We start from the raw sequence: 68,672 nt of genomic DNA, 5'->3' as shown, positions 1-68,672 counted from the left end.
GTGTGTGTGTGTGTGTGTGTGTGTGTGTGTGTGTGAGATACAGAAATTGGCTGGGCCTGAGAGAGCGGCTGGCACATTTGTTCCAGCTGTAGCCTAATGTCACAACTCGTCATATTCATTTGGCCTCCTAATGAGGCTGAAGTCAACAAGGTGCAGCCGACATGAGGCGAATAAATGAACTGAGAGGACGGATAAAAGATGCAAACAGAGAGAGAGAAAGAGGGGGGGGGGGGGGGGGGGGGGTCAATCATTTCAAACTTTAACCTCAAACACATGGACTCAACATGAATTGAGATCTCCCTGAAATTAAAGTGAACACCTGTAACACCTTCAGAGTCATCACACGATGAACGGATCAATACAGCCGTTTGAATCGCTTCTGTAAGTTGATGCATTAAAGAGAGGAAGAAAGGAGGAAGAAAACATGAAACACTGAGGCCTCCAAAGCTGTAATCACTCTGCAACAGTGACATCTGCTGGTGAGAGTCTGAATAACAACACACCATCACATCAGCTGTCCTCTAAGAGCAGAGGGAAACATCTTGAGTCGGTTTAAACTTTATACTTTAGGATTTCTCTGTGTCAGAGCTGCAGGAGAAACAGATCTACAGACTGAAAACTTTACAAAATGAGTCTAACAACGATTCCTCAGAGTCCTTCATTAACATGTTTTTACCTTAAAGGTCTCCTTCTCTCTACACCTTACACACCTGCTGACAAAGACAAAGAATGAAACAGTTTCTAGTCTCTCTCATGAACAGAACAGGTCTAGACCGTGCTCTATGCTATATTATTATCAAAGACCCAACATCAAGACAGGATAAGATCCAGATCCATCTTACAGACAGGACTCAGTCTGATCTCATCTCAATCCACCATGAGCAGAGCACTTTGCAGCATTTAGAAAGTTATAGCACCAAGGACAAACTTCCTTTAACAGGCAGAAACCTCGAGCAGAACCAGACTCATGCTAGACACACATCTGCTGAGACCGTGTTGGAGAGAGGGATAGAGGGAGATGAAGAGAAAGAGAGATGATAGTGGTGAGAAGGATAGTAGTAGTTGTAGCAGCTGGAGTCTGGCACGTCCACAGCAGAGGGCCATCTACAGCAGAGATCCAGAGGAAACTACAAGACAAAGGAGCTCAGGGACTCCAGAACAGTCTACAGTTAGTAACTTTAATGAGACAAGAAGAGTTAAAGTAAGTGACAGGCAGACAGAGGAGAGAGGGAAAGACAGGATCCCAGTGTGTCAGTTCCCCCAGCAGTCTAAGTCTATAGCAGCATAACTAAGAGCTGGTCCAAGCCTGAGCCAGCTCTAACTATAAGCTTTATCAAAAAGGAAAGTTTAAAGCCTACTCTTAAAAGTAGAGAGGAAATGAATCACACTGTACATTAAGACTCAGGTACAGGCTTAACGCCAAAGCAAGTTATGACAAACAAACCAGCACATACGTGATCATCACATCATCTTGCTCATCCTCTGTGTGAGAATAACCTGACTGTCACCAACTTCCACACATCTATCTGTCCCAATGTGCTCAGCCGATGACTGAGCCCTGACTAATACACACTGGTGTCTGATCAGTGAGAAGCCTTTGTGGTTGTTGTTTCGTTATTTTCGTTGCCACATCTCCATCACTGTTGGCACTAATCTTCCTCCGTGTGTGCCTTTCCATACAATGAACATAATCAATCAGCAGCTGAGAGAGAATAAGCTACAGGCTGTTTTCAAACCGCCAACTATACTTGCAGTACGTACGGATTTGGCCAAAATTCAGTATGTAATAAATCTGCAGTATGTCAGAACAAGTACTATTTCCCACAGTGCTACTCGGTTTTTAGCTGCATTAGTGCCACCTACTGTGTTGGAGTTGTATCAGACATTTAACGATCCGTTACAGTGAAGAAATGCTAAATAAACGCCGGTGAATCTTGTAACTTCCAGTAATTACAGAGCCGATACCCATCTCAAAGGTAACTGTTCATATCTGTGAAGATTATTAAATTCATAAACAACTTTTTAAATCATAAGTGGATGCTAAAGAAGCAGCTTCGCGATCATCTTGGCCGTTGTTTACTTCCTCTTTCCAAAACCGGAAATCCAGCGACGCCTGACCCAGCATACTACGAAACAGATCCAACAGAGCAGTCATACTACATACTACCTTCATGAGACAAGTTGCAGTATGCAGTTTGTACTGAGAGACTGCATACTACATGTGGGTAGTGTGTAGCAGGCAGTTTCAAAAATAGCCATTGTTAGTTAGGTTTGTTTTTAGCTTCAGGTTCACTTTCAGAGGATGTGACCCACGTGAGCTTCATCTCTCAGCCTTCAGGTTTAATCTGATGACATCACAGACTTGTTGTTGGCATTTCTCTGCTCAAAGTTTCACAAATATAAAACCCTGATGTTTAAAAGTCAAAGAGTGATAACTGAACTTGTTGACAGTTTGAGCTGTGCTGTCAACAGTCAACAGATATCCTGGTTTTAGCGGCGAGGAATGTGTCGCTGCTCTGAGAAAAATATGAAGCAAGGCAAGTAAGGAAGTAAAGGGCGTACGTAGTCTCAGTGGCGTCACCTGTTGGTCTGCGAAAAAGTGTTATGAAGCCCAAAGATGGAGGTCTCCATATTGGAAACTAACTTCCTGCTAATCTAGAAACAGACAGGGTGGAGCTGAGGACAAAGCCCAGCAACAACAACAACACACCCACCTGTCAATCAAAGAGGCCACGCCCCTCATTTTGCAGAACTTTAAGCCTTAATATAATAATGAAATTAGCTATAGATACCAGAACTGTATTTCTGTTGTTACAGATCATTTTAAAACGAGCTTCAGAGATTCCCTCTCTGGTGGAGACAGCCTCATGTGGTGGAAGTTTTCATCTACCTCTCCACAGACTTAATTCCTCTACGCTAGAGGTTGAAGCTCAAACATAAGCTGTTCCTTTTTTCCTCCACCAACAGCTGATCTGAGCAGAGCCATCAGCATCTCATATCAGAGAATGTCCTCAAGAAGGAGCTGAGATACAGAACCATCTGAGTGTCTGAAACTGTTGTTAAATGATACTCAGTCCTCTCAGGTCTTCTGCTTTTTATTTTAATGACAGATACCAACACTTCACCCGGCAAGAGACTCATTCCTCTAACTCAGCACCTAAATACACAACTGTGTGATGTGTTCAAGTGCAACCTCGTGTTACAAACACAGGCGGTGTGATGCAACACAACAACAACCCCAGTGTTTTCTTTCATCTGTTTCTGGAGCTTTACAGGGAGCTGCACCTGAACCCTTCTCCCAGCAGAGAGGAGAATATAACGGGTACCGTGCAGGACGGACAGATTCAACCACTCAGCAGGTACGATGCTGGAAACACCAAAGGACGGTCCTCAGGCTGAATATGAGCGCTCCATCCTGCTTCATTTGTTAACAAAACTCCATCTGCAACAACCAATACAGTGGTATTGATAGCTCGGAGGAGAAGGAGCATTGATTAGATATCAGATCTGATGCTCTCCTGCTTCTGAACAGCTGTAATTTCTCTCTGATTGGACTTCAGATGGAAATTAGTTTCTGTATCGACGGCATGCGTTAATGAGACTGTTTGTGCCAGAACCTCAATCTACACAGAGAGAGCATGTATGCCTTAACACAGTGTTTAGGTGAGTGTGTGAGTGTGTGTGTGTGTGTGTGCGTGTGTGTGTGTGTGTGTGTGTGTGTGTGTGTGTGTGTGTGTGTGTGTGTGTATCTCCAGAAGGCCCGAGTTGATCAGAGTGTAGAGCGACAGCTGTGCTACAAATCAGAGCCCATTTACTGGTGACAGAGTCATTAAAGCCTGCTCATCTCATAAAACACAATGCACGTGGTCAAACAGCATTCAGTCCATTCACGCTCATAACTCAGGCTGCTGCACGCATGCACACACACACACACAGATGCAAAGACAAACACACAATCTCTCACAAAGCTAAACTGAGTGTGTCGATTAGAATGAGTGCAGGAGGTTTACTATATATGCATGTGTGTGTGAGTGTATGCATGTGTATGTGTGGATCCATACTTAGCAGGGTGATAACGACTCAGAAGTAAAGATGGATATTTGCTAAAAGCACAGCAGCAGTAAACATGCTCACACTTCGTCTAAGAGTAGTTTTACGATAAGTGCACGCCACACACAAACACACACACACACACACACTCCTGTGTTCCTCACGCAGCACAGATAAATACAATACACTAAACATGCAGATTAATGCAAACCTATAGATACATAACCTCCTGTTTCACACACTGTTACAGCAGCACTGTGTCTTCTCCTGCTTCTGGATGGAATGAATAAAGAGCACTGAAGCATTAAAGCACTGACTTCATGAAGGAGATCTAAACAGCACACAGAGCTCTCAACGAGGAGAGCACACCTTCACCTTCACCCAGCCTCACATGGTCCTATCTGAGGATTAATGTGCCATAAGCAGGCACTGGACTGTAAAATGCCACTAACCTCAATCTGATCTGGGGTCAGCTGCTCCACACCCCGAAGGTCATCAGACACGTGTGAACACCTGAGCCGAGTCGGAGCAGGAGCGGAGAGGAGATGGTTTCATGATCCACAATCACAAACCATCATTAAAGCTTAGACTAAAGCTTAGACCTGAAGAACTGCAAGGGCCATTTACATTAGGTCTGCACGATAGATCACATTTTATCATGATATAAGCATCTGCAATAACACATCACATGATTAGATGAAGCTAAGCTAGCTCTCAGGTTTATTCGGAGTTCAGGAGGGACATGCTGCAGACTAAGGTAACGGCAGATAGACTGGAAACTGTGAGTTAGAGCTGATACACTCTTGATTATCTGTTTGTCTATAACACTTCATGGTTTGTTTTTCAATGTTTTTGATGTAACAGCTGAAGAGAGACAGGAAGTGTTTGTGAGAACAGAGACATGCAGAACTGCTTGGAGTCAAAACAGCAGCCTGGTCTGAGGACTGAAGCCTCTAGGAAACGAGTAAAACCAGCAACCTTGTTTTCATTTTAATCACACATCACATACTCCTGTCATATCCTCCAGGCTTAAAATGCATACACAACAATGTATTAAACACAGGATGCTGCATTACCCGGCTTTCTTACTGATCTTCCGGCTGTGAAAGATGCTTGATTCTGATTGGTCAAAACCCCTTGACGACAGTTATTAACTTTCACTAACATGAGCAACACCAGAGTCAAACTGATCACACGTTATTTCAAATCAATCCGCGGAAAAGAGTTCCAGCACATTTTGCTTCTGTTTGTTGACACCATAGACCATGAGATGAGGCAAAACCGCTATCTTCCGTTAGTATCACAACAATGTAGCTAAAACGCTGGTTTCGGTTAGCATGCTAAATCGGCAGGCTACGGACATTTTAATACTGGATCCTGTCCAGCAATATTAGTAACGAGCGGAACAGGTGAGAGAAACTTTAAGTTACTGATCTCTACAAAGAACCTTAAACCGTGAGTGGTGGTGATGATAGCAGCAGGGTTCAAAGTTGTGACATTTGCCTCGTTTATTTTTAAAGGTGTGTGAACCGCAGAGCTCAGAGAAGAAGGAGAGCTGAATGAGGACAGTTTCATGTTAAATCGACCGAAACAGGGAGATCAGAATCCATCGACACATGAAACTGAATACATAAATCATTTTAGATCAATAAATTAATCTTTTAATGAGTGTTTATGAGCAACATGTTTGTATTTTACGTTAATTACCCAACGCAAAGGGGTTTAGTCTCACCCTGTCGGGATGCTATTTCCCATTACCACCTGCTAACCATACATTATCCATTACATAAGTCATCATTCACAGCTGCTAACGTAAAAAAATAGTCTTCTGATGAAAATGTGATGCAGCTCATTTCTGACTGATATAAAGAATGAAAAAAGGCAGAGTATTTTGTTTCCTTAAATAAATGTGGTTCATTGTCTATGATTATAAACTGTAAGTGTTAAATTACAGGAGACAAAAACACGAGTGGGACTGTTAAAAACAGTTGGGATGTATCTACGGTCACCAGGCGAGTAAACACCTCACCCTTTACTTCCTCCAGTTTAAAATGTAAAACTGAGGGTAGGTGTTCTTGGAGAAAAGGAGGAGAGATTTAAAGTGAGTGAGCAGCCTACAAACCTGGGAGTAGTCACAAACTTAGACCTGAATTTTAAAACCACAGTAAGACAGTCACAAAGTCTGCCTAAAACTTTAAGACTATATGGATATATGTATGTACGTGTATATACTGTCAGGGAATGTGTGTATAGGTGTGTAGATGGAATAACAAATACAAATGAAGTATTGGACATTTAGTAATCCTTGATTGTGGGGCTTCCTTTTAGGCTTTTGGTTTTTTTTTTTCTGTTGTTGCTTTTTTTCTGTCGTGTTTCTGGGGGGGGGTTGGGTTCTTTTTGTCTGTCTTTTTGTTTCTCTAGAAAGGGTTCTTTCATAAATTGGCTTTACTGTCTATCAACAGTACACCCTTCATTATGTATGTATCATTTATATTGTTTGCCTTTCATGTGTCAATTAAAACATGAACAACTGGTCCATGAATTTATCTTCAGCGGACTTGTTTGCTGCAACAGAGTCTCGACAGGTCTCACTGAAACAACTTCCAGACAGCTGATCCAGAACGCTGCTGCTCCAGTCCTCACTGAGACTAAAAGAGAGGATCACAACAGTCCTGGTCTGAGGTCTTTACACCGGCTCCTTGATAATCTCAAACAGTACGAACCATCCAGACTGCTCAGCTGGTCTAAGACAGGTGTGCTCTCTGTCTCCAGACATGGAGAAGCAGCGTTCAGTTTGAGTGCTCCAAATATCTGAACAAACTCCCAGAAAACGTTGCGTCTGCTGAAACTCAAGGTAGAAGACTCACCTGGTTAAAACGTTATTTTAATGCCAAGCTTATAAACGCAGCACTCTTCAATAAAAACAGACATTTTCGTTGCATGTGAGTCGGTCAACGTATAGTTTCTGTCACCATAAAGTCACTACACTTAAAAAGTATTCAGGGGAAACACAGGAGTCAGATGATGCAGAGGAATCCCTGACATGCATTGATCTGTACGGTGTGTCTGCTGTGACACAGCTTTAAAAGTAAACAACACAAATGATCTCTGCTGAGGGTTTCAAAGACATTCTAACACACAACGATATAAAAGAGGTGTGCATGAAACACACTTTCAAAACTTCAGAGACGGAACAAACCTTTAAAGTCAACGCACCAGAGACAAGCTCATAGACAGAGAGCAAACACACACACACACACACACACACACACACACACACACACACACACACACACACACACACACACACACACACACACACACACACACCAACAGCTGTTGATTACCTGTCTTCACCCTCAGGACGTAGCATCAGCAGTATTTAAACTTGAACCACACGTCACAGAGATTAAACCATCGAACACGCTCCTCCTACGGTGTTGTTGAAGGGTCAAAAGGTAAGAAGAGGAAACCGCCTTACCTTTCTCAGAGAACTCCTTCATGGCTCGCTCACAGACGGAACGTGTAATCTCAGCGGAGGATGACCTGCTGACCCTGAGACGAAGAGTCCTGCTGAACATCACCATCCGCCTGAGGACGACACAGAGTTACTTACTCTCACAAGACTCATTAACTAATCATTAATTAAAAGTGTCTCACTGCACACATCACACTTTCTTTAGAGAACATTAAACTTCTGATGAAGCGGTTTGGGACACAGTTATGTAGCTTTAAGGAAAAATAAGTGTTAAAGTTTCAATCTGAAATTACCTTACTTGTAATATTACCCTCGAGGAAACTGATGAACTGAGTTTTATTTCATTTATTGAATTTTGTTTAGCTGTTTTCAATTGTTTTTAAGAATCCTTTTGAAAGTTTTTCAAGAAGTTAAACAAAACTATACTTTATAATTTGCCTTCAAATAGTGACACTAACTTTACTTACTTATCAATGAGTTTGTCAACAGCTACAACTTGTCCATCAGCGAGTACACAAACAGCTAATAATTTCTATAAACGAGTAAAGTACAGTTATTATATCATTAAACATATCTTTTTAAGAGTAAACATACATTCAAATTCAATCCAAATATAATGCTTACAACCACATCAAAGTTTGTTAAAACAATATATTAAATATTCATATATATTTTTGTCTGCTTAAAACTAAAATAAAGTGTGATAACTGTATTAAATATATATAACACATATTCAAGTTTTTTTTAAGTTATCTCCTCTAAATTTCACATGAGTAAAAAGTGGACAAAACTTACCTCCTCTGAAAACACACTGAATAAACTCCTCGTTTAAAGTTTAAAACTTCTGAAAATTTCTGTGAAACTTCTAAACACTGTGAGCTAAATCTTCTGTAAACTTCTGTGAAACTTCTAAACACTTTGAGCTAAAACTTCTGTAAACTTCTGTAAACTTTGGAACAAAGTTCAGAGTTGAGCAGCCGCCGTACAACAAAAGAAAAAGTTCCTCTTTTCTGTGAAGAATGCTGTCGGAGTGTTTTTTTTTACTTTACAGGAAGAGAAAAAGTCACAAAGCTGTCCTTTCAGGGTGAGAGGGAGAGCTACACAACAGGGTTACACAAACCAAAATATAGCTGGGGGGGGCCAAAACTCCACTGAGCATGTGCGTGAAAAAGCCATTATACATCTATTTGAAGATTCAGAGCCCTCCTGTTTCCCCCACGGGAACAGACACAACATCTAAATGACTTCTTCAGGGTTTAGGTTTTAAAGGTAGTTTACACTGGGAGAGGAATGTGTCCACGTTAAATAAGTTTCAGCTGTAGTTATGGTGGTTATGGAGGAAAAGTTCAAAGTGGCAGCACAGAGTCGAAAGGCTAACTGTGTTGCCCCAGGCGGCTCCAGCAGTCCCTCACACAGATCCTCATTGTCCTGCCTTGTGACTCTGTATCTCCTCTTTTCCTTTAGCTTTCACACCAGTGTTCCCCTCAGAGGCACGCACACACCAAAAACACACACACACCACAGAGGCAGAAAGTCACAAGACCCGCCGGCAAGGCTGAAAATCTCCCCCAAAAAAGCGTCATTACTTAAGGATAATCCTGAAAAATGTATGAATGGAGCTGCTCTGTACTCACAGTGACTTGAGATACTCTGAGAGTAACACACACTTTAACTCTCACCTGGTGTGTGTCAGTTGGAGTTCGTTGGAGGTGAAGACAGGTGGAGACAGGTGGGGAGTTGCAGTGATTTCCCTAAACAAACAGACACAGGAGAGCACTTGGGATTCAAATACAGGCTGCCATGTAAAACACACCTGCATTTGACTGCATTTGAATAAAGAAAAGGCTCTTTAAAATGCTCTGAGTCACTTTGTCAACTGCAGATAAGAAACAGAAAGAGTCTCAGTCCATCAGTGAGTCAGTTGACTTCCCCTCACTCTGTGCGGTCAGCATGTGTGATGAGCGGCTTACATTTACTGTAAACAGAAGGTGGTTCAGCTGGTTTCACTTTGACCAACACTTGCCCACTGCAGTGGAAAAATCCTGCCCCTGTGTGGACAGAGGAGGAAGCTGCAGCACCTAAAAAACAGAAGTATTACACAGCATGATGTGAGATATAAAGGTCAGACTGAAGGGGAAGTACTGTGATTTGTGTTGGGTCTGTTTTTTGCAGAGCTTGTAATGACTTTAGAGAAGCTTCTGCTTGTGGAACATAAATACTGAACACCTCTTTGTGTCATTAACATCCACTGGTCATCATGATGTACCTCTGGGTTTTAACAGAACAAGTTACTGACTTGAAAGAAAAGTAATCATTAACTGCTTTGATTAACGGCAAATCAATTCAGTTTTACTGCTTGTTGAACGTGAGGATTGGCTGGTTTCCTTTATTTTTGTTATTAAAGAATCTCTGGAGTTTAACTGTTGGTTGGACAAAAGCTGTTTGAAAACATTTTGGGATCTAGGAATGACTGTGGAACCACTGAGATTTGTTTTACATACTAAACTAATTTGTTTAAAAAATAATAAGACTTAAAGGAAGCTCTGGTCCAACATTTCAGCCAGGTCTGAGATCAACTAATAGAAAAATGACAACAAAATTATGTGAATATTGTCTTGACAGTAGACAAATGGGTAGTCCAAATATTTTGATTATATTCACAAAGGTTGCCAAATTGTTATTTTGATGATGGTTTGACTTTTTTTTTGGGGACTCCGAGGCCTAAGTATTTGATTCACTTAATATTGATACTCATTTAAACATTCAGTGAGCCCTCATATCCTAAAGTTGAGGGCTTTGACCTCTTATAGAAATAATCCCTGTGTTTTAATGTGGCTTCATTTAAAGTGACTTTGAGTATTAAGAAAAGCGCTATATAAATCCTATGAATTATTATCATTATTATTATTATTATTATTATTATTATTATTATTTAGCTGGTCTGTAGAAAATTAACCTACCTATATGAGAATGTCATATAGGTATATTTATATAGGTATACATTTTTAGCCAGATGACTGTCATATAGTCATCTGGCAAAAATAGTGGCAGAAAACTCATCACATTCTCTATTTTCAAGGTTTTATTTCAAGGTTAGCTCCTATTTCTTTCAATGTTTTTACTATAACGGGTTAAATGTACTATTTTTAGATAACATGAAAAAAAAAAACATTCGAGAAGACATCTCACGACCCTCCATTTGTGTCTTGCGACCCCCACTTTGGGGAACCCCTGGTATAGTAGAACTACATATGACTGTTGTTTTGGTTACTTAGTTAAAATCGTGTGGGTGGTAAAACAGTAAAGACTGTGCCCAACTTTTCATGGAGGGCCTAATGGCGGCAAATCCACACACCTGGACACCACGTTTTTTAACGTTTATGTTTGACCTTTTCATTCTAACATTGACTCAAATAAATTCTGTTCATTTACCTTTTCATCCATTCATATTTTCAGCTGTGGCACGCCCAATTCGTTAAAAAGGTTATAACGTGCCTGCAGTGTCTCTAAAGATGGCATGTAAGGGCGAGGCCACAGAATGTTGAGTCACAGAGTTTGTTGTAACACCTGCTACACGGAGGAACGACGGTTTCAAACTGTGTGGAAGACAAACCGTGTTGTGTTTCATCTTATACCTTGTACCTCTGCCAACCACTGTCTTGTTGATTCAAACATTTTTCAGTGGAAGATTTCAAGACAAACTTCTTCCTACTATCCTGATCCCTCCCAGACTTTCGACGTCTCCTTCGAAAGAGCATCTTCATCGTCACTCTGTCCCCTCCTCCTATTGGCCGGTTTCTCTGCACCTGCTCAACCCTCCAGCCAATCACGCGCTCCGCTCTGTGTGCTCCAAGATGGCGGCTTCCAGTACTCGCATCAAACTCGGTCGCGTTTGAAAGCTGAAGAAAACCCTCAACCGGAGGTTTAAAACCGTGAGGAGGTAGACCAGGAAGAGCCGAGCGGAGACACGACACCGACAGTTCACACGGAGACGGTTTCCCCATGGTCTGCGGGAGCTGGGAACCGGTGTCGGTGTCGCTGTGACGGGGGTTGTTATCCGAGTATGGCCACCGAGAACAGGATCAATTTTTGGAGGAGAAACGCAAAGGTTCCCGGAAGGTGGGTGATCGTGAGCAAGCGGGGAAACGGTTCTTTAGCAGGAGTTAGTAGGACTGTGTTTGCTAAATGTTATAACATCAAGGCTCGGTGGGTTATCTGTGTACACTGTAGGTGGAATATGTTAGCTTAAATCAACTTATTAATATGGAACATTTCAGACTTCTGTAGCTGAGCTAAATGTCTAAAACGCGCCTGTAAACAAAGCAGTCAAGAGTCGCCTTTGTTATAGCTGTGGGTTTAATTTACTGACTGTAGGAGTTTTCTGTCTTCCTGTTCGTGTGTTTGTGTTTATAATGGCCTCCAGGTGAGACTCACACCTGCCTGTGTGTCCTCTGTGAGGTGTCAGCTGTCACAGTCCTCCACCTGTCTCCCTGTCTGTGCAGAGGGCAGCTGACCTTAAACATAGAGACAGTGAGGAAGAAGACCTCTCTGTGTGATGAAGACCTCTGCGGGAACCTTTATCTGGGTTTAGATTATAGGTTTAGATGGGCAAGTCCAGAGAGAGAGGATTGATAGAAACCCTCCTCGGATTAGGTCATAGTTCACCTGTGATTACAGCAGAGCGAAAAGATACACTTTACTTCAGACCCATTGGTCCATTTTTATAAATAAAAATGAAGTCATTATTATGTCAGCACAAGAGTAATATAAAAGACTAAAAATAAGTAAAATACATGTCCAGCAAGAAATAAAAAGATCATATGACAACAGTTTAAACATTCATTTTGAATAAAGCATATAAAGGCATTTGTTCCAATGTTTCCAAAAGCACGAAAAATACTGTGTGTCACTTAATGTGGGCTGAGTGAGCTCCCTTAAAATTTAATTTCCTGAATCAGCTAAGTGACACATACATTTATACATCACATTTCTCAGTACAGCATGAAATGTAGGGACATTGTTTGATACAAACATAAAACTTGCACTGGTCCATCATGGTAGTTTAAGGAAATGCATCATTATATGCTACATGAAGCTTTTTCATTTTAGCTCTACTGTAACTGCACCACAAATGGGCAGTATATGATAGTCACGGAGCTGAGTGAGGATGCTGGTTCCTGCAGGATGAATGATGAAGAGAGAAACACCAGGCTGGTCCTAGATTGTGACACTTTTAAAAACTATTTTTCCAGCATGAGTCACAGTGACCGTAAGAATTTTATCTCACAGTGAAACCTCCTTTAATAAGATTTGTGCCATTTAGGGCATTTTTTCTAAACTGCAGAAAGACTCCAGCATGCTGTCTCTCTCATGATGATTTACTTCTTCTTTTTCTGAAAAGCTGCAAAAATGTATCAAACAAGCTGCACAGTGTGCTTGGTTCCACCTGTTCAGAGTTTATATTCAAGGATACTTTATTTGTCATTCTGACCATGTGAACATGAGAGAATGAAATGCAGAAATCAGGTCTCATTATAGTAGATAAGTACTTCATGTCATGATAGGTAATAACAAAAATAATAGTCGATACCTATAAAAATAGAGAACTACATAAAACCAGTAAAAACCCATAAAAAAATGAAACCAGTATGGCACTCAGGCAATATATATAATCCCTGCTGTTTGTCTGTGACTGATGTAGGGCTGGGTGATAAAACAATAATTATCGTGATATTATTTTTCTCAATGTAAATGCAACAAATGTACAATAAAACATTTATATATTGAAAGAGGCGCTAGTGTGTCTTAAATGCTAGTTCCTACCCTGCATTAGACAGAAGAAGAAGTCAGCATGGAACAGCCAATTATATCACAGGGTGACAGGTAGGCAGGCAGACTTAAAGACATTTGGAGCGGAATGTAAACACATCTGTTGTTACCATTTACCATCTGAAACGAGCGACAACAACACTGAAGAAAACGCAAAACCTACCAGCTCAAAGCGAGTGAAAACATGCTCAACAAGAAAGGCCACTAAACTTCATTTGTTAAGATATTTGGCCTGTTTAGACAGCTCTAGACTGATGAAGACTATTCAATCCTCTGTATGTGAACTCTGTGAACCTTTATCAGGAGGTGGATCTTATTTTTATTCAAGGCTGCTATAAATCACAAGTCCTTCCTGTTTAAGTGTTTTAAAAGATATCATTATTTAACATGAAAATATGGAAAATAGACGGACACATGAGCACAGTGAAGCATTATTTATATAAATGATCTGTACTTTTGTTGTGGTTCATAAAAAAAATAATAAAGCGTTAGCATACACTGCTAACTTTGTTAGGCACATTAGGAAATCCAGTATGATCAAATATAACAGCTCTGTCTTTAAATTATGACATTTTAATGACAACATCAAGGAGAAATTAATGAAAATAAATCTCATATGAGTTTGTAGTTCATGATTTTGTCCTAATATTTTGTTTACCTGAGAGATGTAGGATAATGAGAACATCTCTATGAGAGTGCTATAATTCAGCACCATGATATACTGTGACCTAACTGATCAGAAAGTATTATTCAGCCTTTCTGATGGGGTCAAACTAAACTAAACTAACTACTCATCAATGATTAGTAGAAGTAGAGTTAATGGCAGGACCATCAGATCGTACAAGTGTACCTAATAAAGAGACAGATAAGGATTTGTGTTTTTCAGCTGCTGTATTTGTTCTGATCAGACTCACGGCGTGTTAACAGGAACAATGAAAACATCGTCCCTGTGAGGAAACAGAGCATTTCTTCATCCAGCTGTGTGTCAGAGTCTTTAACAATTAAGTAACGTTTGGTAAACATTTTAAAACACAGCTTAGTGATTGTTTGTTTGTTGGGGAAACAGATGCTCACCACTGTCACCACCTTAATGTAAATACAAGCTGCATAAACACGGGCTCGGCCGGTCCCAGCCTGCCCCTCTTGCTCAATCCTGCTGGATTAAATCCGGCTCTGAGGACCTGCAGGTTTCCTCACTTGGTCTCTGTTTTCATCTCTTATCTCTGCGTGCTTGTGGAAACACCTGATCAGAGTTAACTGATAAGACGTGACCTATTCATGCATTATATCTGTGTGTTTTTATGGGCCTGTGTGTTGACAGTGAAGCCTCTGAGTTGGTGACTCCCTGATACTCCTGATGAAGCGGGTGGAGTACAGAGCGGGGGGGTGGGGTGCCGTGTGTGTTTGAGAAATCTGAGGAGAGGATCTCTGAGGAGAGGGCGTTTCTGTCGCTCTGATCTGCGCTGGTTTAAAAGCTGGAAACACAAACAGATGTTTGAACAGGAAGGAGCAGCTCGCTTCGCCGTCGTCCTTGAGCCACTCTGATAAAACACGAGGAGGCTCTGCTAGCAACAGATAATCAGCTGGCCCAGTTCTCACAGCCTGACTGACGGTTTGTTCATGTTAATGACGTGAAGTAGTCTGATATCTTTCAGCTTCAGGCTGCAGAGGCCACAGTTTGACAAGATCCTCATACTAAAGGTGATATGTGATCCTCCGAAGCCTCTCAGTGACTCTGAATGAAGAGCTGAATGTGTGTTTGACCTCTGCAGGGCTGACAGACGACTTTAAGACAAAAACTAACTTTAGATAGAGCGTGAGAAGGAAAACGACAATCGCAGGGAAGTTCCTTCGTTTCCAATCCTCCCAATGAGAGAAGATTCAACAACAGAGCTCAGTCTTCTGCTGTCTCCAACCACAAGCTGTTCTCCTGGTCTCTGTTACTTACAGGTTATACTGATATAACTCAGGAGAAGATCAAATAAAACAGCTGATTGAAATGATATTTTTCTATTACAGTATGGTAAACACGACGACCAGTCTTTAAATCTTACAAATCACTACGGTAAAGTTGCAAATAAAAATGATGTTCATTTATTTATTTATTATTGTTAACAGCAGCTTTGGTTTAGTAGGTGTAATAATATAATTCAGTTGAATTGGACCCTGACATCTGTGTGGAAGTTCTGCTGAGTTGCATCATGCAGCTTTGACGGCAGGTTTTATAATCGTATGCTTAATAAACTCTTTTATTCTGCATTAAAAGTCAAGTCAAGTCAAATTTATTTATAAAGCTAAATGGTCTGGCACCTCAGTAGATCTCTGACCTCATACACATCTACGCCCCCTCCAGAGCACTGAAGTCTGCTGATCATATGCGTCTCGTCGTGCCAAAAAGCCGACAAAAGACAAGGGGTGACCCAGCTTTTTCAGTGTTAGCTGGAGGGGAGGTTGTTCCAAAGACGCGGGGCCTTTACACTTAAAGTACGGCCACCCTTCAGTTTGTATTTTGACCGGGGGACTGCCAAGAGACCCATGTTAGACCTCAGAGGCCTGGAGGTTTTGTAAGGGCTCAGGAGGTCAGTTATATAGGGAGGGGCCAAACCATTCCGGGCTTTAAAATCAAATAGAAAAAACTTGAAGTGAAGCGAATTGGAAGCCAATGGAGGGAAACCAAGACAGAGCTGATGTGATCCCTCTTCCTGGAACCAGTCAGAAACCTGGCTGAATACAGGGAGTTGCAACAATTAAGGTGGGACGAGATATAAGCATGGATGACTTTTTTAGGTAAAAAGATTCAAAGCGAGATTAAAAACGTTTCTATTAGAAACAGATGTTAAATAAGAATTTCTTCACAACTTGCTCCGAATAAAAACTCAAATAGCCTCCGTCTATGTTTTATCACAACTCCAGCACACTGCAAATTGTTTAAAATAGCACTAATGTATGAAGTCCATTCCCCTAATATCGTATCACTTAGTCTCTGATAAGTCCCCCTGAAGATGTGAACACTCCTTATCCCTCACTGAGTGTCTGCAGTTCTAACCAAAGTGTGACTGGTGAGGATGCTTTCTTCATATTTTAAACCTTACTAAGACGAGCTGCAGAGTTTAAGGTTTGGAGGAGGCTGCTGTCTCTGTCACTGAAGGGAGGGAGCTCTGTTGTTGGTAACAGCGGGTTTGGCTCGGATCCCGCCCCTCCACTCTCCGCTGAGTCTGCTTCGGGTCACCAGAGAGTCAGGAGAGAAGCTGAGAATGAAGATTGTCACATCCGCTGAGCATACTGTTCACCGCGGGGTGGTGACGAACACGGGGGCTGAGCAATCTGTCCGCTAGTTCTCTTCAACGCAAACTAAAAACAGGTGATCAAAATAACACCGGGTGAGGAGGAGGAGGAGCTGAGCTGTCAGCCGAGAAAGAGTGTGAGTCTGTGTTTTACACAACGGCACATTATTTAAATCCTGAATTAACTCTGTCTCCTAATCCACCCTTAAAACTCGTCCTCTTCTGCTCAGGCTGATCTGTTCATCATTCATGCATGCTCAAATTTAACCTCTCTGTAAACCACTCATAGTGCTGCTGCTGTACTGTTACATTTTACACAAGTGTTAGTCTGTTTGTTGTTTCACAATATGAAATCAAGTCATGCAAAAATAACAGAAAGAAAAATAATATGCAGTAAAACTTACAGTGCACACATTGGATGTTTGATATCTATATGCATGATCTAAATTCATCAACAAAGATCTAGAGGCTCAAACATTCACCCTGATATCATCGTTTTGGTGTAGAAAGTTTTGTTGGGTGTCCAGATAACCTCTGTTTTTCTTTAATGCTGTTTTTGTCATTCAGCAGTGTCAAGATGTGCAAACTGTCCTTCTCTAATTACTAATAATAATTCAGAGCTACAATTCTGTTTGGTTTAATGGCCTCAGTGTTCATGCCATTGTGTTTTTTCTTCTTAGTTAACAAAAAAGTAAATAAAGACCCATCTGTTTAGTCCAGCTTTTATGTAGGGTTTTTAAAACTTCTTTACATTTATCATTTTAAAGTCACTTCATATTTATTTTTTACTTTTCTATTGTTTTTATTAATTATTAACTTTTCAATTTGTATAATCTAACTAAAAACATTTACTGAAATTGTTAGAGCTATTATTTATCTTAGACTCTTTTATGGTCTTAACAATAAAACAAAAAAGCACATACTAATCCATTTCTGTTTCATATTTAGGCATAATATATTTGATTTCATTTTTTCAGTCACTGTAGAGCACTTTGAATTGCTTCATGATTGATTGATTGATTGATTGATTGATTGATTGATTGATTGATTGATTGATTGGTAGTTACTGATGTTGTAATCATCATAGACATGAGTGGAGCAGAAACACATCCCTCACTTGTTTGTGTTGCTCTTTAAACATACATTTGATTTCTTAGTGGGTTGAGTTTTCTTTAAAATAAACTAAAGTAATGGTTTAGTTTGCTGAGTATGAGTACAGCTCTCTCACAGCCTGGTTGTAAGCTGAGTTTATTTCCTGAATATCAAAGGTGACAGTATTTCCCGTATCATCTCCTGCAGTGTTCAACCAGTTTATGGAGCACAGCATCCCCCTCTCGACCCTCGGTTACGACGCACGTAAGTGCTGAGCTGATCTGGCCTGCATGGCATCGTGTATACACCTGAACGCTTTTTATGTCGTCTTTTAGTTTCAGTCTTGATTTGCAGCTGATTGTAACGTGCTTTAAGTTTGTGAAAATGCACGGCCTGCACCAGCATGACCAACAGTCCTTGTGATGTGTCTCCAGTTTTATTTTTGTTGGACTTTATGTTCTCATGCCTCTCATCTTGTCATCTCCTGAACATTCGTGTGTATGTGCGTCTTTGAGTGAGATCATTCTGTCAGTGTGACCTCTGGGTCTGTTCCTCTGCAGGTATCCCAAAGAAACAAAGCCCAAATTCAACAATCTCAAGACTAAAAAAGCATCCAGCTTCCACGAGTTTGCCCGCAGTACAAATGATGCCTGGGACATCGACGATGAGGAGGATGAGGATTTCCTCTCCCCTGCTTCGTCTCTCCCTTCAGGCCTGCACTCTGGGTCCTCTCAGAATCAGGTACAGATAACACACGTATCCCTCACTCAGCAGCTCTGAGCCGCTCTGAAGTTCATGCTATTATGTGTTCCTCTCAGCAGCAGCAGCAGAACGAGGTCAGTGACTCAGAGACCGGGGTCTCACACAGACCGGCCCCTCACAGGACAGAAGCTCCGACCCTGCAGGAGGAAGAGGAGGATGACGACGAAGAGTGTGAGCACATCAACGGCAAGGTGGTCAAATCGAGCAGCGACGCCCACCTCAGCACGTCCTCAGGTACTTTAGCTGCAGCTTTAACAGGGCAGCTTATCAGGTGATTCAGTATGTGTGTGTGTCAGGGGGCCAACGCTGCAGTCAGGGATTATATGAGGTCAGGCCTGTAGCATGTGCCTGCTCACAGGTCGGATATAATTGTCATGTGTTCTGATGAGTTTTCACAGACTGAGCAGTCTGTGTGAAACTCTGTCAGGCTGCTTGTTGTTAACTTCATGCTTATCTCTTGTTGTGAGATCTGAATGTGTCGTAATGATGGCTCAGCTTTAGATTACAAAAGATAAAAATGTGTTATAATCAAACCAACAGTTTGAAATTTCACAAACACAAAGTGGCGCTGTGTGTTTTTCTTTCCTCTGGTGGGTGTGGTCAACGTGTAGGACACGTCTGAATCCATGTAGCCGACACTGCAGGTCCATATTGCCCCATACCTATGCAGAGGTCTATGCACAAGGCCTAATGTGCACCTCAAAAACATTAAATTCTTTAAAAATCCTACAATGTGATTTCCTGGATTTTTTCTCCTCATTTAGTCTCTCATAGTTGAAGTGTACCTCTGATGAAAATTACAGACCTCTCTCATCTTTCTAAGTGGGAGAACTTGCAAAATCAGTGGCTGACTAAAGACTTTTTTGCCCCACTGTAACTGTGCGTTGTGTGCTGTGTAACTACACTTCAGACTGACCATCAGGGTGAGCTAAGCCTAATGCTTGTGAAATCTGGAGGTGCATGGCTTCAGGCAAGTCAACGAAAACAAAAATATAATATAACCAATATTAGAATAGAAAATAATTAAACAGAAAGATTTAAAAATAAAGAAATATGATATGAAAATAGGTGCTGCATGGCATTTAGATGAATTATAAGTTCTGTGTGTGAAATCACAGCTTCATGGTCAAAACAACCAGAAATTCCTCCCCAATCTCTGCCTTGGCCTTCAGTCATAAACAAACTCCCATTTGCAGCAGAAACGAGTCAGCGAAACCAGATTCAGTCCACAACAGTTCGTTCTACTCAGCGTTCTCCTTCACGAGTATTTCTGCTCAGTCTTTGGAGGTTTTTATAAACAGTGTGTGTGTCTCATTTGATTCTAAAGGTTTTACAGTTTTAGTATCTTTCTTTGAGCACAGTTTGTAAAGTCTACTCTAATGTATTTGGCTGTATTATCAGATGTTTTCAGGTCTCTGTGTGTCTCCTCAGTTCGCTCCACGCTGCAGAAGCAGCAGTCTCTCCCGGTCCGTCCCATCATCCCTCTGGTCGCTCGCATCTCAGACCAGAATGCATCCGGAGCTCCACCCATGACGGTGCGAGAGAAGAGCCGGCTGGACAAATTCAAGCAGCTGCTGGGGAGTCCCAACACTGACCTTGGTACGGGAGGAACAGAGTCTCATAGTGATAGAGATGGAGGAGTTACTGTCTGTTATCTCTGCTGTGCTCCTCTGCAGCAACTCATGCTGATAATGTGTGTTTATCTCTCTGTTACAGAGGAGCTCAGAAAGCACAGCTGGTCGGGAATACCAAGAGAGGTCCGGCCAATCACCTGGAGACTCCTCTCTGTAAGTGACCTTTGAGGCAGCCTGTAGTTTCTGACACATTCCGACATGAAAGATATCAAACTCACAGACATCCTGAGCTTCTCTCTCTTAAATGAAGCGTCTGTTCACTTCTTCACCTGTTCCTCCTCATCCCGTTTCTCTCAGGGTTACCTTCCGGCCAACAAGGAGCGCAGGGAGCTGGTGCTGCAGAGGAAGAGGGAAGAGTACTTTGGCTTCATCGAGCAGTATTATCACTCCAGAACAGACGAGCACTTTAAAGACACATACAGACAGGTAAACACTGCTCACCTGTCAGAAACAACTTCACCCACTCAATATATCATCTGCTCTGATGAATACGCTATGTGTTTCTCTCTCTGTGTCAGATCCACATCGACATTCCCAGAACAAACCCTCTGATCCCTCTGTTCCAGCAGCCGGCTGTGCAGGAGGTAAGACCTGAGTCAGAAGTTTCCTCACTGTCACCTTTAATGGAGGATAAAATCCAGACACTTTATTAGATCAATAAATTAAACATTTAAGATTCTCTCTTTAAAGCTCTTTGCTGAGCAAGAATGCTTCCCTGAAGAACAGATAAATAGAAAATAACAGATATGTGAAATAATAAAAGACAATCATGAAAAATACTTTAAAAATAAAATCTAAATCAATACAACACAATTAGCAAAAATAAATAAGGATAGAAAGCTAAATTAAAAATCAGTTAAATTTAAAATCAGATCAGATAAATCCAAGAAATAAATTGATAATTAGATAAGTTGAACAAATAAACGTTGTTAAAACAATCGTTATAATAATGATGCATAAAAACATAACTTTAAGTTGTACGTTAAGTCAACGTGAGACCAATCACAGCAGAGAATCTCCTGGTTTTAAAGTGCTCTGTCTCAGATGAGTCATGATGTTGTTCTGTAACTGACGACCAGCTAGGAGGAACCTGCATCACATCTCTTCACCACAGAGGAACTTTAAAGCACTCCACTGAGCGGCTTGTTCCTCTAATGTGGTTACTTTATGTTTGTTTCAGTTCCGATTTCACATAAATCCAGCTGAACTACCTGTAATCAGTCAGCCCACAGAGGTGTGTCTGTGAATCAGTGGGGTGAACATTGATTACCAGAAATACAGCCAATAACTCTGCCCTTCATTTTAACTCCCCCTGCAGCTACACACACTCAGTGTTAGAATGAATTCATATAGATATGCAATCATACTGAATGTCCCTCTGCATGAGGTGTAGTGAAAGTCGTCTGAAAAAAACTGTCTTGTAACAATGGTGGTGCTGGGTTTCTGTCTTTAGGTGTTTGAGCGAATCCTCTTCATCTGGGCAATCCGTCACCCGGCCAGCGGATACGTTCAGGGGATCAATGACCTTGTCACACCTTTCTTCGTCGTCTTCCTGTCTGAGTTTGTCAGTAAGTAATCCACAAAGATACAGTTTCAGTAGGAAAGAGACAAAGTGCTAGGTTTTTAAAGTGTTTGTTGTCTTGTTAGTGATCCAAGTAGAATCCTTCACTCACATTTTAGTGGACTCTGTGTGAAGGGACACCAGAGCAAACAAACAAATAACAATCCCCAATAAAGCTGCATCGTAACCTCTCTGCCGTCATCTGACACTGTTTTTATTTGTTCAACTAATGTCTGCACACTCAAAATTCTGCTCTCAGTTCAACCAAATTCTTGCTTTCCAAGCTGCAGCTCAGACTGTAATCTAAGGCAGCAAAGGAAGTGTTAGCATGAAGTTCTTCATCACAGAAAGCTGTCAACACCAGGAGCCACGAAAAGTTAGCCATCGCTCCTAGAGGATTGGCCGTCTGTCGTAGAGTCTTTGTTATGTTCACAACTCAAACCCCTGTAGTCTACAGTAAAGGCTGATTTATACTTCTGTGTCTCCCCTACGCAGCAGGGGCTGACGCGGACATGAGCACCACATACTTGTGCGTCAATGTCGCTTAGCAATTCTCCACCGAAACGCCTGAGGGCAGTGTGGTCTCTCTGATAGCCGGTTGCCTGCTTTCGGCCCCACTACGATCTCTGTGTACTTTTCCACAGAGATTCAGAGCATGTTATTTTGATCTACAGCTGATACATGTTGCTGTTAATCATACAGACATGATTACAGGGAAGAATAGAGAGGAGGGGATAAAATACACGGCTGATGTGCGGGCGATCAGCAGCTTCTTGGAAGTGCTGTAAATTCGGGAAATACAATGCTGCCAAGCGGACCCTTTTAGTCTGGTTTATACTTCTGCATCGAGTCAACGCTGTAGGCCTCTGCGCGTAGGTCTCTGTAGCCTATACACATAGCCTGAAGTTGTCCTTCTTCAAAATGTAACTACACATCCACCCGGACCGCAAGCCCTGTGATTGGTCCGCTCAACTGCATTTTATTCCCTACATTTACAGATCTTCTGGAATCTGCGTCCATCGGCCCTGTATTTAATCTCCTCCAACGTCTCTCTCTATTGGTTGTAGATTATCATAATATGTTCTGAATTGCTGTGAAAAGTAAACAGAAAACGTAGCGGGGCTGTAACAGGCGACCTGAGTATCAGAGAGACCACACCGCCCTCAAGGGTTTCGGCATAGTATTGCTGAGTGACGCAGAAACATCAACGCACAAGTCTGTAGAGCTCGTGTCTGCGTCGACCACTGCTGAGTAGGGTCAACACAGAAGAATAACCCAGGCTTTACCCTTTTATGAAATAACTAATTATTAAAACAATCTTAGATTCACCGACAGCATCGACCCAGAGTTCACACAGCTGATGTTTTACTTTGAAATACTGCACATGTTAACTGAGAGAAACACTTCAAATGAACACCTTAATAAAATACAAAGCGCCACACTGATTTAAATCTCAGTCGTTAGTTTAAACAGAGGGAAATGAAACCATGTAAAGATTGAATCTGATTAATTCTCTCTGCACATATCCTCTGATGTTAATGAAAAGAGATGTATATTTCTCCTCTTCTTAAATATCATAGCTCACTGCAGGCTACTGGAGCTCTGCAGAGAGAGTGTGTTAAAGAGTAAGTGTGTGTGAAGACGGTCATAGAATAAGTTGCCTTTTTATGCAAGATTGATGAGTCGGACTGAACACAAGCGAATTAACACTGATTAAAAACTCAGAAGAAGTTAGTCACACCAAGTTTCCACCTCTGAGTGTGAACAACAGATCATCTCAGAGACATGAAAAGTGTTCACTTAACTGAGACTAGTGTTACTTCAATAGGCAGACACTTCAGACAGAACCAAACTGAGACGTCTGCCAAGGCTGGATGGGCCATAAACGTAGAACAGAGTCTCAACTAAATCTCATGTTTTACCCTTGAAACCAACGTTTCCATAACTTTATCATCTGTGTGTGAAAACATGAGATTTGTCAGGAATCATTAAAGTTGGCATCCTGCTCATATTCAGTAATAAAATATAGCAGACCACAGAAATCTCTCCTGCTGAGCTGCTGACAGATGAAGAGGGAATCATTGAGAAAGCTGAGGAGGTTTGACCCCCGTACGTTCAAGAAGTTAAACCGCTGTCATAACTAGACATCAGCTGAGCAGAGCACGACAGAACAGAGTCTCTGACTCTCTGTTTCCATCAGTTAGTTTTTCAGACATATGCTCATTGTCATTCTCTCTCAGTTAAAAAAAAAAAACAAAACAGCTAAAAACCTTGAAGTGCAGTTACTTCACAGACAACTCGACTCTGAGGGAGCAGGCCCGGGACATTTAGAGCCGATCATTTCTCTAACGATCCACAGAGAAAAACAATATTCATAAAATCTAAGAGACATCTGTCTGAGTCACTTGCTCCACGTCTCACTCAGCTCTCTGTGTGTTTTCAGCCGAGGACGTGGAGAACTTTGAGATGGCAGCTCTTCCTCTGGAAACGCAGAGAAACATCGAGGCTGACAGCTTCTGGTGCATGAGCAAGCTGCTGGACGGAATACAGGTTGGCTGACACACACTGACATACACAACATGGACTGTGCAAAAAGATGGATGGCATGACATGTCCTTAAAAGTGAAGCCAAAACATTCAGGGCCTCCCCCTGCTCCCCCTTAAGCCCTGCCTCCTCCATGTTAACAGATGGGACATGGGTCAAACTGTAAAATCAAACACAGGTCAAATAAATGTTTCATTATAGTTAGTTCTTATCATGCTGATCTATGTCACAGTGTTCAAGTTTCTTTAAAGTTATATTTTTGGGGCATTTTTGCCTTTATGGATAGGACAGCTGAAGAGAGACAGGAAATGTTGGGAGCAAAGAGAGGGGGAGGACATGCAGTAAATGATCGAGGCTGGAATCGAACCTGCAGCCTCTGGGATGAGGACTATAGCCTCTGTATGTAGGGCACTTAGACTGCTAGGCTACCAGCACCCCAGGTATTCATGTTTCTGACTAGTTTACTATGAGTGATTTGATGATATAAAAAGAGGTATAAAGTAGAAAGAGGCAACCTCCAGTCTAAAAATATGAGTCCAATGCGGAAGTGCTAAAAGTTGAGGATCAGCTTGAGGCTGGCTGCAGAAAATCACATAGACCCCAATTCAAAGAAGACGATCTTTGCAGCATTAATAAACATGTTTACAGCCTGGTTCAGAAAACAGCTTGGCTCTGAATAGCTAATTTCTCTATCGGCACACACTGTACAGGGGGTGAATTTATTTCTAACATGACGGTTCAGAAGATATTAAGATTACGAGTTTTTGTCCAAATAAGGACATGACTGACTTGACTCCCGGACGGGAACTCATAGCCGTTAGCTCAAACCCCGCCTCTTTACGTCACACTCTGCCTGGTTGAGTTCTGCATTTCCAATATGACAATTGGCTTCAAAACAGCGCTCAGGAACAGATGGGTGACGTCACGGATACTACGTCCATTATTTATACAGTCTATGTGTACACCGGATTATCAGAGTACAGGAGGAACGGTGAGAGGGAACATAACAAACATTAACACAAGTCATTGAACTTTCAATAATCGTGAGTGCCTGCTTTGAGCACCTGTAGTGGAGCCATTTTGGATTCACTTTTGTACAGCAGAAAGAGGTCAAAACTCATCATCCATCTTTAAATACAGTCGATGATACACACACACATCTCGGTAAACATGTCCGAAACTGTAAATGTGTCTGTAAACTCTTCCAGGATAACTACACCTTCGCTCAGCCAGGGATCCAGAATAAAGTAAAAGCTCTGGAGGAGCTCGTGAGCAGGATAGACGGTGAGTTCATCTCTGACTGCAGGGCTCAGTCCTCTTTATGTTGTGTTTATTATGAGCTCAGACTACACGGCTGATACCAGACACTTACAAGAACGTGTGTGTTTCTGTGTGTGTTCAGAGGACATCCACAATTATTTCAAGAGGTACGAGGTGGAGTATCTGCAGTTTGCTTTCCGCTGGATGAACAACCTGCTGATGAGGGAGCTTCCTCTCCGCTGCACCATCCGTCTGTGGGACACCTACCAGGTACAGTGAACACCTCACAGTTTTGGGTGGGTTTCAAACGGTCTTCTGGATCCTGAGTAAGGATGAAAACTGTTCAGTAAAATCAGCCTGGACTGAACCTTACTGATCGCTCTGGCGCAGGATCCTCTCTCTTCTTTGCTGAAGAGACTAGATTTTTTATGATGATGCATGAGCAGTGATGCTAACCAGGAGACACATGACTCTGTTTTATCATCACATCTTCACGTAGTCATCCAGTTTGACTCTCTCATGTTTCTCCTCAGGCTGAAGCAGAAGGTTTCTCTCACTTCCACCTCTACGTCTGTGCAGCTTTCCTCATCGAGTGGCGGAAAGAAATCCTCTCCATGGTTGACTTTCAGGTAAAATATCTGTGACCATGCACTGAGTTACCACTGAGCACTGATCACAGTATCAGATAGAAGCAAGACTGTAACAAATATCAAGGGATGTGATTATTTTCAATGTTAAAAGGCAAATTAAAAGTTTGAGCAAAGTCTAGAAGTTCAGAAAACTCTTAACTTTTGCTCTGATGTGAGTGTAGTCCCTGAAAGCAATCAGATTTTTAACACGGTTTGGTATTTATCTACACTAAAGGTGCTTTTCGACCAGAAGTTCCTAGAACCATTTAGTTCCTGGAACTACTCTTCCAGGAACTAAATGGTTCCTGTGGCCCATTGTTGTCTGCATTTCCACCAAGGCCTGAAGTCCCGTGGAAATTATGCAAATCAGACCATGGACATATGGAGAGAAAAAAAGTAATGGCACTGCACCACCAGACCAGTAGAGGGCAGGTGTGTGTGATGTTATTGTTGATGACGGGTGAAATCAAACACTGCAGGTACTCTACCAAACAGAATTGTTCAGCATTGCAGGTCCCGCCCCTTAAGTTCTTGGACTTTTGAAAAGTACTACCTCCCAAGCAGAGACTTTTCAAGGGGAGATTAACTACCCCAGAACTAAAGTTAGATCCTAGTTCCAGTTGTCCAAAAGCACATAGTTCCTCAAAAAGTCCCTAGTTCCTTGGGAAAGTTCCTACTGTAGAGAAGCGTCTCAGCTCGTCTAAAACAGAAATCTGTCAATACATAATGAAGCCGTCCTGTCAGCAGAGTAGAGAGTACTGTCTCTCATAATGGAGTCTACATGTCTAAGCTGAATGTGTGTCTCTCTTCAGGGCCTTCTTATGCTACTGCAGAACCTTCCCACAATCCACTGGGGTAACGAGGAGGTGGGTCTCCTGCTGGCTGAAGCTTACAGACTGAAGTACATGTTTGCAGATGCTCCCAGCCACTACAAGAGATAGAAACTGACTCACAGCACAAACAGACTTTACATTTCAGACTGAGCGATGGGGACCTGATGGAGACCTAGTGGAGACCTGATGGAGACCTCATGGAGACTCTCTGAGGTGTACCTGAGCAGCGTCTCCATTTCCTCCTCTGATCTTTGTGGGAAAAAAACAAGTCCAGTGAATGCCTCACTGGTGTTGTGTTCATGGTGCACACAGAGCTCAGACACCATGAGACTCTTATTGTGAAAGGACTGTTACAGTACGAATAACCACAGCTGGATTAGTCTTATTGTTTTGGCTCATACAGCCCTGATTGTATGCTCAGAAGAACACACTGTCACATGACGGGATGGTGAATGTTTCCGAGTTCATCCTTTTCTTTTATTTGATTAGTTTGTTTTTTCAGATTTGATGATGATATGTTTTATGAGGGAACATTTTATATGTAACCAAGTTATTTTAACTGATAAGTCTGACACTGTAAACTGTTGGAAATAACATGTCCCTGATTAGAGAGTCAACGTATGATCTTTGGTTTAGGGTCACAGAGTCTGACCCTGCACAATCAACTTAAACAAGCCCTTCATTTGGACATCAGTTAGTTTAATCCTTCCCTCTGTGATATTTTAGGTCGTTCTATGGCATAATATTAATTCTAAAAAAACTGGGAAGCTGTTTAATATTGTAAGTCAAAATAAATGGCGAGTAATTCACAATAAGGGTATCTTTACAAAAACAAGAATTTGTTTAACCTTGAGGAACCTCAAATATTTTGTCCTTGAACTGTTTTGAATTTAGATATATGTAAAAAAGGATTCTTCATTCTGTTTTTGGAATCAATGTTGTACCCCCTGACTGTATTTTAAGATGGATAACCTCTCCTCACCTCCTCCTGAGGTACAAGAGTAAAGCCAGAAAACCGCTGTGAGTCAGTGAGAGTCCGAACAGATTCTTGTGTGGGTTTGAAGTACTACTGTGGTAATCCGGTACATACAGCGCTGCAGGATCCTCATTGGTCAATACATCTGTCAATTGTGGTGTGTGGAAAGAGGGTCCCACCCCTTTGATTTCAGAATTCCAAGAGAAAAGTCAAAATTCTGGAGAAAAGTTGTCTAAAATAGGAGGCGGGGCTTGTGACCAACTGCAGAGGGAGCTCTGAGTCTGGCTTCACTCTTACGGAGATGTCATGTCATCCATCTTTTCATACAGTCTGAGGTCGGACCACAGAGCATCAGATACTCATGTCTTTTTTTTCCGGGTGTTTTGGGTGAAAGAAGGAAAAACTGATTTTGATCAGATTTCCTTTTTTGTGAATTTTCCTCTGATGCATCAAAAGTAGTCAAACCACAGAAACCTTGAACCTGCTGGTTAATGTAGCTTTGAAATTCCCTCTTAGTCTCTCAGCTGACATAGCTTTACTTTAATTTTAGAAGTGATTAAGATAAATCTAATGTCTTAAATTTTAGACGCTGAAATACGTTAGTTTTAGATTTAGGAGTATCCTATCAGTCACACTGCTCCTGAACTTGACTGAACTGAGCGTGGTAGTGTTAAAATGATTCAATGCTGACCTGTGAAGTATCTGGTTAGATACCTGTTGACACTGTAAACGTAGTTGAATATATTTTAAAGATAGAGGATGAGCCTCCTTCAGTGTTTGTCTGTACTCCATTTTACTTGAGACAGTCCTGTGGACGCCGTGCAGCTCAGAGGGACGATGATGCCTTTGTTTTGTTCTAAAGTGAAAAATGGATCAGTACCTGTGTTATCTTTAACTTCAGGTCAGACGTGATGATGAACATGTGTGTGTTATGACTCATCTACCTTCATTTCCAGTGATGACTATAACACCGTGTGTGTTATGTGAAGTATGACAATCATTAGCTTTGGTACTTGTTCTGACATCTCTTTTGATTTTAGTTTGTTTATAGAGTTTAAAATCAGGATTTAATGAGCTCACTCTGGCTCTCCCCCTCGTAGATTAAAACAGTTAATTTGGAAACCTTTCATGGTAAGAAGTAGTCTTCATGAATATCAGGATCAGTTCAGTCTGTCTGAATGTGCAGTCTAACTGTAGCCTGCAGCCTGAGCTACGTCACGGTGTTATCTTCGGTGTGGTGTTTAAAGACTCTTCAGTAGAATCAGAGATTTAGAGTTCTGTTGTTTTTGCAGAGATTATTTCTGCACATGTTGAATGTCTCTGTGTTACACTTTGTTCGCCTTTAGCCTTAAACTGGTTTCCTTCATTCAGGTGAGCCGACTGATTGTGTCTCTACCTTCCAGGTGTGTTTCACGTCATGCTGTTTTCATATCCTCAGATCATGATGGTGGTGTTAACTGAAGGCTGTGTTCATGCTGTTTCAACAATAATACGCCAAACCTGTTTTAGAGTGCATCGTTAGCTTCAGCCTGATGAAGAGTCATTAAATTATTACAGTACCTGCTGTATATTAACTTTCTGTTTATATTAAACGATTGTAATTCTTCATGCTGCCGTCTGTCTGTGCGTGTGTCTTTCTTAAGCTGCACTATCTCAATCCTGGAAAGTGAACTTAAACACATAAATATAGACGAACATTGGAAAGTAGTAACTTGTATGACTGAAGTGATTGATAAGATACATTTCTATACATTTATTTAAAAATGGAATCCCCTTTTTAAGAAAGAGGGCTTGGTATAAGCTTCAAAACAACCGTAAAAAGATGGAAGGTCAGTGGTAAGATATGAAAACTTACTATGAAACTTTTATTACACATGTACAGGACAGAACTGACATTGACTGCTTTTTCTTGTGGGGGCACCACAAATTTTAAGTTCCTCACAGGAGCTTTAAGTAGAAGTCTGCAAAGCTAGAGGCTGCGGTTTCAGGACTGCAACTCTGTGACCACATTATAAGAACCGGTGGTTTGTTGTCACACTTAGGGTTAGGGTTTGGGTTATGGTCTGACACTAAAAATGGTCACGTTACACACCAAAAATGTGGTTGCATACTAAAAAAAATTCTCCTTGGCGCTATCTGAAACAAGGGTTATAGAAATGTGGTCCTGAATCTGCAGCCTCCTGGTCTGCAGAGACATGCTACTGGCTTTAAGTGTCAAGAACAGGAAAGTGTGAACAGACAGAGAATATGTTTGTAAAACCTGCACTCCTTAGTAGAGAAACGAATACAAAAAATGATAAAAGTAATGAGATAATAAGAAAAGACAATGAAAAACTAAACTTCTGTTTTTTAGAAACCTAAACCAAAAACAGGTTTTGTGTCAAAGGCCACAGATCTGATGGCTCTATGAGTCTTTTGTCTGTTTTTCAGACATAAACTTTTTTTGTAACTGTGAGATCAGTTCTCCGATGATCCCCTGAAGTCCCACGCAGTATCATAGACTGTATGAAGTATGGACGTAGTATCCTTGACGTCACCCATCTGTGAAGCGCTGTTTTCAGGCCAATCGTCGACAGCAGTCATATCGTAAAGGTTGTCTTTTTTGAATGGGTGTGTATGTGGTTTCTGGTACTTCCAGAGCCAGCCTCAAGCGGATCCTCGATGAACTGCAGTTTTTAGCACTTCCCCATTGGACTCATATTTTTAAACCGGGGGTTGTGGCTTGTGCAGTACATTTTTACATTGGTATATTGTAGGCATAAGATATTGATTTGTACACACATTGTATTACCTTTAAAAAATCCCCTAAAAAAAAAAACAGTTACTCTTTGGGACTTCGGGCTTCCATAGCTCTCAGGTAATATTGAAGTGTTTAGTGTTTGCCTCCAGAAGTAACAAAGCAGAGCGGGGATTGTATATCAAATATGTTCATGGTGAAGGTGTTTTTTTATTCACCTCGATTTTGGGGAGGTTTAGAATAATATGTTTGTTCCTTTAAAAAGAAAGTTATGGAAATTAAACGCTGCAGATCAAAGACTATATGAAGTCTGTGTCGCATGAGTTCAACATAACAGCACGTTTTACAAGGATTTTGTGTGAAAAGGTTAAGAACATGTAGGTCAATAAAAAGAGATGTGAGACTGACATAAACATATTTAAATAAAGATTTAAAGATTGAACGGAATGTTGTGTCCGTTTAAAAAAGTGGGCGTGTCCTGTCGGAAGTGACGCAATCGGGTTAGAGAAGTCTCCCCCAAACTTTCACTCTGCAGCCATGCTACGAAGGACTGTTACAGCCACACCGAGCCGCATCACGACACACCGACTGACTCCCGCAGGTCGGAGATAAACCCGACACACCGAGTGTGAGAGAGCCGAGGTCAGCTGTCTGTTTCTATCTGTGTTTTTAACGCTTAGCTCTGTTAGCAACAAGCTAACGCGAGCAAACATGGAGCCAGCCTGTGCACGCGCAGTAATCCTGCAGCTAGTTAGCTCTAATCTTACTGAAGAACCCTGAAACTGTTTATTCCTGCTCCTACAGAGTGTCTTTCTGTATGTTAAACGACTCTTAGCTGCTATTTACCGTCTAGAGAAGAAGAACCGAGCTCACAGGAAGACTTACTTCTCCTTTCTGTCTGAAGTGAAACAGCTGTTTACAAACTGTCCTCAGCTCAGAGTCAGGAAACAGCTGCCTCATGTCTTCAGGCTCAAACACACATTCAACTCACAGCTGTGGTCTTTACTCTGTCTCAGGTGTGTGATGTGTCCTGGTCTCTGTCTCCTCCAGGTGCAGCAGCAGCTCGGTGAGAAGGATGGATGGAGTCAGCTGGAGCACCTCACGACCCCCAGAGTCCTTCACCCGCTCCAAGACCTCCACAGACACTCTGTCCCGTCTCGCCAGCTTCATCGCTCGGGCTGACACTAAACAGCAGCGAACACAGCGTCCTCAGACGTCCCACCTGCCCTCATACACCTGCCAGGAGTGTGAGAAGGACTTCCCTCGTGCAGTAGATCTGCTGCACCACCAGGAGCTGACACACACACTACCCAAACCTCACCGCTGCCCGTCCTGTGGGCAGGAGTTCTCTCTGAGGTCATCCTTACAGCTGCATCAATGTGAGCGCGCCACCTCCTGTGAGCTCTGTCACAGAGAGGCACGCCTCGGGGCAGCATGTCCTGCGTGCACCACTCGGACCTCAGACCACGCCAGACTGCAAGACAAGTCTCCCCACCTGCAGCCCCGCCTCCTCGACAGCAGCCCCTATGCCTGTGCCCCGTGTGGGCGGGGCTTCAGTCAGAAACAAGCTCTGCTGCATCACCAGCAGGCTGGCTGCAGTGAGCCTGTGTCACCGTCAGGTGTGATGAATGCTGGCAGCCTCCCGGATGATTCTCCACCCATGTATGAGGGAGACTCCACCCGCTCCGATTCCTCAGACGCTGCAGAGCCGAGCAGCAGAGCTCTCAGTGAGTGTGACATCTGTTCTCGGAGCTTCCGCACTGAAGCGGCACTCGAACGCCACAAACAGACCAACCACTTAGAGGAAGGTCCGACCGCTTCACAGGGACTACGTACCAAAGAGGGAGGCTCAGGTAGAGTGAACATGAGGGTGAATGGAGGTCTGATGAGAAGGTCCAAATCCAAGACCAAGCTCCTCAGCTGTCGGTCATGTGACCTGGTCTTCAAGAGCACCTCTAAGCTGTACCTGCACAGGAAGGAGAAGCACCGCAGAGAGAAGATTGTCAGCAGCGAGTCCAGGCCGGTCGCCGTCAGACGCAGGAGAGCGGGAGCGTATCCATGTCAGGTCTGTGGAAAAGTCTTCCTCCATCACCTGTCTTTGAGGGCACATTACAAACAGCATGCTGAGCTGAGCTCCACCTCCATCACTGACAGACCCAACACCGCGAAGTCCAGCTCAGCAGGTAACAAGACCGTCAGAGCTGGACCAGGACGGCCCAGAAAGGATCTCCCAGGACCGAGGACTGTTACTGAAGCAGGAAAACTAAGAGAAGTGCCTGAAGAGAGGGATGTGGAGGAGGTGGAGCAGGAGGAGGAGGAGCAGGAGGAGGAACAAGAGAAGCAGGAGGTAGAGGAGGAGGAGGTGGAAAAAGAAGAAGAGGAGAAGGAAGAAGAAGAAGAGGAGGAGAGGGAGTTCCCCTGCCCATCCTGTGCAGAGGTGTTCTCCGCTCAGTCTCAGCTCAGGGAGCACGTGGAGCTGCACCAGTCGTCGGTGAGGAGGCGGCACTGCAGCGTGTGCACACACGAGATGGACACGTGTAAGTGGCCGGGCTCAAAGAGACACAGACCGTACCACTGTGTCCCATGTCAGCAGGGATACTCCACCCTCGACTCCTTCCTCCAACACTGTCAGGAGCACCTGAGGGTCCGGGTAGAGGAGGACCGCATCGCTGAGGGCTACAACCTTCAGGCCAGCAAGTCCTGAGAACCGGACTCAATGTGGAGCGAGTGAAATGCCTTTATGCCTTGAAGAGAGAGCGAGGGAGAGAGATGACATGAAATTCATGTTGATTCACTCGTTCACTGATCAAGCATTCAAACTTCTGCTTTTTTATTTTCATGTTGTTTTGATGTTTTCATGCTGAAGAGGGAGGCTGTCAAAGAGACGTGTGAGGGTCTCTACAGGTTTCATTTAACCGGACATCACAGACTCACTGTTAGCCTCCACCAGGTGATCAATCAGCTTTACCTGTGGATTCAATGATGAGTTCAATAAGTTAGCTTTGATTAGAACAATACTGAGATATCTGCTCCTCACTGAGGTCCTGCTGATGACAGGAAGGTGAAGGTAACACGTCGATATGATGTCATCAACTGCTGCTCATTAAAGTCTTCTCTGAAGTCTTTATGTGGGTCAGTTCTGCTGCATCAATTCTTTAGAAACACACTGAAGTTTTTACAGTGTGAGAATAAAGCAGACCATCTTTAATTCAGTCGTTTTTATCAAAGTAAACTTAGACAGAGACATGTGTCTGTGTGAGGAGCTGGAGCTAACTGAACACACCTGAAGAAAACAGCAGCTTGAAAAAGGTCTGAAACATAAATTGGATGAAAATTAGTTTTAATATTAATCCACATCTTCTGGATGGAGTTTAAACTATTTTGTAAATCTTCCATGATTGTTTTCTGAATGTTCCACATCCAGGGAAACATCTTGTTTCTGTTTCCACGTGACTTCTGATTTAATTTAAGTAATTTGATGACTGAACATCTCAGTGTGTTTGTCTGTTGGTTGGACTTTCCTCCACCTCAGATCTTAATCATTGACAGAGCGGCTGCGACAGGCTAAACTTCAGTTTTAAACGTAAGCCTAAAAACAACATCATATGGGAACCACTCTGATGTCTGTGAGGAGGATGTTTGGATAAAGGAATATAAATCAGAGTCCAGGGGAGTAATCACATCGAGTCAAATTAACTGTCAGTGTCAGCCATATTCAAACTTTAACTTCAGTTACTTTAATTAAATACATCTGAAGCTTAAAACGCTGAGAGACAGAAACAGTAGTGTGCTTCACAGGTGACCCTTTGTCCCAGAGAGAAGTCAAAGTTAATGTCAGCTCACTGAACTCAGATTAACTCGACCTGCAGAGCTCTGGTGAGAGAGGACGTCTGGAGAAGCACTCTGAGGTTTCAGCTCGTACAGATCGAGTTTGCTGGAGTCTATTTTTGACCCTGACCTCTGCAGAGCTGTAGCTTCATGACGTCTGATCACTTCTTCTTCTTCTGGATGTTCAGTTATTTTTTACAGTTTTGGCAATAATGAGCAGACAGGTGGAGCTGTGATGTCACTGTCAGGTGTGAATGAAATAACAGAGTTTGTTTTCTGCAGTTTGCTCCTTCAGGGTTCAACACGTGGTTTTCTGTTTTATCTAAAGGACATACAGGCTCACACCTGTGTGTATGTGTGTGTGAAGGGTCTGTGTGTTGGTGGTCTCTGCAGAGACATGGCCTCTCTGTAAACACTGATGTTTCTGTGTCTGCGATGCTCTGTGAATGAACTCAGGTGAATGAAGCAGAATCATCAGGAGGGTTTTTTTTTTCACGGGGTTTCAGCTACTGTTTTCAAAGAGCTACTGTGAAAACGACAACATTATTTAACGGGTTTGAAACTTATACTTTTTCAGTCTTTTGGAGATGAGTTAATAGACGACATGATTAAAAGTTCACACTTCTCATGAGAGTTTGTCTCTTTTGTCTGAGGACTCGTTCTGATCACTTTACATTTAAATGTCTGTTAAATCTGTGAGGAGAGTCTAGAAGGTTAAGAGACTGACTGGAGTTTATCATGTTGCCTCCTGATAAATCACCATCAGCATTAAGATGAGCTGTTTCTATATGATTGCTTTTATCGTCTGAAATCAGCGTCAGAGGGTTGGAGAGGAACAGCTGACTGTGGTTAAAGATTCACAGAGTGTTAGAGACAGCCAGAGGAGGAAAACAACACTCCCATGAACAGGACAAGATCAGACAGGAGATGCATTACTTTGACCACAGGGGCGCCCAAATCAACATGAACAAAGATGCATTATTTTCCCTCTCAGAGCAATTTTTTAAAATTAAGTCATTTTGTATTTTAGTAAAAGAACTAGTCATCTCATGCATGCTTAAAGATTATTGGTGAGTCTAAAAAAAAGTCAAGATTATTTGTGTTTTGAGACAACTGATCAGTCATTTTAAAAAGTCCTATGAGTTTGTAAAGAAAGGGTTTTCATCAGGCACCATGATACATAGAGCGTTTCTAAAGCCCAATCTCAATGTCCATACTCACTGACGTAGAGGCGCGTTCCCGCCAAATCTGTGGGGGCTCAGGGCTGTCCCACTATCAAAACGTAAAGTGCATGAGGGATCTCTCACAGACATTTGAGCCCTTTATGTCCCTTTTTACAAGTGAGCATTTTTGCAGACTTAGCATGAAGGAATAACCTGTGAGCATGGAAGGGTAAATGAACGCTGTGACATGAAATTTGAAAAAGAGTGACGGTAAACAAGAAGCGTGAAAGGTGTTTCCAGCCTTAATCAGCTAAAATCTATTTATTTTCACATATATGCGTATAAACAGTATAATTTATATATTTATAGTTATATTTTTATATATTTTAAATTGTGTGGTTCAGCAGTCTGTAAGGCAAGAGCCTGATCACATGGCAGTCAGTCGTAGTCCCTTAAGCGCCTTGAATTTGAGAAAAAGATAAGAATTGTGCAATAAAAATCCCTAATGCCACTAAGGTGAGCTACATGACATCATGCAGGTTACGTGAAGTGCTGTCCCATTCCCAATTATACAGTTTTGAGCCCTTACAGCCTCCTGCCCTCAATGACATTCCAGGTGACGTCAATTAAGTCAAGAACAGGTGCATCTCGCTCGGCTGGAGGTGACGCTTTCAGCAGAGCGTCTGCCCCCTGGTGTCTGGCTGCAGTATAGGTCAAAAAATCTGTCTCCCCTCAAACTTTAAAAAATAAATACACATTGTACGAATGTTTCTCACATCCGTATGCTGTGGTGATATGTAGTTATTATTTGATTGTTTTGTGTTCAAGGCCTCTTTTTCCTGAAAAGTTTCTTTTTCGTTAGTTATTAGAGTTTAAAAAACGGGGTTTTACTTCCGGGTTTCCTTTGATTCACAGCCGCCGTAGAGTGAAACTTCAAAGGACACACAGTGTCTTGTGACGCTACGCTGTAGGGCGGAGCTCGTTACAGTGGCTTCACAGGCTCTGGCTGCACAATGGCTGCGCCCAGGAGGGGGATTTTTTGGCTTCAGAACTGTACAACGGGAAGAAGCGGAGAAACCCTGTCCATTTTTATTTACAGTCTATGGTCAAGAAGGGCTCAGGACTTAGGGTTCAGGTAGAACATGCAGATTGGGCCTAAGTGTTCTACAGATTTAAAGACAGAACTTCTTTGCATTTTAATGTGAAAATTTTTCTTTGTTAGTTCTTTAAATGGTGACTTCGGACAAACACCTTCTTTTTGAGTCCTTAAAGAATTCAGTTCAGCAGATTTAAATGTTGCTGCTCTGTTTTTTCATTATTATTTTACATTAGAAGTCAAAGTAGATGTGACTAGTGGAGATTAGTAGCCTGTGTTAGGGCCAAGTCCCTAATGCTACCATCCCTTGCCACCCCTACAGAAGTCAGTTCCCCTGTTTGCCCTGTTTAGAAAAATCTAGCTCCATCACTGGTTGGGCTGAAAGGACAAAAAATGTTCACAGGCTGACATAAATGCAAACAGTCCATTTAATCAAGCTCAAAGTGTAAATAGGTGAGTGAAAGCAGCAGGAAACGTTTCAGTCCCTAGGCGTTTTTCGACCGGAGGAACTTTACCCCTGAACTACTTGACACACATCAGTGAACTGATAAAACATAACACATATCTGATCAGATCCATTAAACAGTCTGTGCTGGGTTAAGTCTCCTTTCTTTAATCAGAACTTGTTTCTTTTATTAGTTTTATAACCCAGGCTCAGTATGCCCGTGGTGTCTCTTTTCGCTTAGAGCAGGGGTGTCAAACATGTGGCCCGTGGGCCAAAACCAGCCCGCCAGAGGTTCCTATCCGGCCCGCCGAACAACTTTGTAAAGTGAAAAAATTGTAGAGAAGACATTAACTGCAATTTTTCAATAACAGTAACTACTATTTCAAATTTGTCCTCTGGGGGTTGCATACAATCAGTGCTGACGGAGCGCACCTGAACAGCGCTTTTTTTCCAGGACTTTTTTCTCAAAGTGAGAAAATAGATGACTTGGTGTTTGCATAATTTGGTTGAGATTCATAAAGACTTTTTAGAGCACTATAAGATGATCCACTAACTACTAACACTAGCACTACACCCTGCATACACACTGTCCAGCAAGCAAACTGTTCATGCCGGAACTGAGGGATCCAGATAATATTATAATCTATCTGTTCTTTTGCTGTAAACATTACACTCTGGGTCAGGTGACTGGGTAACCTGTGTATTTGGTGTTTTTTCGCAGCAGGTTTCAGGGCTTAAAGAGTAAAATATTCTGCCCCACTTTGAGACTCATCATGGCAAAAAATACAATAGCTGATTTTGTAGAGATAGTTCATTAAATGTGAACATTTTCAGAATGTTCTTTTACTTTTTTGCACTAAAACAAAGGGACAGATTTAGAGTTGTCCTTCTCTATAGGTCATTATGTTATGATTTTACTGGTCTGGCCCACTTCAGATCAACTTGGGCTGTATGTGGCCCCTGAACTGAACTGAGTTTGACGCCCCTGGCTTCTACATGACTGCAGTGTGTCCTCCCGGCCTGCTGGTGGCGCTGTAAAGACAGTAGTAACCTGTGTTAACATGATCTCTCTTCTTCCGGTCTCGCGCTGCACGCTTTCCTTCCGCGGTTTGTGAAACGTAAATCCAACGAGCGTTTATTTCTGAGAGAAGAACACAAACAAAATGAGTAAAGCACACCCACCCGAGCTGAAAAAGTAAGTGTCTGAGTGTTTGTAGATCAATCTGCCTTAAGAGTGTGTTAAACCCGCGTGATTAGATAGCAGTTATGCTAACGTTATAGTGTTTGCAAATGGAACATGCTAACAGCAGCTAGCACGCTCACCTTTGTATGATCATTTAACTTTATTCTTATTTCTCTCCTCAGGTTCATGGACAAGAAGCTCTCCTGTGAGTAGAACTGAAAGATAACTCATTTGTGTGTTTATTCAGTGATTTAAAGGAGAATGATGCATTTACTCTCATAATCTATATCTTTGTTATACTAGCCATGATATGTTCATTAGTGATCTCCTGTTGTAGTAGAGACACGTTTGAGTAAATTCAGTCATCCATACACTGTAAAACATTGATCAGTAGTTTCTGTATCTTCACAAAACAAATAACTGTTGGTTCCAAATTTGGATCACTGTTGAAGCAAGTATCTAAAATGAGTTATTTAAATACTGAAACTAATGTATTTTCCTGCAGAACTATGTGCACCAGTTAAAGCACGTTATTGTTTACAGTAAATAAAGAATATTAGTTTAACTTTGAGAACATTTCTCTGATCAGGATTCAAATTGATGTATTCTGAACTTGAATCATTTTCAAGTTTAATCCTATTCAGAAAAGTTAAACTACTCTGATATTCACTGAAGTCCAATAAGCAGTGTATGTGTTTGTAGTTAACAGTCTCAGGTTAAAATATGTCCTAAATCATCCTCTGCTCACCACACAACATAGAGAACACATCATTCTGTGCTGCTGTCTGACATATGAGAGAGAAATGTTGCTGATGGATGTTTCTGAACATTAGATTGTGTACAGGAGTTTGATTGTAGCCGGTAAACAAGCAAAACAACTTTTTGCTTTTACATCATATGTCACATACACACACGGATGTAGAGGATGTTATGTTGAGCCCATCTGTATTACCTAATCCAAATCACACACTGATCGCACGGCACGGGGGGCAGTTTATGGTTAATTGTCTTGCTCAAGGACTCTTCTACACTTTGGGCAGTGGGACATTGAATCAATCCCTCGAACAACTAAGTCTGTCATCAACTCAAACATGTTGACTGATAACTAGAAACTAAATGCAATCGTAACCAGTGACATATTTGTTTGTTTATTATTTTCAGCAGTTCTCCTCAAAAATCACAGATATCATTTAAAATATGAAAATAAAAACCTTCAGGGATTGAACTGACGACTTTCCTAGTGCTGATGAAACAACACAAGTCCAGTTTAAATGTTTCTGTACGGGCCAGAAGTTCTAGAACCTGCAGATTGACCAGTGATGTGTTTATCCTTACAGTAAAGTTAAACGGAGGCCGGCACGTGCAGGGCATCCTGCGAGGGTTCGATCCCTTCATGAACCTTGTCGTGGACGACTCCATAGAGATGGGCCCCGGAGGACAACAGAACACCATCGGCATGGTGGTGAGTGTGTCTGCAAGCAGCGCTGCCCATTACATTAGCTCATATTATAATAAAGTATATTTAGCGGCTTTATTTTATTTAACAAGTCTGGTTATTTCTGTGCTTCTGAAATCCTTAAAGTAAAAATAGAAGAAACCACAAACACAGTTTATTCAGGAAGCATATTTAATTACATGTGAGCTCAGTGTGCTTTACACTGCAGGTAAAAACAATTGATAAAGCAAACACACAGAGTTAATCACATACACACAACACCCAACAGTGCAGTGTATCACTTTAAGAGTGTTTAATGAGAGGGATAAAAACAAAGAGGTAAACGTGTGTTTGTGGGGAACTATTTTCTATGGCATATGAATCCACTCATGGTGGTTCAGTGAGTGTTTGAGGCAGTGGAATGAGGTAGTGTTGATGGTAATGAGAGTCTGGCAGAACAAGCTGAGCTCCATGTGCAGCTTTAAGTTTCATAAACACAGACTCTGTGAAAGATTGCCTCTTCATTCTGACTCTATGAGCTGTTTTTAAAGGCGAGGTGAGTTTACTCTTGTTTTATTTCGTTTCTTGCAGGTGATCAGAGGAAACAGCATCATCATGTTGGAGGCTTTAGAGAGAGTCTGACAGAAGAGAAACATCCACACATTTTTACTTCCTGTTTTCATTTTTAGTTAATTTGTTTTGTTGAAGGCCGAGTCCTGAGCTGTAACGCATCCTTTCTTTGAACATGTTCTGATTTGTGAATAAATCTGTTTCTTTGTACTTTGTGTCCTTTCAATCATAAAGGTGTGCACTGGGTTCATTATTTATTCTTATCAAGCCTGAAGTCACGTTGGTTTAGTCATCAGATTTTTTATGAAGTACCTTGGATGCAGAAAAGCAGTGTACAGTACTAAACAAAACAAACTGAACACAAGTGTAAATACAGAGACCTGGTCAGTCTGTGAAAAATTATTGATAATAAATGTTAATCTCAATTTAATGCCACATTAAAAGCTGCGTTAAATAAGATGTACTGCAGGTCATAATCAGGATAATAAACAACCTGTCAGTTTGACCACAGGTGATGGGTTGGTGTTTTGCAGGTAAATTGTTTTCATTCCTTCACTCTGAGTCAGCTCCAGGCCTTAAAGTTGTTCCAGGAGTTTAACTCTTAGGAAATATCAAATAAAGCGTAGCAGTAGTGTTAATCAAACACACAAAAATAATGTTTTTTTGTGGGAAGGAAACTGCAGAATTAAAGTGCCTGAAGCTTTCTGTTGGTTTAGGTAAAAGTAACTTGTGATTAACTTTGTGCTTTTTGACAGATTTAAAGAGCTGAATGTAGATTTAAGTCATTTCATGACCTCAAAAATCAGGAGCCAGCCTTAAAAAACTCTGTTAACAACTCTTCTGCTGTCCAAATGTGAATATTAATCCTTCTAATTAACCCTTAGGTTTTGTCATTAGTTGTATCCAGCTTCTCCAACATTAATGTCTATGTTGAATGCTTTTATTAGGAGGGACCCCCGATAAGCCCTTCAGGGTTTTCTGGCTCCTCCTGCATGTTTCTTCTAAAGTTTGTGTTGAGTTATACTTATGCATTTACCTTTTATATCCTGGCTCTTGTTATTGAGCAGTATTTTTTTAGTTTTGTTCTTTTATATGTGAAATACAATATATAAAAAATAAAAAGTACATCTGAACATCACTCATTCAGTGTGATTTTCAAAAGCAGACTGAATTCTCTCCATCTCACATCTATTTTTTGATTCAGCCCCAAATTACACTGCTTCAGAAGAAAGTTCAACTCTCTCTGTGGCCCGAAGATAACCAAAACTCTACTTATCCTTGCTGCTGTGTTTAAAGACAAGGCATCGTTTTCATCATACTCAATTGAAAGACAATGCAGTTACACACGCCTTAGGTACTTCAATATTTTTATAAATGAATAAACCTGTTTCCATCTTCATACATGATTGCATCTGCAACTTCAGTCTGTTTTTCCTAAGTAACAAAAAATAATTGTTCCAGCTCCTTTCCATAAAACATGGTGCGTTCAAAATCAGATACCATCAGTATAACCAAAGTTTAATGAAACTACAAATATATGATCTGCAGTCTGTTTTTACTCCTGAAGTCTGGAGAGCTTCAACTGTTATGTTATATTTAACATATATTATCAACATAATTTAAGCGATACAAATCCTATCTCCATTATATCGTTTTTTAATCATAGGTTAGCCACATGGAAATGTCACCATTCATGACAAAGGATGAACAGTCACAGAGAGAACTGTTTGTTTCAGTCAGGATTTAGGCTTTACATCAAATATTACAGGATGTACATTTTCATAAGGAGTTCATATACAGTAGAGTGTATCTACGTCTATCTACAGTAGGGGGAACTCTCTGCACACAACCCACTTCCTCTTCAGCTGGACCTTTATTTTGAAAGGCTACTGGCGTCATCAGGAACACGTTCCTTTACGTGTCCCTACGTCTCTTGACGTGTGTGTGTCGTCGCGCTCTGACGGTATGTGGAAAGTAGCAATGTCGGAGGAGGTTGGAAAGGCGCTGCAGTCGGTGGTGGAGCGGGTGAACCAGGCGGCGGCACGCCGGCCTAAGGTAACCACAGCCCGGGAGAATCCTGCTGAGGAGCCCCGCTAACAGAGCTCCTCAGCCGGATTCACAAAGTGTCGCTGCGGCGGCACGACGCGTTATGTAAGGCTGCCAAACACCTCAACCTTTGGATAGGAGGCAGAGAGCTGCTGGCAGCACTTTCATAACAGCATGCATGCTCTGTGCGTGGTGAGCGTGATGTGCGGGGGAGCAGGAGGGGTCTGCATGCAGAGGAGCTGCGAGCTCATGATGTCGTGATGTGCATGTTGGAAGGATCTTCATCCACGCTTTGATCAGCCTGTCCTCACTTGAGCACGGACCTGCACAGGGAACAGGTCGCTCTTATCACGCACGGATCCTGCGTGATGCTGCTGCGTGAAGGTTGATATGTAGGTCAGAGAAGAAGCAGCAGCTCTGACATCTCCATCAGTTAGATCCTGACAGTTTGACGCATTGTGCTGCTGATCTCATGCTGATGGAGATGATAAATATGTGTGGGTGTGTGTGTGTGTCTCCCACAGACTCTTCCTGCTGTGCCTCCTCGCCTCGTCGCTGTCAGTAAAACCAAACCTCCAGACATGGTGGTGGAGGCGTACAGACAGGGGCAGAGGAACTTTGGAGAGAACTACGTGAGTATAGAGTTCAGGTGAAGCATCATGAAGGTTAAACTCAGAGAGGAGTGAAGAGACTAACCTCACCTGTATATCCTCACCAGGTGAACGAGCTGGTGGACAAGGCTTCAGACCCGCTGGTATGCTCACAGATTTATGAACTACACTTTATTCTTCTCCTCTGTCAGCCCATCATAACGCTCTCTCTGTCCTTTCTCTCTCCAGATCTTATCCTCCTGTCCCGAAATAAAGTGGCACTTCATCGGTCACCTACAGAAGAACAATGTCAACAAACTCCTGGGTGAGCGACAGTCCACCGTCCTGTTCTACCTTCACGTTTGTGATCCTCACACTGACTGTCTCTGCTCTCAGGTGTGCCGAACCTGTTCCTGGTGGAGACGGTGGACTCTGCGAAACTGGCCGACAAGGTGAACAGCTCGTGGCAGCGTCTGAGAGGATCTAGCATGCAGAGGTTAAAGATCATGGTGCAGATCAACACCAGCGGAGAACAGAGTGAGTGTAGCTGACTACATGTCTGTGAACAAACACACCTTCTGGTGTTCTCACCTGCGTCACCTGGTCTCTGCAGGTAAACACGGCCTTCCTCCAGAGGAGACGGTGAACACGGTGAAGCACATCGTGTCTCAGTGCTCCGCTCTGCACTTCTTAGGACTCATGACCATCGGACGCTACGGCTACGACCTCAGCCTGGGCCCTAACCCCGACTTTCAGGTACACACTTATCACGAGACAAGTCCTTTCAGAGGCTCTGGACTTAGCTGGTCTGCAGAGATGGAGGCTGCAGTTTCAGGACCACAGTAATAAAACTTAATCTCTATGACCCTTGCGTGGGTCACATTAGATGGGAAAGTGTGGTCCTCTGTTCTCCAATGTACTAGGTGCCATCACAAACAAAAAGGGTGCCAGATATCCAGTCTTGAATCTGCAGCCGCTGGGTCTGCAGACACATGCTGCTCAGATGGAGGGAGAGGAAGAAAGAAAAATAAACTGAAAAAGTAGAAACAGAAACTGAAGCTCATCAAAATTCTGAAAAATCAAACTAATCTCAGACTGAAACCAAACACATCAGCCGATTATTTTTGGCATGGTTTTGTTGGGGTCATAGTCCTGTTCATGTTCCTCTCCTGCAGATGCTCCTGAGTCGGAGACAGGAAGTGTGCGACAGTCTGAAACTTCCCATGGAGGACGTGGAACTCAGTATGGGCATGTCCACAGATTTCGAACACGCAGTGAGTATCTCTTTATTTAAAATGTAAACACCTACATCCAGTTTAATATCGACCAATCAGGTGTTAGCAGGCTTTGGTGTCTGCAGGAAGAACTGTCTGTATGGAGAGCAAAAGCAGGAGGAACATAATCCAGCATAATGACATCCCGGATCCCATGGTTGATAATCTGAGGAGGATTTATTTCTCTCTATAAACAGATATCTGCATGAAGAGCAGCTGACAATCTGTTCTAGATCAAACATTTACACTGAGACACAAATCTGCTTGATGCTGTGTCACTAAAGACAATCAGCATTTAGATTTCCTGACTTCCTGGAATGCATCAGAAATAATGGATCCCACCTCCATTCAACAAACAAATATTGTAAAAGTAGTTTTCTTCTCCTCTTGAGGACAGACCTGACAAAGATTTTTACTTTCAGCTACAACTAACCTGTAATTACAGATTATGCAGAAACATGTTGAATCTGCATCTCAGGGTCTGGATTTGAGTCTGAGAAGTGTTCTGGTCTCTGTTTGTAGTCTGAGTAGTATCAACCAATCAGGTGTCAGCAGGCTTTGGTGTCTGCAGGAAAAACAGTCTGTATGGAGAGCAACAGCAGGTGTTCTAGGATTCTGACATTCCGTGAAAAAGGTCAGACCTAAAAACATTAGTGTCTCTAATCCTCTTTCATAGACCTCCATTCAACAAACAAACATTGTAAAAGTAGTTTTCTTCTCCTCTTGAGGACAGACCTGACAAAGCTTGACTTTTGACTAAACTGCATCATGATGTTGTGATTTCAGCAAACTTAAGACCCATTAATTAAAAGAACATCAGTTTCTGTTTCGGGTTCATACCGCTGAAAGAAGCCAGAGTGAAGCCTCTGTGGAACTTACTGTTTACAGTGAAACTGAGACCCACCATAAAGAGATGCATTAATCAATTGAATATTAGTAGTTATTTGAGTGCTCTTAATATTTCCAATTTCCTCTGCATTTAAAGTTTTCAACTGTGGTTCAGTTGAACACTTTAATGTTTGAAGGTTCCTCTCAGTCTGTACATCACCCTCAGTATCTCTGATTCTAATGTTCGCCTGTGTTTCCTGTGTCACAGATAGAGGTGGGCTCCACCAACGTGCGGGTTGGCAGCATCATATTCGGTAACAGGGAGTATCCCAACAGTGCAGCCAACACTCCAAACCCCAGTCCAGCTCCCAGCCCGGCCCCCAGCCCCGAAAAAACCTCCAAGACGGTGTCAGAGGAGGCGGCCAAGAAGATGCAGCACCTCACCGTGTCGGGACAGTAAGAAGAAGAGCTCCTCTTCCTCTGAATCAGAAAGTCAAACTCTGCGAGTGGTGAGCAGGCAGTCTCCACAGAGCGAGTACAGCTCTGAGCTCAGCCTCATTTTAAAGTGTGTTTGATTAACCCTCCTCTCACTGAGCTCGTCTGATCTTTTTTAACAGTAACGTGTCACTAACCTGTAGCTCATGGAAATCAGAGTCCATATGAAGGTGATAGTGAGGATGTGTTTGATGTTTTCTACCTGACCCGACATGTGACCGTGCAGAAACGTGACGTCCAGCTGTGTGCTGCTTTTGTTGTACAGACAGAGACTTGGTTTAATAAATCATCGATCCCTTTATAACGACACACGTACGTGCGTTTGGTATTGTTTTGGTACGGTGTGTGTGTCAGATCTTTATTCTTGATATGAACAGAGTGAGTGTTTCTGTGTCTGTGCTGTGATTAGTGGAGATGAGCGAGGCAGTGAGGATCTATGCAAGGTGTTGACTTTGTGTTGCAGGAGGTTTAAGATGTCAGCAGGCATCTGTGTGTCTGTCAAATCAGATTAAAGACCCGAGCTTGGACGTGTTGACGCAGAGTTTACAGCTGAAGCCGAGCAATAAATCTAAGTGTGGAAAAAGCTGCTGTGTGTTTCTTAAAGTCACGAATAACACCAGAGACTACGGACGCCTTAAATAAGAGTGTTTATTGAGCACATGGAGGTGATAAAGATAATCTAACACATTCTGCAGCAGGAGGTGAACTGAACCGGGAGAAGTACCGTGTTTAAAAAACGCCTGTTTGATAATAAAAAGTTCTTCCTCCTCATGAAGCTGAATCCTTTATCAAAGAGAGAAATCTGAGCGAGGATCAGAGACTGAATAAATACGTTTATGGACACTGAGGAGACGAAACACTCGCAGACTTCATTCAGTGTAAAAAGTTTTAGAAAATGAACAGCTGCACGTTTTATTTACAACAAACATAAACCCTATCCTCTCACAGAGTCTCTACAGAACAGCCCTAAAGCAGGAAAACAAGCCGTCGACTATTTACACTGAGCAGGGGGGGCGTCAGCTTCAAGAAGAGATCGTAAAGAGTTCATACACAAACATCAGAGCTCTGAATGCTGCTGTACAAACAGGACTCAGTGTGATATGAAGAGTTTGTGTTTATATGTAAAGTATTAATTTACTCCTCATTATCCTTCATCCTCACTGAGCTTTCGCCATCAGCTGATGAAGAAGCAGTTCTGAGTAACCATCACCTGGTACAGGTGTAAAGCTTCCTGTGACTTCAGGCCTGCTGGATGAGGAGGGGTGAATGTTTAAAGCTCTGTTACGATCCGTGCGAGGTTCAGCTCCAGGTAAGAGCAGGAGGTTATTAAAGTTCAGAAACGTGAGTGAAATCTTTCAATCCAGGAGGAAACACAGGGCACGAAACAGCACACCTGTACAGTTTAAGTCCCTTAGCTTAGCTTAGCTTTCACATCTGACTGTTCATCCTCCTGTCAGGGGCCTAAGGAGGTCAGCCCCTGCTGTCCTTAGGTGAACTACACCTGCACAAGGCTGACAAATACAGACCTCCTAACTACAGGTGCTTCAGAGTGATGAGCTTGTCTTTGGACTGATGGAGAAGCCCATGCATGCACAGAGAGGCTCCCACCTGAGCAGGGATTCAAACCAGCAGCCCCGCACCTTGTAAAATAAAACAGCCCTGTGAGGTATTTCTATCATGGCTTCATGTCAGATAAGATTCAGAGCTCCAAACTGAACAGGTATGAGTTTCATGATTCCTGTGAAGGTTAAAGGCTTTAAAGAGGATGAACGTGGAGTCAAAGTGAAGCAGCTTTAAAAAGACGTGAGGAAGCTGTGTGATGTTTATGAAGTGAGGGCTTTAGATGAGTCAGGTGTGTTTAGGATTAAAAAACTGACAAACAACAACAGAAACATAAAGTCATGAAGCAGACATGCATCCAAACATTTCATTTACTCCAAACAGAGTTCACCTCAGCTGAGAACTCGTGTCAGAGGATCAAAACTCGTCTCCATCCGAGCTTCAAAGCAGTTTTGATCAGCAGAAAATCATCCTGTTATCACCGGAGACGAGCTCTGTCATCCTGAGATTACGAGATAAATAAACAGAGCGATAAATAAACAGCTGAGATGAACTCATAATCAGAGGAAGACGGAGTGTATAGACGTGTGGATGCAGGTCTGCTCAGGGCGTCTTCTCAGTAAACTAGTAGGTTATTACATCTTTTAAACAATCTTCAGTTTGCTCCTGTCAGACCTTAAAAAAAACTCAGGTGACCTCAGGTGACCTGTGTATCTAATGGTTCAGCACAAGAGATAAAAACAGGTAACAAGTCCAGAGTCAGCAGGAACACGAACAGAGAGGCAGCTGGTGTCACTAACGGAAAATAATACAGATCTAAAAGATGTGGAGGGAGAACGGGTCACCGGATCGATACCTGCCGCTGTGAGCGGCTCAGCGCATCGAGTATGGCTGATAATCAGACCTCCGTCTCCTCCTGGTCATCGGTAGACACATCTTATCGCCGTCTCCGAATGTTAGACCAGTTTCTTGGCCTCGAAGAAACTCTTCAGGTGCTTCATCTGCCAGATCCCCGTGACAATCAGGATGAGCGTCTGAGCGATGGACCACCAGAGGACGCGCTGGTTGGTGCTCTCGCTTGTCATACGGAAACGCTCCTCACGGTACTGCAGAGGACACAACACACAACACACAACACACAACACACAGTCAAGTCTGTGATTCAACACAAACGTTACCTGTCACCTCTCACAGGTGAGCATGTTACCCACCCTCTGGTAGTTCTGCTCCTTCTGGATCTGCTCCACCTGGTCCAGCAGCTGCCTCACCCTCAGCTGGAGCTCAGTCAGTTTGTCTTTGGCTGCGATCTCAGGGTAGTTGTTGGTGTGTTCTCCCACCTGGATGTCCAGGTGGACTCTCTGAAACACAGAATCAGAGTGTTTAAGGTCCAAAGAGAAGATGTCAGCTGTTTTTGATTAGAAAGAGGCTCAGAAGAACTCGCTGCAGGAATCTGTCTGCAGTCTGAATCACTGAACCAGTCATGGAGCAAAGAGAAAGCACCTGCACCTTCCTCTTTCTGACAACACTGGAGCGTATTCAAACATTAAAAGCTCTGCATACACCTCCACCTCCCTGTAGACTGTGTTCACGTTTATATTCTAGTTTTAGAGACTAGATTGAATCCACTGACGACAAGTCAAACTAAAATGATATCTGCATTTACAGCAGGTTAAAACAATCATTCAGACTCTGCAGATGGAGAGTTTCAAATCACCTGAGGTCACAGAGCTGGCATTCTGAAGTGAGGGTCCAGTTTAATGAGACTAATCATTGTGCAACTCCTAAACTATGATAGTGAACATGATTCTAAGCCAGCATGTAGAAACTGTGATGAAACTGGTTCTACAGACTGGTGTTTGTGGTGCAGCAGAATGTAGAAACTCTCAGAGCTGATTCAGTGTCTTTGACTACTGCCTGAGGTGAAACTGAGCCTGAAAACTAGTCTGACTAGGACCAGGTGAGCCTGTGGTCACAAACATCCTGAGGACCGATTCTCTGCAGGGGGGGGGGGGGAGTCCTGTTCAGCAGGTCGACCCACTGCAAGAAACCATTTTGAGTTTAAAAACCTGCAGGGATCTTTGGTGCAAAACATGACATAATAACATGATAACGTGCTACCATGCTGAAATAATAACATGATAACATGCTAACATGCTGATTTAATAACATGATAACATGCTAACATGCTGATTTAATAACATGATAACATGCTAACATGCTGATATAATAACATGATAACATGACAAAACATGATAACAAATGATCACATGATAACACATGCTAACATGAAAACATGCTAAGATGATTACACATGATAACATGACAACACATGCTAACATGCTAACATGATAACAGGTCAGATTGTTAGAGAGCAAGGGTTTTGTTGGTACCAGTTTCCCTCCTGCAAACAGAGCCATCTTGGTGGAGTTGGAGTGCAGACAGATCTGATGTTCTCCAGGAGTGTGAGAGGTGAAGGTGAACCGCCCGTCTGAGCCGTACTGACGGGACAGGATGATCTGAGAGAGACAAACATCTTTAGGTTCTGTCCACAGGTATACAGGTGTGTGTGTGTGTGTGTGTGTGTGTGTGTGTGTGTGTGTGTGTGTGTGTGTGTGTTTACAGCAGCTCCTCCTCTGTCCTCACCTTCGTGTCTGGATCTTTGATCTCCACATGCATCCCCAGGCCGGGCGTGGCCGGGAGGAAGGAGCCGCTCTGTTTGTCCCACAGCTGAGTCCGGTACTTCCCTGTGAGAGGAGAGCAACGAGGAGGAGAGACGTTATAAGAGAGACATCATCGTTCAGAGTAGAGTAACTCAGCTTTAAAGCTCACACATATGTTTGTTTATTCATCACCTTACTGTGTTCTTGTTTTTAGCCTCGCTTGTTTACTCTTTTTTATTTTTCATTCATTTTGTCAGATCAAAAGAAAGACGGCATCGTGGATTTGACTTTCAAAATGATGCTTTGCAGTAATCACCATTTTAAACACAATAAAAGATAAAAGATTGGTGTTTGGGTTGTATCTATTTGTTTATAATGTGTATCAATAATATTTGAATCAGTGTTTTTGACAACATGTTTTTATTTTAAGTTAGTGGCCGGGTAATAAGTGGGATAATGTATGGTTAGCAGGTTGTTGTCTCACCCTGTCGGGATTCTTTTTCCCAGAACAACCTGCTAACCATACATTATCCCTAACATATTGATTGGCTGCTGTAAACATTCATCATTCAGTGCATGGCTCAGATTTATAAGGTAAGTATCTGAGCACAGGGTATTGTTTCACATGGAACAGGATGTTTACTACAAGACAGGTGCACAATACAGGTGCACAATACAGGTGATCACTTCATGGAAGGAAAAGGACAACTAAAGAGACCTCATACAGGGAGCTCTGTGGCCTGATGACAGAAAGCGTTAAACACACACAGGTAAGATGTTACCTCTCACTATGAAGAGAACACACATTAAATGTGAAGAGACTGAACAGGTCAAACTGAGCTGTGTAATAACGCTGTAACTACCCTGTGTGTGTTTATAACACCGTTTAATTCTCTGCAGCATCTCTGCTGCAGCCAGCTGTTCGCCTGCGCTGCTAGTTAGCTACCTCATGCTATAACACCTAACACCTCATCTTACCGATCACCATGGTCTCATCCGGGATCTCCTCTATGAAACATTTCTTCTCCGTCTCTCCGATGTGGAAGTAGAGCGCCCGGGCCGGATAAATCCAGGCTAGCGTGAAGAAGAGAGCAGCAGAGACGGAGAGCATCATGGAGCCTCCTTCAGCCTTCAGCACAACGAGCCGTGATGCTGCAGCCCGATCACGTCATCACGTCATTACCCACTGCGGAAGAAGGAAGGGGATTTCCTGAGAGAGAGGCTCAGCTGGGCCCTCAGTGCAGTCTGTCAGGTAACACTAACGCGCACCGTTTTGTCTTCTCTTCTTTTGATATGACATATGCTCAATATTAAATAACAGTAAATTATTTTAAATAATCTAAAAATTAAGAAATAAAAATAAAAGAATCAAGAAGGTCTTTTAGATGATTCATTTAGGCTGACAACTTTGATACTACCGAAATAAGTCAAAGTTTTAATTATAAATCTTATTTCTTTATTTTAATATAATTTCAATTTTTCACTGTTTACATTGTTATCTGCCATTTAGCCTGTTTTAGTGTTTGCATAATTTGTTTTGTCTATTTCTTTGTAATTCCTAGCCTTTTACTCATGTTTCTAATTTACATTTAATTGATTTGTTTATTGGGCCTGCACGAGATTAGACAGGTAGGCCCAATGTGATTGCTATATGTCTCAGTAAGTTAGAGAATAAATGTTGCATCAGACAATAATGAGTCACCATAAAACTATTTCACCTCTTCACCAAGCCATCATTTAAATACAATTTATTCTTAACTTGCAGTATTTGTTTTCATATTATTTTAATCAATGAGAAATACTTCAAAGAAAACATTATCAGTCTGTGAACACAAATCAAAACAGGATTTTAAATACAGATTTCTATGGAGGTCCTGAGAGGACATGCGTCCACACATTAATTTAGTCTGCTGTCCGGTGATAACAAGTTCATTAGAGATGTTTTCTCAGACCCAACTTCATCATCTTGTCATTGAGATAACAAAGCTGGTTTTCCCTTTATAAAACCCTAGTCACTGTGACAGACAGGACCCCAACATTCAACCATGCCACTGTCTGTATGAGCACAGTAAGTTAAGACTACTTCTGTGTTTGTGTTTAGAAACTCTGATGTGATCATCTGACTTTTACATCATAAGATCACCAGAATTGTTATCTAAGGGGAAATAATTCCATATCTGAAGAAAACAGCTGAAATGTTCATGTTCTCAGGGGAGAATCGAGTAATTAGAATGTATGAATGATGAATATGAGACCTGTTTGAGAAGATTTATGTGCACACACAGGTATAGGTTTACATGTTTCCTCTGAAATAAGACTTATCATTAAATCCATCATGATTCAAAACAATAAACTTGTATAGATGCATGTTTGCTTTGTGTTCTGTAGGTTTGGTTAAAGAGATATAACAATCATAAAGGATACATGGGTCAAAATGATACACAGAACTAGCTTAATAACCCTCTTTATTATAAAACCTCTTATTGCATCACATTTACTTAAATAAAGTCTTGTAATGTTTGCAGAGGTGTCAAGTGACAAAGTACAAATACTTTGTTGCCTTACTTAAGTAGACATTTGGGGTATCTATACTTTACTGGAGTAATGAATTTGATTGTGGTTGGATGAGAGGTGTAAACATGATACATTAACATATTAATATAACATTTTCGTCATTATGGCCTTTAGAAAAATAGTTTTTTGTGGGAGGTAGGGTAGTGCACAATAGGCCCCTGTGGCGCAGCCTGAGCTTTTGTCCTTAATGGCATTTTTTCCTCTTATCCTACTTTTACTTTTATACTTTAAGTAGTTTTGAAACCAGTACTTTTACACTTTTACTTGAGTAAAAAGCTTGAGCTGATACTTCAGCTTCTAAAGAAGTCTATTTAAACCTCAGTTTTTATACTTCTACTTGAGTAATGAATGTGAATACTTTTGACACCTCTGAATGTGTCAGAGTCTACCCAGCTCAGGAGGAAGTTGTTTGTGTTTCCTGAGAGCAAAACACGCCTGACAGGCTGAACTCAGGGCATTAACAATCTGAGCATTTCCTGAGCTAACAACAGTCTCCAGCCTCAGTCCTGACAGGTACCATCAGAACCCCTTTAGCGGGCTCAGCGTTAGAGGATATCTGAACAAAAGGAGGCAGGATGTCTCTCAGAGGAGTCGCAGCTCGCTGAAGTTGGTCTGTGTTTCTGTCAGTCTCCTCGGACCTCAGTTTATCAGCCACATTGACCCAGCTAGCTCTGAAGCTAAATCGCTAGCTAAATCAAATTAGCCACTTTACTAACGTTAGCACAACAGCTAACTGCGTGTTTATGATAGACAGGTGTGCTACCTGGTATTCCACCTGGTACTCCACCTGGTACTCGGACAGTAACACCGAGGACTGATTTAAAGGTGAGTGTGGTTTTATCCTTTGAATGCATCGTTAGCTTTGTGCTGAGCTCAGGTGTTATTCTGTCTGTAATCATGTTAGCTTATATTATATTAAACTCTTATTATTGATCAGATCAGCTGATTCATGTGACAGGTGATGGGTTTGAAGGTGTGCTCGAGCATCAAACAGACATAGATCAACCTTTGAGCCTGTCTCGAGCTTTGTACCTCATGGTACCCGAGATGACGTCATGTTTTCCTCCGTGCAGAGACACCTGTGTTCCTGGTCCTCAGGTCAGGTACGGGGTCCGGTGGTTTCTGGGACACTAAGGACAGTGTGAGCCCTTCAGGTCAGAGAGGTGAGGGGGACACCTGAAAACATACAGGGCCAGGGGTATATGGAGGAGAGAAGTGAAAGTGAAAGGCGTGTGAAGCTGTGCCATGTGTCTATCACTGTCAGGTGATCGAGTCACTTCTTTAAAATCCACCTAACTTACATACCAGGAACATTTTACATCTAAAGACACTGAAGTTAGTATCTTGTCCGATGCTTCAGCTGTTAGAGAAAGAAAGAAGTCCTGATCCAGAACCGCTAGACCTCTCAGATCTGGACTAGGTCATTCTAGAGAGCCTTCAGTTTCTAGAAAACAGTGTCACATTTTTAAACCTTTATTTTATTTGTTTTAAATCAAGAAAGGGTGAAAACTTCCCAAACTTAGTAAAAACATGGAGTTAAAGCTGCTGTTGGTAGTCACAGAGTAAACATCTGTTCAGAGAGAGGGAATGTCAACACTATCCCTCCCAACCAGATTTCCTCTTAGCCCCCCAACACAGATAAGCGTGTGCAGTCATATAGTGCTGGACTAACCAATCGGTGGACATAGTAGGGGCCGCCCCTTAACCAATCAGGACAGAGGATTGGAGATTAGCTATGATTGATCCGTCATAACGGGAACGAGGTGAATAATAACATTGCTTGATACAAAGGCATTGGAAGACACAGAGATTTCGCAATTGTCTCAAATTACTTCACTTACCGATGAGTACCGATGGGCATTATGACCTTTTCTCCAAACCCAGCAGAAAAAAAGTAAAACATTTTACACCATTCCTACCAACAGCAGCTTTAAGATGTGCAAGTTCTCATAAAAACACTAACGTCACATTTTATGTTTAAATGGGGTAGAACATTACATTTTTTTAAAGGTGCATATTTTATTGTTTCAATCTGATCATCACTATTAGCGATAATCTTAGAGATGAAGATTTTATAAAAGTCACCAAAATGACATCCAAGATACTCTCTAGAAGGATATAATATTCACCTTCACATTTAATGTGACAGACATTTTAAAAGTCTGAATCTCTTCTGTCATCTTTTGGCAGATGTAAAATAAATACATCTCTGAGATGAGAAAAGGTTAATTTCCTAGGTGATGTCAGGTAATTTCAGGTTAGTCAAGTCAAATTATTTTAAGAGTACTTTTAAAAACAACACGTGTTGACCATAGTGCTGCACAACCAAGGAGACAACAAAGACAAAAATCACAGTAACAGAGCACTTTTTTACTTACATTAAATGAATATAGACTATAATACTAAATAAAATGAGATTATAATAATTTAGAGCCTGCTAAAGGATAAAACCAGGAACGGTACTATTTGAAGACCGGCTAGACCATTTAAGAGACGGTCAACTTAGACTGAGGCCACTGAGAAGAGATGAGTCTTAAAGATGTGAAGAGACTGAGCAGGTCTGCTATGGACGGGTCGACTGTTCCAGGGTTTAAGAACAGACAGAGCAAATACTCGATCACCTCTGTTCTACAGTCTAGATCTCAGGATCTAAGAGCAGGATCAGACAGATGAGTAGGTGCCAATCCATTATAAATCTTAAAAAGAATACAATTTAAAAATCAATCCTAAAACTGAGAGGTGTTAGGTTGTCACTCTTTTTTAGACTTGAAGCAGCATTTTGTACAAACTGGAGATGCTGCAGAGACATCTGACCCAAACATCACAGAGTGACAGTACTCCAGCCTCCATGTGATGAAGGCATGGATCACTCTTTGAGACATTGGGACTCAGATAAGGTTTAACCTGAGCTAAAAGTCTCAGCTGGGAAATAAACAGGAGATCTGATAATCAAAATCACACCAAGACTTGTGACTGATATTTGTGGGCAGCTAGAGATCCAAGCAGCTGCACAGTCATCCAGAAGGTTGTGTTGATTAAAAAATAAAATAAAATAAATCATGTTAGTAAAAGCATTTGTGCTTTGATGTTACATAATCAGTTTGCTGAGGGATCCATGTTCATAGAGGATATTCATCATTCTCTGCCTCTTTAAAGAGGAAGCAGTGTTATGTCCCAAATGGTTTCCAAACTAAGCTGGTGTCTGTAAGCTAGCATTAACCTAACAGCAGCAGTTGTGGTCTGTCCATGTCACTGGATTAATTACACTTTCACAGTTTTTCTGAGGTCTGTTCAGTTAGTGTGTCATGTGTGCTGCTGCAGGTATGATGGTGGATTTAAATACTGTTTCAGGTGAGACCTTGATGAGAGCGGCGAGCTCAGAGACATGAATGACAAGGATAAGGGTGTCATGATGAAGGTGGTGAGATGGCAGAGTTCACATCTTCTGTAACTTCAGTTATCTCACTTATTTAACTAGTGAAAAAATTTAAGAGTGATCCATAAACAGGAAAATACACAAGTAAAAAAAAGACTTTAGTCAGACTAAGCCTAACAAGTAAAGGACATTTCTAAAATGATACATATAAATTCACTTTAGATGCATGTAACAGACAATGGTGATTTCAGGTGAAGGAGCAAACAGGACAAAGCCTCCTCCTCCTGTTTATCAGAGTCCTTAATGAGGGCAGATTGAGCTCACCTGTGTCTCATTGACTCGAGCCAGCGGAGGTGTGCATGTTGTTCCTCCTCATCCCTGAGCTCAGAGAGATCATTAGAGATGTCTGCAGCTATCAGAGAGATAAGGGACTCTGCTGCTAAAAGAAACCGGTTAGAGAGAAAACCACTCAGGGCAAAATGAGTCCTGGAGGTCTCAGACTGAGGATGTCAGTCCAGACACTCTCACCCAAACATACCTGCAGCTCCTTCTTGATCCTGAGGTGATCTCAGGCTGAATGTTAAACCCCTCTGTGTGTTCTGGGTCTACCTACCTGCTGGGTCTGGGTTACTGAGTTTTTATTCAGACAGCACCAAAATTACCTGAGGACACTATACAGAGCAGGTCCAGAGTGTGCTCTTTATTCTAGTATTATCTTATAGTATAAAGATCAGACATGAATCCACCATGAGTAAGAAAACCTCTTCCAATTGGCAGAAACCTCAAACAGAACCAGATTTAGTGGAGACCAGAGAGCCGTTGAGACCATGATGGGATGAGGAAGTGGGATTAAGGCGAACACACCTGACCCTAAAATGATGCAGAGTAAATAATGTGCATGTGTTTCCTGCAGGTATGGTGCAGCCTCAGCCGGATGGCCCCATGCAGTGGGAGATGTCCGGGGAGGACAGTGGAGGGGCCCTCAGGGTCCCACCAGAGCTTGCCTCCAATGAAGTGGTGACCAGGTTACTGGGAGACAACCAGCAGCTCAGAGGTATGAAATGTTCCCATAATAACAATAATAATAAAACTAATAATAATGATAATAATGATGATGATGATGATTAATAATAATAATTATTATAATGATAATATAATTATTAATAATGATAATAATACTATTATTATTATTAATAATACTAATAGTAATGATAATAATAATAATAATAATAATAACAATAATAATAATAATATTGATATTATTATCATTAATAATAATAATAATAATAATAATAATAATAATAATAAAAAGTTAAGTTTAGTCATATTTCCCTCCTCTCAAACTTCAGTATATTTCTGTCAGAGCTGGAATCAAACTTTTCAAAGAATCCAGAAAACAGAAGAAACACTTCAACAACAGTCAGTGTTCCCAAAAATATATTTGAATGAATGATGTGTTAATAACTAATGTGTTTAAGTGGACAGGATTAAATTAGAGGCATTGTTGATTTTATCTCACAGAAAAATGTTGCCAGTGAAGAAATAAATTATTTTGGTTAATTTTTTTGCATTTATTTGATGTTTTTTATTATTATGTATCTATTTTTCTTTTATTATTATTATTATTATTTATTGTTTTTATTTCATTTTATTTAACTTTATTATTGATTATTTCATAATTGATTTATTTTATTTATTTTTTTATTTTTATTTTATGTCACCAAAGTTGGTTTGGTATCGTGGAGTGCAAAGTGATATAGATCTGACCTTTCACATTAGTTGACCGTTACTAACATTAAGCAACAGAAGCGTATTTATAGCTTGCGACATGAGTATAACACACAATATTATATCCAGTTTATTCAAATGACTTAAATTTACTCTTTCCAAATAACAAATAAAGAAAAAGAAAACTTTCAATAGTTTAGTGTGAGCAGTTTAAATAAATCTCAGTTGGGCCCTTCTCTTGATAAAGACCATGGGGATGAATGCAACATGTAAACTCATATAGAAACACCTTGCAGCTCTTTATCTAAACAAAATGCTCTTAAGTTGTTTCTCTCGAGTCCAAGAAGTCTCAACATGAATCTGCTGAGTCAGAAGAATCCTCTATATTTAGCTTCTTATCACATTTTCACTTTCCTCCCCGTTTACTTTCATCCCTCCGTCCTCCAGAGGCTTTAAGGCGGAGCAACCTGGCCCTGCGTCAGCGCTGCGAGGAGATGGAGGGATGGCAGCGGAGGACGAGAGAGGAGCGAGAGTTTCTCAGCTGTCGTTTCCAGGAGGCCAGGGCGCTGGTGGAGCGGCTGGCCCAGGAGAACCACTCCTTACAGGGCTTAGTGAACGGACCAGCACCCCCCTCCTCCTCGCCCTCCTCCTCCTACTTGTCAAACCAGTGCTGCAGCTCGAGTCAGACCGAAGAGCTGCAGGGACGCCCAGCCAGGAACGGACCGCTGGACGGACCTCAGGTCAGACACACACACACACACACACACACACACACACTCACACTCACACTCACACTCACACTCACACACACACTCACACTCATACACCCAGGCTCCTCATTATGTTGATGGCTTTCTTTGGTTTTGTATCTGCTGCTCGTACGGCACAGGTTTGGGTCTAAGAATTCACCTATCTGTTAGATTTGAATGTCATTGGTTGAATTAAGATTACTAACATGTTATTAGAGAGAAAGTTTGAGACATTTTCTAATCCATGTCCAACCAGCAGTGTGAGCAAACATGAATTCATCAAGTCTGTAAAGAGATGTGGCGCTACGTTAAAGGTGCTGCAGAGGATTCACGCTCGAGTTGTAAACTGTCATTATTTGATATTGAATCATCATATTTCTGTTCTGTTTCAGACTCTGGATCAGCGGGACAAGAAGAGAGTGGAGGAGACGGATCGCCACACACAGACTACGCCCCCACGCAGCCTGGTACGATGGCACTGGTCGTGGTTGTTTTGATTTCTGCTGTATTTGTTGATTTTGTGGCCTAACCCGTGTGTCCGTGTGTTTAGGGCGATGCCAGTGTGCATAGCTCCCTGAGTAGCGCCCTCCTCTCTCCCCCATCCTCTCTCCCAGAGGTGTGGGGGGAGAATGGCCAGGTGAGGCTGCTCACTCTACCTGCTGTCCACTAATTAGATCCCTGGCACTAAATCTGTGGGCGCCTTTGGTTTAATGCTTCACCCCTCACCCCTCACCCCTCACCCCTCACCCCTCACCCCTCACCCCTCACCCCTCACCCTCACTGGACTCAGACGGAGGTTTGAAGTCCTGACTTTCTGCTCGGATATAAACTTCAGGATGTGAGGGTCAAACTTTAAATAAGAAACCTGGTTCTGATGGTCGCAGCTGAAGAGTTAAGAGCTCCTCCTCATTTCTCTCTCTGTACATCCGAGCAGAACTGTTGGATTTGATTCCAGAAATGAGTTTAGCTTTGAATGGAGCCTAAACACGCAGCTCTAATCCACCACACCTCCTCCCTTTAGCACCCCTCGTTACCTCCTGTCTGTGTTCTTTTCTTCCTCGGTGGAAACTCTGATTTTGCTTCTGTGTCTGCACTAGAAAAGGTGAACATGTTCCACCTCTGTCCTCCCCCTCCTGTCACCCCCTCATCTGCTCATCCCTAATCTTCTCTCTCTCTCTCTCTCTCTCTCTCTCTCCCTCTCTCTCTCTCTCTCTCTCTCTCTCTCTCTCTCTCTCTCTCTCTCTCTCTCTCTCTCTCTCTCTCTCTCTCTCTCTCTTTCTCTCTCTCTCTCTCTCTTTGCAGCCTGTCGAAGGTGCAAACGACTTCCTGCAGCTGCTGAAGAGCCACAAAGAAAAGCTGGAGGAAGGGATGAAAGAGCTGAGGAAGAAGAACGAAGAGATGGAGAGGGAGAGGGAGGAGGGAGAGAAAGAGAAAGAGCGAATGAGGCGCTGCATCGACCAGCTACAAGGAAAACTGGCCCGGGCACACGTAAGAAACTGAGCAGCACACAGGTGAACTGAGCCCGGGCTCAGGTTAGAGACAGGTCAGGTGACTACCATGCAGGAAATCAGGGAGGACTCACACTCAGCCGTGGTTACTGAACACTACAGGGAGAACAACCACGGGAAACAGTGTATAGAAGTGTTGCTGAAGCAGCCGTACAGAACTGATATATTTGATTATTACTCCAAAATTCCACAGGATGCGTTGCGTTACGTCGCGCAGCTGATACGTTCCCATTCTAATCAATGCTCTAGTGTCCAGAGGGAGCGCCGTGGCACGTCTCAGCTCTGCCAGAGTAACACTTCCAGCAAGGGTCAATCTACACAGAAAATAACGACCTGGATAGGAAGTCAGGCACAAGGATCACATGCAACATCCGCTAATTCAGAAATACTCATTGATTATGGATGTAAGATACAAACAGCCACATATCAGTGATCCAGGTCGACTATAACAGGACTTTAAGATGATAACTGTGTCAGAAGGTAACAGGACAAAAAAATAGAGCAGAATTATTCATATTAAACTCATCTAACCCTGCAAAATCAAAACTTTATAGGTATGCAGCATACTCAGTGATGATTAAAGCACAAAAGTAATGGAATACTCTCCACATGAGCAGTAATGCAACCACAGAAAGGCTCTGTAACCTGTTGTTTGTAAGTAGTTACTGGACCCAGCTGATCCTGGCTGCTCTGAGTTTGTGCTACGTTCCAAACACGCGTCCTGTGGAGCAGGGTGCAAGCCCTCGGACAGAGCAAAGCTGTGTCACTGGCGGAACGCGGCGCACACGCATCCTGTGGATTTTCAGGGTTAGAGAGTGATCATCAGGCTGTTTAACCCTTTAAATACTCATCTCTGCTCTCAGCACAGACTTTATTAAAAGTCTAAGCTGTATGATGTGAGTGAGGAGGTTTCAGATACAGACTGATCAAACAGGAGGAACAAACACCATCTTATGAAACATGTTCATTTAAATAGACTCCAGCTGCTTTGATATTTTAAAGCTTCTTTGTTAACATTTGAATTCCAGCTTTAGATACCTGATGTAGGAAACATTAAAGTCCAGCTCCTCACTTCTTAAACTCACACCCCACTGCAGAGGTTCACTCCTTCTGTTGTCTTCCCCCGGTAGTCCGTCTCTCTTTATGAGACATTGAGCTGCTTGTGAACATCTTGTCTGGTTGTAGATTCGGACAGATAGAGAGTTATCTTCCTCCTCTGTGATCTAAACTCATGTATGAATGTTTTTTCAGGCGAGCAACATAACTGAAGAGGCGGTTCCTCATCGCTCGGAGGCTCAGCACTCCTCAGACTGGTATGAGGTGTTTCTGCTGCTGATATCAAACACACGATTAACACTAACACACTGAGCTTTATGTTTTTAACCAAATTAAACTTAAAGAGCGAACTGTCCCTTTAACTGAACTGTTAATCTACTGAAACAGAGAGGACGGAGAACGGCATGCTTTATAATCCTGTTCTTCTGCCTAATACAATCCTTCCAATCTCTTTCTCCCCCTCCTCCTCTTTCTTTTCCTCCCCCTCCTCCTTCTCCTCCTCCTCCCCTTCCTCATCATCCTCTTCCTCTTCCTCCCCCTCCTCCACCCTCCTCCTCATCTGTCTTCCTCCCCCTTCCTTCTGCTCCTCCTCCTACTCGTTTCCCCCCTCTTCCTCGACCTCCTCCCCCTCTGTCTTTTCCTCTTTCTCCTCCTTTTCCTCCTCCTCATGTATGTCTTACTTCTCCTCCTCCTCCTTCCTCTGCCTCCTCCTCTTCCACTCTCTCCTCTTCCTTCCTTCCTTCCTTCCTTTTCCTTCTCTTCTCCTCCACCCTGTCCTTTTCCCTTACTCACCCTCCTCCTCCTCTTCCTCTCTCCCTCCTCTTCTTCCTCCCCCTCTCTCTCTCCTCTCTCTCTCCGTTTCTAGCTCTAGCCTGGCTAAACTCACAGAGCAGCTTCAGGCCACACAGGGCAGGTGAGCCCTCGCTCTGTGTGGCTCCTCTCTCACTGTCTGCACGTTTTCGCTGTAACTTCTGCATGCCTGTTTCCTCCATCACTTTACTTTCTGTGTTGTTTGATTTGTTCTGATCTTGTAAATCAGAAACCTTTACTTTGTTGCGGTTTTATTCACACGTCTGTGATTTGTAACGTTTACATCCATACTCTTCTGTTATGTCTGTGAATGATCTGAGGCGTCTTCACGTCGTCGTCTGTGTCTTCATGAAAGGGTTAAAAGCTGTCTGTTGGGATATAATTTTAGTCTGTTCAGAGGAGTAAGATAAATAATGTGTGAGGTATTTGTGGACGACGTTGTCTGAGACAAAAACTGAACCAAAAATATCTCAGACGGTCTGAAGTTCAGGAAGAGAGAGGCAGAGATCCACTCGGGATGTTTCTTCTTTAAGTTTTAGTTTCAGTACAGCTCAGATTTAATTCATGTTTCTGAAAACTTTAAAATAAATAGGAAGTTTAAAAAAGGGGATTTAAACTAGGTTAGGATCAGCGTCAGACTGAGAAGGGAGTTAATGATCCTGGAGTCATAGCTTTAAGAAGAAACATGTCAAAGGTAAAATCTTCATGAAGGTTTCACTCTGAACTCAGACGTCTGAAACAACTCGTGGACGTCTTTTTCTTTTGTAAAAGACACAAAGATTTCAAAGAAAGCTACAAAAACAGTGAGTTTGATTTAATCTCTTCTTCATTTTGTCTGTTCTGTGAACACTCTACAACAGATTAATCACAAACAGTGTTCTTTTAGTTTCATACATTAGATACAAAAATTTCTTTGCATTTAGGAGGGGAAATTATCAAAACATGAAACAACTGAAAGACTGAAGCACAGCTTATGATAATCAGTCAGTCTGAAATGAGACTGACCTGAAGACGTGAGGTTGTGATTTATGAAACCTCAGTTTAACGAAGCTGTTCCTTCTGCAGGCATCGTGAGCTGGAGGAGAAGCTGGATTATCTGCAGAAGAGTTCAGCTCAGCGGGACAGAACTGAAGCTCTGCTCAAACAGAAGGACAAAGACTGTGCTCAGGTAGGATTCAACTTCTAAAATCTCTCAACTGATGAAGTGCTAAAGTCACAGCCTCACTCTCATGTTTCTGCAGATGGCGAAGGACTGCGAGGCTCTGAAAGCTCAGGCTACGTCTCTGCTGGCAGAGCTGAACGAGAGGCAGAGCTGTCTGGACAAAAGTGAACACGAGCGCAAAGTGATGGAAGAAAAGTGAGTCCTTACATTGCCTCAGCATGGACGTCAGAGCGTGTCTAGGTCTCTCTGTGCTCACCTGTGTCTGTGTTCACTCCGCTCAGGCTGTGCAGTAAGGTGAAGGGGCTGCAGGTGGCAGAGCGGGACCAGGAGCAGCAGAGGAGGCAGCACCAGGTCGCCATGGACAAACTGCTGCTGCAAACACAGAGCCTGGAGCAGGCCCTGAAGACGGAGAGACATGTAGTGGCAGAGGAGAAGTGGGTTCACACACACACACACACACACACACACACACACACACACACACACACACACACACACACACACACACAGAGCTGCTTGTTGTGATCACAGTGTCCTGGTTTACCTGACTGTAAAGTCGATCTTATCTCTGCTCAGGAAGAAACTGACCCAGCTGCAGCACGCCTACACGTGTCTCTTCAGAGACTACGATGCCAAACTGAAGAGTGAAGTAAATACACATTTTAAATCACTGTACCTTTGTTAGTTTGATCCATGGACTCTTTGATCATGAGCTGTACTCGTCTCTCAGGGGGGAGACCTGTGCAGTCGTCTGGAGGAGGCGGAGAGAGCGCTGGCTCTGAAACAGGACCTGATCGATAAACTGAAGGAGGAGGTAGAGCAGCAGAGAGGCTCTCTGGAGACTGTTCCTGTTCTCACTGCACAGGTGTGGTGGAGTCTCAATCTGTGTTCTCATTCAGAGTGTTAGGTTCACTTCAGAGAGTCATGATCAGTGACAGGTCTGTTTAACACCGAGTGTTTAACCCCCTCACGATGTGTCTGCCCTCCTCTTTGGTCTGTGATTTAAACGTCTCTATCACCTCAGGATGAAACTCTGAACTCATTCTGATCAAATCTTCTGTCAATAGAAGACTTTCTTTATCTTCACATTCATGCAAACTAAACTCCTGACCCAGTGTTTAGCTGGTCTTTAACACATGTAAGGCCTCACTTCACAGTTCTTTTCAGTTAGTCATCGTGCTCTTCAGAGTGGTAGATGTTGGGTTTTCCTGTGAAGCAGCTGAAACAACCTTAAACTCATCCGAACGCATTGACAGCCTCACTGCGTAAAGCTGACCCCTCTCCACTTGTGATCTCTCTGCGTGTGTTCAGGCTGACATCTATAAAGCAGACTTCTTAGCGGAGCGAGAAGCGAGAGAGAAGCTGAATCAGAAGAAGGAGGAGCTGCAGGAACAGCTGACTCAGGCCCGAGCTGAGCTCGAACGGCACAAACAGGAAGCCACATCACGGTAAAAAAAACGTCTCACTGTGGCTCAGATCCGTTATGATGATCATGTTTCCTAAACGTGTGCATGGGGATGTTTGTGTCGGTTTGTGGTCTTGTGCAGAATCTCCCTCTCTGCTCTGAGTCAGATGAGATGTCAGCATCCTGCTGAGACTGTAGCTTCTCCACGTGTAACTCTGAGCCTCATGATGATGTCACATGATACATGAACCTGTCTCTCTTACAGAGCACGTATGGAGCAAATGAAGTTGAGACACCAGGAAGACTTCCCAGCACGGGCCCCACACATTCCCCCTCCACAAGGTACGTCCAGGCTACACACACACACACACACACACACACACGCACACACACACACGCACACACACACGCACACACACACACACACACACACACACACACACACACACACACACACGCACATGCACACGCACACACACGCAAAGTGAATATCCTTCCTTAGCCCTTTATGAATGAGTTTATGTCCCTGTGAGGAACAGTTCACAGTTTCAGAGAATAAAAAGTCAAAATCGAGGAACAGACCAAACATTTCATGAAAACTTTTGGAACCCTGTAAACTAGTTAAAGTCATTTCAATACAACTTAAATAAAAAATATATTTTTTATTTTTTAAAAGAAGAGTCAGAACTGCTCAATGATCAGGTCCTGCATGCCTCTCTGTGCTCTCTAACTTTACTTCAGTGGCTAAAAGTTTGTGTTGTAGTAAATTCACTTTGACGACACTCGCACACATTAATGCATCTAACCACTAGATGGCAGTAGCTCATTCTGTAAGGACTTGGCTCAGGAGCTGGCTCAGGTCTCAGCACAGAATGAGTTTGGGATTGAGTTGGTAGCTGAAAGGGGGCCCTTGAGCAAGACATCAAATTCCCCCTCTGCACAGGGCGCTCATGTATGTGCAGCCTCCTCCTCTGACATCTCTCCATCAGTGCATGTCTACAGGATCCTGTGTGTGTGTCTCAGCCTGTGTGTGTGTGTAGCATGCTCACCGCTCGGGGACTGATAAAGAATATCTTCTTCTTCATCTGGCCAAACAGTGTGTGTTTCTGTTGTGTGATGTGTGGGTCTGTTTAGTAAAAAGTATTCAATGTAATCATTATTTCATCACAGATTAATCAAACCATGGCGTTCACAGTAAATTCATTCTTCATTTAGTTTATAAAAAGTCACACTCTTCCTCCCCCCTCCTCTTCCTCAGGTGTGTTTCCAGGTGCAGCCTTCAACACGGTGCCTCCCGCCCCGTCGTACCGTAACCAGGGGATGTTACCTGTAGGAGACCAGGGAGCAGCTGGAGCCGAGGAGCTGCCAGATTTATGTTGTCCTAAGTGCCAGTACCAGGCTCCAGACATGGACACACTGCAGATACACGTGATGGACTGTATACAGTAACATGACACACACACACACACACACATATGTACTATACTTGCAGTATATTTACATGTCTGTTCAGTCTGTCCGCTCACAGTTCCATCTACATCCACGAGAAACATGTGACAGCTGCACCTTACTCTGTCTGACACAAACACACACACACACACACACACACACACACACACACACACACACACACACACACACACACACACACACACACACACACACACACACACACACACACTGTGGATCGTACCATCTTAACACGTTGGACTAAAGACGAGCGACTATCAGACGACAGCATGGAGACAGAGATAATCAGCGTGGTATTTGTCACTTAAACTCTGCTGTAGCTTTTCATCTCACTATGCACTCTTTCTGTTTTATTACCCATCAGCCCCCTCTGCTTCTCTCTGAGAGGACACACCTCTCCTCTCAGTATTTACTCATGTATCCTCCGTCATACCCGTCAGTAATCTTTGGGCCTAAAGTGAAAAAAGTTCAGAGGGTAGAAAACATGAATGTGAATAATTTAGTGAGCTTTAAATAAAATAGAATAATCAATCTGTTTTGTTCACACGTGTTGCTGTCTGCATTACCTCAAACATGTATTATTATTATTACTCTGTATTAGAGATGGATGTATTTCAGCCAGTCTCTGTGTTCTGTGCCTGTGTACACCTTTGAATGCACCACTGCTTATCTGCTTACCCTGAACGCAGCGTAGCCCCTGTCTGTGCCCCCTGTGTGGTCTCCTCCTACCTGTGGCACCTGAATGTGTCTCTGCAGGTGAGCACAGAGAGGCTCCCGCACAGTTTGTGTGAATATTGTCTGTAAGTAAAGATCATTTGGTGCAAAAAATGTTTCAAGCTGTCAAAGATTTACCAAATAAACCAGTTATTCAGAAGAGCCTGTGTCGGCTGTTGTTTTTAGTGTCACACATCACATATCACAAGTACAGCTCTCTGAGATCGACTTTGTATGACTGCTCAGGAAAGTCTGAAGCAAACGAGTCATCTACTAGTCTTTGTTTTATTAATAATCCAGTAACCCAGTGACATGTTTTTAAATGTGATCCAGAAACATCTGACTTTAGAAATAACATTTAGAGCTGAGAGTTTTTATGTTTGCTGACCACAAACTAAACGTTTTCAACAGGGGAGAAAAACGTTTTTCAAACTATATAGTACAAATAAATGAATATATGTGTTATTATACAACTGTGTGGTCATTTTAACCATATAGGTAATTTGTAAAAATTATAAAAATTTTTAAGATGGGCAGGACAGCTGCTCTTTGCATGTCCTGCTTTTAAATCATCAATGAGACTGAATATTTCACTGAATCAGAGATGAAGAATCTCCTGTCATACTTCAGTTCACATGACGTGTTTCATATTTTATTGAAGTTTTCATTACTGACTCATTTTCTTGAAACAAAAGCTTAGTGTTTATATTTTTATGTTGATATTGAATAATTGACGAGACACAGATATCAGCTTTCACGTGATTCCTATTTCATGATCTGTTCATGTCTTTAAACATCTCTGAATGACTGCATTTTTTTGTTGGACATCAAAGTTTCATCCTGTCAATTATTATCTTTGTTTCCATGTGATTGATACACTTATATGTTATATCTGTCTTAAAGCTACGTTTTTTAGTATTGTGATGTTACAGTGAGTGTTTGAGAAGGAGAAAAAGTCATGACAAACCGTACATCTTATCTGTTCTAATAAACCAACAATAATCCAGATAAGACTAAGACTAAGAAGTAAAGGTAAAACTCCACAGTCACTAGGGATGTTAAATGGCAAGATAAGATAATACTTTATTCGTCCTGGGGGAAAATTTGGTTGTTGCAGCAACACAGACATAGAAGCAAGAGTAGTATGAGAATAATAGAGCACAAAATAGAGAAAAAAAATTAAGTAAAATAAAAAATAGATAAATACACAAGAATACAATTTAAAGGTACATACAAATGTTACACATTATTATTTGTAATTACAGGCTGTATGGAAATGTTATGCAGATGTGACATGGTGTGATTATGGTTTGGTTATGACACTTTGAATATGATGATGTAATATGTCTGGATCACATTGATCACACAAACAGCTGTTTTAAGAATACAAAAGTGAAGAAATGTTCTGAATAAGACTGATCTGTTGTCTGTTGAGCAAATATAAACCAGTAACTCCTTACATCAGCCCATTAAACCACTTCAGCCGGCAGAGAGGACTGGGCGAGATGAACTGTGCCAAATATAACTAACAAGGAAATTAAGTTACTGAAGCCAATCAGCCTTTCAGGTACAGGTTAGGGACTACTTTCACTGTACAACAGGAGGTGGGGTGCTGCTTCAACGAAAAGTAAGGCTGTTAATGCTTCCACAGGTATTTAAATAAGTATAATGAAGTAGATAAAAGCATCCTTTGATTATGACTGCTAGATCCAGGTAAAGGCAGGCTGCACCACCTGTACACGTACTATCTAAACAGGACTTCAGAGTTTTGACAGACTGCGCACTCAGCCGTCGACCGTAAAGCAACCGACAGTATAAGGCTTCTGACCAGAAATAATATATTCTGCCTTCAAAATAAAACGGTGAAACCTAGCTCTGTGACAACCCCACCTTTGCTGTTGGTCAGGTTAAAATGAACTGAATTTGTATGTCGGGGAATTACGGAAGAGGATTAGGGCCACTGAAAAAAGAAAAAAGGTCCAATATTTTTTAAATTATTATTCTGAGAAAAAGGTCCGAATTCTGATTTTTTTTTTCCTCAGAATTCTGACTGAAAACAAAAAAAAAAATTAAGGTCCAATATATATATTTCTTATTATTTTTAGGACTTTTAATCCCAGAATTCTGACGTTAATCTCAAATTCTGACTTTAATCCACTGAAAACAAAAAAAAACTAAGGTCAAATATACATATTTTTATTAGGTATTTTTTCTCATAATTCTGACTTTAATCCACTGAAAACAAAAAAATATTAAGGTCAAATATATGTTTCTTTA

General features: G+C 42.1%; 6 protein-coding genes across 11 annotated transcripts; 5 read left to right on the top strand and 1 right to left on the bottom strand.

Moving 5' to 3' along the window:
* The first annotated feature begins 11,313 nt into the window (after positions 1-11,313).
* On the top strand, positions 11,314-29,541 carry tbc1d22b (TBC1 domain family, member 22B). Of its 4 annotated transcripts, none has more exons than XM_034695517.1 (14): positions 11,314-11,647; positions 17,941-17,997; positions 18,294-18,474; positions 18,555-18,729; positions 19,927-20,094; positions 20,212-20,282; positions 20,427-20,555; positions 20,648-20,713; positions 21,583-21,697; positions 24,134-24,240; positions 25,444-25,519; positions 25,638-25,765; positions 26,029-26,124; positions 26,937-29,541. In XM_034695517.1, exons 1-14 carry the CDS (start codon positions 11,592-11,594, stop codon positions 27,063-27,065), a joined length of 1,554 nt encoding a protein of 517 aa, XP_034551408.1. In that variant the 5' UTR covers positions 11,314-11,591; the 3' UTR covers positions 27,066-29,541. The 4 variants fall into 4 exon arrangements, with proteins under 4 accessions (XP_034551408.1, XP_034551407.1, XP_034551410.1 ...); XM_034695516.1 differs by having other exon boundaries at positions 11,315-11,647; positions 18,552-18,729; XM_034695519.1 differs by lacking the exon at positions 17,941-17,997 and having other exon boundaries at positions 11,317-11,647.
* Positions 29,542-31,145: 1,604 nt separating this feature from the next.
* Positions 31,146-35,129, top strand: si:ch211-148l7.4 (uncharacterized protein LOC563603 homolog). Its single transcript, XM_034695244.1, has 2 exons — positions 31,146-31,312; positions 31,721-35,129. The coding sequence occupies exon 2, from the start codon at positions 31,746-31,748 to the stop codon at positions 33,372-33,374; it is 1,629 nt and encodes a 542-aa protein (XP_034551135.1). The 5' UTR covers positions 31,146-31,312; positions 31,721-31,745; the 3' UTR covers positions 33,375-35,129.
* A 3,127-nt stretch (positions 35,130-38,256) lies between these two features.
* Positions 38,257-40,600, top strand: snrpg (small nuclear ribonucleoprotein polypeptide G). Its single transcript, XM_034695246.1, has 4 exons — positions 38,257-38,397; positions 38,568-38,590; positions 39,723-39,847; positions 40,412-40,600. The coding sequence occupies exons 1-4, from the start codon at positions 38,366-38,368 to the stop codon at positions 40,460-40,462; spliced, it is 231 nt and encodes a 76-aa protein (XP_034551137.1). The 5' UTR covers positions 38,257-38,365; the 3' UTR covers positions 40,463-40,600.
* Positions 40,601-42,290: 1,690 nt separating this feature from the next.
* plpbp (pyridoxal phosphate binding protein) lies at positions 42,291-45,932 on the top strand. Of its 2 annotated transcripts, none has more exons than XM_034695752.1 (8): positions 42,291-42,445; positions 42,961-43,068; positions 43,155-43,190; positions 43,276-43,351; positions 43,423-43,563; positions 43,640-43,782; positions 44,202-44,300; positions 45,397-45,932. In XM_034695752.1, exons 1-8 carry the CDS (start codon positions 42,356-42,358, stop codon positions 45,586-45,588), a joined length of 885 nt encoding a protein of 294 aa, XP_034551643.1. In that variant the 5' UTR covers positions 42,291-42,355; the 3' UTR covers positions 45,589-45,932. The 2 variants fall into 2 exon arrangements, with proteins under 2 accessions (XP_034551643.1, XP_034551644.1); XM_034695753.1 differs by lacking the exon at positions 42,291-42,445 and adding an exon at positions 42,499-42,828.
* A 319-nt stretch (positions 45,933-46,251) lies between these two features.
* On the bottom strand, positions 46,252-51,029 carry tmed4 (transmembrane p24 trafficking protein 4). The gene is made up of 5 exons (XM_034695754.1): positions 50,822-51,029; positions 49,827-49,927; positions 49,574-49,699; positions 48,395-48,541; positions 46,252-48,289 (listed from the first exon to the last, which is right to left on the bottom strand). Exons 1-5 carry the CDS (start codon positions 50,955-50,957, stop codon positions 48,140-48,142), a joined length of 660 nt encoding a protein of 219 aa, XP_034551645.1. The 5' UTR covers positions 50,958-51,029; the 3' UTR covers positions 46,252-48,139.
* A 4,699-nt stretch (positions 51,030-55,728) lies between these two features.
* On the top strand, positions 55,729-66,557 carry ikbkg (inhibitor of nuclear factor kappa B kinase regulatory subunit gamma). 2 transcript variants are annotated; one of them, XM_034695749.1, is made up of 15 exons: positions 55,729-55,768; positions 56,707-56,847; positions 57,969-58,261; positions 58,663-58,737; positions 58,821-58,907; positions 59,573-59,758; positions 61,030-61,091; positions 62,710-62,812; positions 62,886-63,001; positions 63,088-63,240; positions 63,383-63,455; positions 63,537-63,671; positions 64,118-64,254; positions 64,477-64,553; positions 65,470-66,557. In XM_034695749.1, exons 1-15 carry the CDS (start codon positions 55,741-55,743, stop codon positions 65,658-65,660), a joined length of 1,857 nt encoding a protein of 618 aa, XP_034551640.1. In that variant the 5' UTR covers positions 55,729-55,740; the 3' UTR covers positions 65,661-66,557. The 2 variants fall into 2 exon arrangements, with proteins under 2 accessions (XP_034551640.1, XP_034551641.1); XM_034695750.1 differs by lacking the exon at positions 58,821-58,907.
* Positions 66,558-68,672: the final 2,115 nt, after the last annotated feature.

The sequence above is a fragment of the Notolabrus celidotus genome, chromosome 11 (genome assembly GCF_009762535.1).
Source record: "Notolabrus celidotus isolate fNotCel1 chromosome 11, fNotCel1.pri, whole genome shotgun sequence".
In the NCBI taxonomy this organism is placed as follows: Eukaryota; Metazoa; Chordata; class Actinopteri; order Labriformes; family Labridae; genus Notolabrus; species Notolabrus celidotus.
The sequence above is the reverse complement of the archived record's forward strand: the minus strand, read 5'-3'. Positions and strand labels throughout refer to the sequence as shown.

Bases quoted from the DNA above. Each gene is read 5' to 3' on its own strand.
- tbc1d22b (XM_034695516.1), top strand. From the start codon at position 11,592: ATGGCCACCGAGAACAGGATCAATTTTTGGAGGAGAAACGCAAAGGTT. The intron at 20,095-20,211 runs GTACGGGAGGAA...TCTCTGTTACAG, and splicing joins GAGTCCCAACACTGACCTTG to AGGAGCTCAGAAAGCACAGC. The intron at 20,283-20,426 runs GTAAGTGACCTT...CGTTTCTCTCAG, and splicing joins TCACCTGGAGACTCCTCTCT to GGTTACCTTCCGGCCAACAA.
- si:ch211-148l7.4 (XM_034695244.1), top strand. From the start codon at position 31,746: ATGGATGGAGTCAGCTGGAGCACCTCACGACCCCCAGAGTCCTTCACC.
- snrpg (XM_034695246.1), top strand. From the start codon at position 38,366: ATGAGTAAAGCACACCCACCCGAGCTGAAAAA. The intron at 38,398-38,567 runs GTAAGTGTCTGA...TTCTCTCCTCAG, and splicing joins CACCCACCCGAGCTGAAAAA to GTTCATGGACAAGAAGCTCT. The intron at 38,591-39,722 runs GTGAGTAGAACT...TTATCCTTACAG, and splicing joins CATGGACAAGAAGCTCTCCT to TAAAGTTAAACGGAGGCCGG.
- plpbp (XM_034695752.1), top strand. From the start codon at position 42,356: ATGTGGAAAGTAGCAATGTCGGAGGAGGTTGGAAAGGCGCTGCAGTCG. The intron at 43,352-43,422 runs GTGAGCGACAGT...CTCTGCTCTCAG, and splicing joins CAATGTCAACAAACTCCTGG to GTGTGCCGAACCTGTTCCTG. The intron at 43,564-43,639 runs GTGAGTGTAGCT...TGGTCTCTGCAG, and splicing joins CAACACCAGCGGAGAACAGA to GTAAACACGGCCTTCCTCCA.
- tmed4 (XM_034695754.1), bottom strand. From the start codon at position 50,957: ATGATGCTCTCCGTCTCTGCTGCTCTCTTCTTCACGCTAGCCTGGATT. The intron at 49,700-49,826 runs GTGAGGACAGAG...TGTCTCTCTCAG, and splicing joins TCAAAGATCCAGACACGAAG to ATCATCCTGTCCCGTCAGTA. The intron at 48,290-48,394 runs GTGGGTAACATG...TGTCCTCTGCAG, and splicing joins AGGAGCAGAACTACCAGAGG to TACCGTGAGGAGCGTTTCCG.
- ikbkg (XM_034695749.1), top strand. From the start codon at position 55,741: ATGATGGTGGATTTAAATACTGTTTCAG. The intron at 58,738-58,820 runs GTACGATGGCAC...CCGTGTGTTTAG, and splicing joins CTACGCCCCCACGCAGCCTG to GGCGATGCCAGTGTGCATAG. The intron at 61,092-62,709 runs GTATGAGGTGTT...TTCCTTCTGCAG, and splicing joins GCTCAGCACTCCTCAGACTG to GCATCGTGAGCTGGAGGAGA.